Raw genomic sequence first — 66,796 nt, forward strand, 5'->3', positions numbered from 1 at the left:
CAGGATCTCCTGTCCGGCTAAATAAATAGATCCGGTATACTAAAGAGAACGAGTTTAATAAAGACTACCCAGATAATAATAAACCTCAATAATAAGGTCTCCGTAACTAGAGAAGGAGAAGAAAAACCTAGACATTTCCCGGGTTTTATCTAAACCCTAATACATTTCCTTTATTCTGCTATATTAGTACCTATTCTCTTTTCCAGAAATCTGGGCAAAATACCTTTCTTTACTATACTAGATTATGCTCTACTATCTAAGCAAATTGCAAAAAAAAAAAAGTAAATTCTTAAAGCTAAGCCAAAAGTAAATACTTGCCTATATTAGTTCGAAATATTATCAAAAATCGAGGGAAATTTTCTTAATTACTTTAATTTTTATAACCTTAATTATTTATACTATTATTACTGCCTTAATAGAACTATTAATAAAGACGAAATAGACAAGAAATCCCGGTAATATATTATCTGCGGCCGGACTAAGTAAGGTAGCTCGCCAGATCCTAAATAACTTAAGTAATAGTAATAGTATCTCAAGTTTAGTAGCTATTACTATTATTAATATAACTACCGGCTAAATCACCTTTATAAACGAAAATAGTAACTCCCTTACCTAAGAACAGGTTAATATATAGAATACGGCCCGTACTACTCTTGAGAATATACCTGAAATTACTATAGAAGATATCTTGGCAGAAGGTTCTAAGGATAATAAAACAGAGGTTTTAATTACTAGTAATAATAAGCCTAATAGTCTAATAGGCGGAATAAACGGTACTAACGAGGGCTTCCTTATTAACCTTACGGAACCAAATACTAAAAAGGTCAAAAAGAGTAAGGCTAGCTTATCCAAAAAGTATAAGGCATTAGATAATAGTAAGGATTCCAATAATAAAAAGACTGAGGACAAAGAGACTTCTAGTAATAAAGAAGACTCTAACTATAATAAAGGTGGCCAAACTAGTATTAAGACGCCTATTATAACTAGAAGATATATAGTACTAAGTACTAGTTATTATATAAAGTACTAGTCTAAAACTAAGAGCTGGAAAATAATCCTGAATACCGAATTAAAGAAGTAATACTCTACGAATATTAACGAATTAGTAAATAATGCCGTTTAAGAAGTCGGAAAACCCCTTAGAAGCTCTTATAAAACCAAAATCATATAGCTCAAGGCCCGGGAATTTAATAATAAAGTAGCTCAAGTGGCCGCCCTTAATATATAAGTCTCTATTATAAAGGAATAACTTGAGGACGTATATATTAAGCTCGAGAAGGCCCAGAAGTTAATTAAATAGCTTAAAAATAATATAATTAAGCCAAATGCCGCTACCCTAACTAAGAAGAAAGGCAAGCAAGCTATTATATTAAAGCCTGTATTAATAAATAGACTCGATCTACTACCCCTATTTAAAGACCGCCTAATAATAATAGTCCTAATATTAGCCATGGCCTATATAGTACTCCCAGACTATATTATTAATATAGGTATAGGCATAATGCGAGCGACGGATACTAAGGACTGGCCGGAATATACTAGGAACTAGGTTATTCTAGCAGAGTTAAGACTATACTTTAATTATAAGTAAGCTATAGGAATTAGATAGAATGGGGTTAATAGCTATTATTTCCTCTTTTTTCTTTTCTATACTATGGCTGAATAATCCCCTAAATAAGGGCATTTAGACTTCTCTTTAGAAGGGAAGTAATATAATAGCTAGTATAAGGGTATAATCTGCCAAGGACAGGATATCGGAAACAGGTATAAAACGAAGCTAAGCCAGAATTACTTGGACGAAATAATACTAAAGGTTAAGGCATCCTCCCTACTTCGTTCTATAGCTTAGTATTTTCTAATATATGAGATTCTTTAAACTTTGAGCCTTTGACTATTGTATTAATCCCGCCGTTACAAGTACTAACTAATTAGTATTAGTTTACTAGTAATATATAGTACTATTATATAGGTATAAAAATACTAGTTATATTAGTTAGTAAAGTTATTATTTAGAAGTAGGAATTATAGTATTATAGTATTAATATATAATTTCTAAATTTACTAAGCTTAAAGGAATCTAGTTTACTAGTTGAGTTACTAATAGGATATAAGATTATATAATTATATTCTATATCTTATATTTCATTACTTATATTCTATTATTTATATCCTATATTTCATATCTTGTAATTATATATATAATTCCTAAAGAAATAGCTATACTAATAATAACCTTTAATAAAATAATAAATAATAATACTAACTTTTATATTTTATTTAATAATTTAATTATTTTATTAAATAATAGCTATTTTAAATAATACTAGAATATTATATAATATTTTATAATATTTTTTAAATTAGAAGAAATATTAAAAGCCAAATTATAAAAATTAAATAAAAAAGCTTTAAATTATAATATAAATAATTAATTATTATAAAAAATTATATTTAAAATATATTTATTTTAACTTATTATTAATAATTAAAAATAAAAGAAAATTATTATTAAAGATTTATATAATTAAATTAGATATATTTAAAAAAAAATTTATTTAATAGCTAATTATTATTATTAAAAAAGTTATTATAATTATATATAAAAATATATTAATATTTATAAAATCTATTAATATAAAAATAAAAGTAAATAAGAATAAGTTTTATATTTAATAAAAGCTATATTTCTTTTTTATTACTTTTAAATTAATATAATTAAATTATTAGATTATAAGAAATATAATTTATTAGTTATTATTAAAAACGATTTTTTAAAATAAATTAAAGCTAGATTTTTAAAAAACCTAACTAGTAAAAAGATTACTAAATTTATTTAGAAAGAAATTATATATTAATATAATTTAGTTAAATAGCTTAAGATAAATAATAAATCGGAATTTAAAGAAATAGTAATTTAGGAATTTAATAAACTAGAAATTAATAAAATTAATATTTTAGCTTATAATTCTAAAAGAAATAATATAATTAAAAATAAAGATAACTAATTATTTAAGTATTTATTATTATATATTTTATTTATTAATTAAGTTATTATATATAAATTAACTAGATTTCCTTTTTATATATAATTTATATTAAGAAAATTGTATTATTTATAGAAATATATTTTCTAATCTAGAAAATATCTAAATAAAATAAAGTCTATTTCTAAAAAGAATTTAATTTTTATATATAATATTAAATTAAAAAATTAAAAAATTAAAAATTATTATATTATTAGCTTAACTTATATTAAATAAAATATATAAATTAATTAAAGAAATATTATATATTAGAAAAGCTTAATAATATTATATTTTAAAAAATATATAATAAAAATTAATTTAAATAGTTTATTAAAAGAAATAAATTCTAGTATTTTTTTAAAAATGAAATTAATAATAAATATATAATTAAAAAAGAAAATAATTATAGAATATTATAAATAAAATAATATTTAAAAAATTAAAAAAGCTATTAGTAGTATTATATATATTTTAGAATTATTTAAATTAAAAATATATATATATATATATATTTCTTTTATAAAGAATTAAAAAAATATATTTAATAATAAAAGTTTTTTTTAATTTAGAAAAAAGTTTATTATTTTTTGTTTTCTTTTTTCTAATTATTATTTATAGCTTTTAGAGAATATTATTATTAAATAAGTTTTATTATTATTTATTTCTTATTATTATTTAATTAATACTATTATTATATATTTTACTAAATAGTATTTTTAATATAAAAATAATTAAAAAATAAAAAAATAATTATATAAACTTTTAATTTCGAAATAAATATTTTTTTAATATATTTTAATAATATAAATAATTAGAATATATATATAATAAAAAAAAGATCTTTTATATATTTCTAAAAAAGAAAGAAATACTAAATTAAAGCCTTTAGGAATTTTATTTACTTTTTTATTAGTTATAAGCTTAATTATAATATTTATAAATCTTAATCTTAATTTAAATTATTATTATAAATATATTTATAATATTTAAATAAAAGTTATATATAAAAGAAATCTTATTAAATCTAATAATTATTTTGGAAAATATATAATATTATATAATTATAGCTATATTTAAAATTTATATTAAGGCTTAATTAATATATTATATAATTTTATTTTTATATTAAAAGAATCTTTTTTATATAAAACTTATTTTTTAATTATAATACTATTTCTTTATTAGAAATTTATAATTTTTTTAAAAAGCTAATATAATTTATTAATTCGAAATATTTAATTTTCTTATATATTATATTAATATTTATATTAATTATTTTAAACTTAATAATAATATTATAAATTTTATTTATATTATTTTATAGTTTTTTTTATAGCTTTTAAATTCTTTAATATTTTTTTTTTAATAAAAATACTATTTTAAAATTCTAATTAAGTAAATAGTTTTTTATTATATAAAATTAATTTTAATAAATCTTAAATAATTATTATTAGTTTTTAAAAAAATATAAATTAGTTTTAAAAGAAATAATATCTTATTTTAATTCATTTATTTTAATTTCTTTTTTATTAATATTTATTTTATATTTTCCTAATACTTTTAATATATCTTTATATTTTATTTTTATTATATTTTTTTAAATATATATATTAGTATTATAAAACCGGGTTTTTAGATTTAAAAAATAAAATAAAATAATTTTATTTCGAGAATTTTAAACTAAAAAGAAAAGCTTATAAATATAAGAATTTAATATTTTAAATATTAACTAGTTAAATATATTATTATAATTATATAATACTAAATTTATTAATAAAATAATATTATATAATAATTAGTATTTTTTTCTATTATAAAAGCTTAATATTATATTTTATTTTTTATAATTATTTCTAATTTATAATTATATTATTTTAAATATATTTATTTTCTCTATTATATATATTATTATTTTAGTTTTATTTCTTTATTAGAAAAAAAAACTCGAATATATATAATATTTTTATATAATCTAAATCTATTTTAATTTATTTTTTATTTTAAGAAATATTTAAAAGAAATTCTTATAATTTCGAAGATTTTTGATTTTATAACCTATAATTATTATATTAATAATATTTATATAATTTTTTAAAGAATAATAAAATAGCTAAAAAATAAATTTCTTAATTTAATAAAATATAATAATTAGTTTTTATAAGTTATAATATTATTAAAAGCCTATAAATTAATAATATTAAAGTTTAGAATATTAAAAGAGCTTAAATATTTATAAAAAGCTTATTAATACTAGAAAAAATAATTATAATTATTAAATTTAATATAAATATCTTTAATAAATTAAATAATATATATAATAAGCTTTTAAAATAAAAAACCTTTATTAGAAATAGAACTAGACTAGAATTAATTAAAAAGAAACTAAAGAATTATTAAACTAATAATAAAGAATTTAAAAATATTATTAAAAGTATTACTAAAATTAAATAAGAAAAGTTTAATAAAATTAAAACTATAATAAATAATCTAGAAATCAAGAATTAAAATAGAATTATATTATATAATAAAGCTTTTATCTAATATATTAATAATATTTTAATAACCTTAATAATATATATATAAAAAGTTATAATCTTTTTTTAAAATAAAAGTTTTAATATATAAGGCTATTTAGTTAATTAATAAAGCTATTTTAAAATATATTAAAAATAAGAAATATTAAAATATTAGTATATTTATTAAATTGGATATTATTAAAATATTTAAATATATTAAAACTATTTTGGGATCTAGAGAATTAGTTTTTAAATTATTATTAGCTAATAATCTTAAAACTAAATAATATACTTTTAATATTTTTAGAGTTTTTATTAAAAAATATTATAATAATAAATCTTTTTCTGGCTTTTATAATTAGTCTAGAAAATAAACTCTTATTATAATTTTAGTAATAATTTAATTAAATTAAACTAATAAAACTAGAAATAATCTAATAAAGCCTATTATTAGTATTATTAATAAAACTAGTAAAGCTAATATAATTAATTAAGAAGCTAAAAAAAATTAAAAAATAAACTAAGTCTAAAACTTCTAATAAATAATATAAATCTAAATACTAGTTCAAATATGAAATTAGTAATATATTAAGAAATAAAATGAAATAAAATAAAAAAAAATTAATAATATTAATAATATATTTAAATATTATACTTATAAAATATTAGCTAAATAGAAGCTAATATTTAATTATTAAAATAATTATATAATAGTATTCTGGAATTCATTTATAAATAAGAATATTATAGAATTATTATTAAATTCTTTAAAGCTTTTTATAAAATATATTTTTAGTAATTTACTAATATTTTCTTTATTTAGATAATTAATATTAAGCTTATAAATATTTTAAAAATAATTACTAAGATTTATAAAATTATTAAAAATAAGAAATATATTTCTATTATTTAAATAAATAAGAAAATATAGAATTATTTTTTAAAAAATAAAAAGATTATAAATTATAAATATAAATATTAGGTTTCTAATTAATTTCGCCCGAATTTATAATTCTAATTTAATATTATAGCTTTTATTTCTGAATTTAGTATTTCTAATCTAAATATAAATAATTATATTTATAAAAAGAATTATTTAAAATAAACTAAAAAACTTAATATTTATAAGCTTTTAATAGAAAAAATAGAAATACTATAATTTTATTTCTAAAAAAAAGTATTAAAATATAGAAATCTAAATTATAGTTACTTTATTTTAATTTTTTAATTTTTAATAATAAATCTCTTAATACGGCTTGAACTTTATAAAATATTAGCTAAATATTCTATTTATCTAATTATTTATTTTTAGTTAGTCTAATATTATATTTCTAGAAATATTAATTATTATTAATATAAAGATAATATTAATAATCTAGCTCTTATTAAAATTCTAAATAGTGAGTTTTTCTTTAGTAAAAAAAATGAAATAAATATTAGTTATATATTTTTTATAAATTATAAAAAGGCAGTTTCTCTTAATAAAAAAGTTCTTAAAAGTATTAATTACTTTTTTATTTATAATAATTTCGATTTGAAAAATATAAAGAAATTAAATAAATATTTAATAAAAGAAAGAAAAAGAAAACATTTAAATATAAAATATTTAACTAGATAAATAAATGCCTTTAGCTAAATAATTTATAAACCTAGAATAATAATTAAAAAATAGCTTAATAATAATTTATTATTCGAAAAGCTATTTATTTGAAATATATTAATATAATTTATAATATAATTCGCTATAATAAGCTATTTTAATATCTAGTTATAAAGGCTAAAATTAACTAATAATTAAAAGTAAATACTAAATAATAAAAGGAATTATATTATATTTAATATAAGAATATAATTAAATAAATTCGAATTATTTTTAAGTAAGTTCGAGAATATAAAATAAGATTATTTAAAAATAATAAATTATATTAAAAATATATTAAAAAGGAATTAGAAATATTAATAAAAGAAAATTCTAACTATTTTATTATTTTGAATTCTAAATAGGAATTTTTTATTAGTTTTTAGTATTTAGGAAATAAATATAAATAAATAAGAATTTAGATATAATATAATAAGTTATACTTTATTAAAATTACTTTATTTTAATAGTTTTAATATTTTAGTAATATAATAAAAGTTAGGGCCTTTTATATATAACTTGCGGGAATTATATAAGAAAGCTAGCTTTTTTATAATTCTAAAAAGTAATTTCTTTTCTATATTTAATTAATTAAGCTTTTATATATTATATATTATTTATATTTTATTATTTATATCTTTAATTTTATTATTTTATTATTAAATCACGTTTTATATTCTAATATACTTTATATAGGTTTTTATTTTATTTTAGTTTCCTTTTTATACTATTTAAAGCTATTTTATTTAATTCGAAAAATTTTTAATAAAAAACTAGAAACTTTAAAAGCTATTATAAGAACTAAAAACTTCGGGAATTAATTACTAATATATAATAATTTAATTAAAGAAGTTATTTCTAATATTATAAGCCAGGTTTTTATATAAAGAAAACTACTAGTTTTATTTTTATATAAGCTAAATATATATAAACTATATATCCTATAGCTATAATATAATAGGAATACAAATATAAAGTAATATATAGAAAGAATAGGCTTTTATAATATAAAATTATAATATATAAATAAAAGATAAAATTAAAAATTAAAAATTAATTTATTTATTAGTTTTCTAAGAATTAAAAAAAAAAGCAGGAAATATATATAAAACTAGATATATAAATATCCGGGAATTACCTAATTATATTATATAATTAATAGAAGTAAAATCCCTATTATAATAATAATAAAAGTTATATAATTAAGTTTAAACCACGGGTTTAATTTATTATTCTAGTATTTAAAAGCTATTATTTTTTAGAATTATTTATTATAAATAGTTTTAAAAAGACTATAATTTATATAAAAATAAATCCTAGTAATTAAATACTAGAATTTAATTACTAATATATAAAAAATGCGAAATATTTATTTTTATAATAATTAAAAACTAGTATTTAAAGTAATATAAATAAATATTCACGTAATAGCCGCATATAATAAACTAGCCTAATTAGATAAACCTCTAGTTTAATATTACTCTAATACTATATCTTTATTTAATTAAATAGTAATATTACTTAATAAGTAAAATAAAAGAAATTAAGATTTTAAAAAATATAACTAGTTTATTATTATAGAAAATTAGTATTTAAGTCGTTTTATATAAGCTTTAACTTATCTTTACTAGAGCTACTTAATAAATACTTGTATTATTTAATTATTAAATGAATTTTAATTTATTATTATTATATAATAGCTACTTATAACTACTTATATTACTTATAAATATATATTCTACTTTATTCAAATTTTTAGGATATTATGCTACTTATATTCTACTCACGCTACTCATGAATATTCATGAGTAGTATGAGTAATATGAGTAGTTCTTTGACACACTGACTTTATATCGTGCTGGCGTTGCTCGTGAGGCGCTACTATAACTACGCAGTATAGGAACGCTGTGACCACTGAGGCTGGGATTGCAAATCAATTCAGAAGGAATGTAAGAGCAGGGGTCAGTGGCGTAGACGTTGACAATATTGCGGTCCTCTTTGGACAGGAGAGGAACGGTCCTGGAACCATCAAGGCTAGTCTCTCAATTACTTATCACTCTCGTTATCTCGAGGGAAAGGCTCGTATAGAGAGCCTTCTCTAACCACCAGGGGGTGCAGGAATACGTGGGCACCCGCAATCAAGCGAGAATTATCAAAATGAGTACAATTTCAACTATTTACAGCTCTTAATCACCACAACTCACTCTTAAGAAGCTTCCCACCTTGCTTAATAAGGTCCTGGCATCGCTGTGGCATCTCTGCAATACGTGCACGTATCTCGTCCATTGTAATCCTGTCCCACTCTTGCAAAATGGCCTTAAGCTCCTCAATGATATATATAGCAAAATTTTGTTGGTAATTTCAAAAAGAGGTTCAGAACCTAGAAGAAATTAAAACTGAAGATGGCGGTGGCCACTAGACCACAAGTCGGAACATACTCCTTCTTCTCGGCGGCTGAGCTCTCACACCTCTGACTGTGAAAGCATCATCAGAGGTCATCTCTGATGGCGCCAGAGCCGGACTAGTATCATCAAGCTCAAAGAATCCCTCCTGGGCTAGCTGATCGATAGAGTTTCGACGACGTTGGGTCCACTGGGCAACATCATCAGGAGACGCTGGGAAGGCAGTTGAAGACGACGATCCTTCCCTGAGGTTTGATGAAGACTTAACTCTTCGGAGGGAAGCATTGGCGGATGCTTCTGGTGAGGTGTTGGCTGATTGGGGCTTGGCCGCGTGTCTGCGCCGACGGCGGGCTGGTGCTTTGAGCGAACCGCTGGTGCGAATGACTGCGGTACGCGTCTGGGGTTCTGGAATTTATATGAGCTAGGGCTGCTTGATAGGAGTGAAACTGGTTTTAAAATGACTTACGTTGTGGGATATCTTCAATCATCAGTGTTCTCGGAAATCCGCTAATGGGTAGATGCGAGTTCGAAGCAAAGGGGTATCCGTCATCCTGGAGACAAAGCGATATTGATATTTCGGCGAGTTGCTTTACAACAACGATTTGAACTCGGTCCATTATGAAACGTCCTTTCAAAACCATGTCTTTAACAATCTCTTCGGTAATAGGTAGTTTCTGGACGGTGTCCCAGTTTTGAGAATCTTCGATGACGAAATATGGCTCAAAGTTGCCTTTGAAGCATTTCACCAAGTACCGACCCAGGGCTTTTGTCTCCTCTGTGCCGATATGAAACCGGCAAAACAAAAATCCTACAACGAAAGTATTAGAGAATTGTATCACGAGTGTGCTCTAGATTCAAGACTACACACCGTAACACTCGTAGCCTCCTTCTCGTTCCTTGGTCGAAGCTTCTGTCTTTTCGAAGAAGAAAGTGCTGGCGATCAAACGATGAGCGATCTCTTTGACACGAGCATTCGTGTGAATTTGCTCATATGCGGCCTTCTGTACATCAGGCATTCTCTCCACGTCATCCAGTTTCGGAACTGGAAAGCCGAGATCAGGATTGAGTCGAATGTATCGCTGCCGGGAGAAGTCGACACGGAAATCGTTCCAGATCTTTGTACAGTTCAGAATATTGTCGAAAACTGAAGTGGCTGTGTTCCACAGCTGACCTAGGGCCGTAAAATTTCGAACTGTTGGCACCGGCACATTGGGTGTTGGCATGGGTTCCTCTTTCCTGGAGCGATTCAATTCCTTCCGCCGGATGAGGCCACTCCCTTTGGAAGGCGAACTTGGATCCTCTGCACGGCCATGGTGACCCGTTCCAATTGAAAGAAAGATATCAGGCTCTCTATTGCTGACGTCCTTCCAGATTAACATCCTCTCTTGATGAGCAATCTTCACAGGGTTGTTGTGGTAAAGTGCACCATCAATATAACCGTTCTTGGTCTCGTTTTTGATGAAGTTCTTGAAGTAGGGGGGAGCAGCGGAGGTAGCTCGGGCACTGATAATGTCAGTTTTGTTTTTCTGTTCCTCAAGCAACTCGAAGGATAACTTACGCTTCCCAAGTCTTCAACTCTGTCATTGGTCCATCTTGACGCTCGAATTTGTAAGGCCCTAAAGAGGAAGATGATCAACTTTAGCCACTCAAAATAATATATTCAACTTACGATAATCTCGTGGATCTCTCTGGTCTGGTCGATTATAGTTTGCAAGGAGGATTGGCTGCTGATCGAGTACTGTCGTGGACGTGACCGCCACTTTGATCATGTGCCCCTCCTGGCTGGAACCACCAAACAGTGGGCGGTCTTGGAAAGAAGCCTGCAATGCAGCCTCAAGAGGCTTCGTTTTATATCTGCTGCCATGGTTCGCTGTTGTAAGAAGACCAATTACAGGAATGTTGATGAATTCTCGTGGGACGAATGCTTGCCCACATAAGCCAGTGAATTTGTTGATGCACTCCTCAACAGACCAATTCTCGACTCCAAGGCCCAACGCAATGATACCACCGGTGCTGTGGGAGTTAGACAGTAATTCGGGGACGTTGAAATGGTTGGCATGTTACCTAGTGCCCACAATCAGATCGAAAAATGCCTGAATGGGCAACTCGCCGCCAAGTGCCTTTTCGATGGCTCGTAAGACTTCTAGCTCAACGATGCCGCGACATCCACCCCTGATATGTTGTTAGCAAGGTTTAGCCTCGATCATAAGCTTCGATTGGAGATACCCATCAAGACTGAGAATCCGTGTCCCCGCGTGCAAGGGTTTGACCTTGATCCTCCAAGGGAAATCGTTCAGAAATTCCGTTTCGACGAGGTGTAGAGGACAAGAGTCCAGTTTTATTACCGTCTTTTCGTATTGCTGGCCATATGCTTTGACGCAGGGCGTACAAAGAACGTGACCACAGGGAAGGGGATGTTCCGGGAGCTCTCTCAGGCATGAAAAGCATGTTGAGTGACTGACAAAATGGTACACATCGCCGACATTTTGATAGAACAGGTTCATGTACTGTCTGTGAACTTCTGACGCAGCTTCTTCTTCTGTGAGCCTCTTTCGTCTGAATGTCAGGTCGTAGACTTCTTGTTGAATTTTCTTGAGGTTAGCCCGAATCTCATCGATGAATCGATCAGCGTAATCATCGAACACGAAATCAGACTGATATCCACCTGCCCCAATGATTTTGCCGGCGCTGTTCTGGTGGCCTTTGGGATTGTGGCCGGACTTCATGTTACAGCATTTGCCATACTGATTCCTGTAGGAACATGGCCAGTACATGTTGCAAAAGTTAAATAAGGCATCCTCGCAAAGCTCGGCGTAGAAATCATCTAGCAACTGCTCTGTTGAACCTTGGTCATATCAACATCTCTGGCTCAAAGTACATCTCAATCCAAGCTCACCTAGAAAACTCTGACGCGCAGAAGTGAGCATCAAGCACGAGGCCACCATGTTGCTAAGCTCGGAAAATATCTTGGCTCCATCGTATGGGTCAGCAAAATGATTGTGCTCTCTAACAGCGATGGCGAGTTTCAAAATGTTGCCTCCGATGTCACGTGGTATTGGGTTGTTCTTGACTGCTTCCTTGACAAAGTCGAATGGGACGTTGAGATTCTGAGAGAAGTGGTCGAAAGCGGATTGAAGAAAAACTTGCAGCTTTTCATCGGTGGATATCATTCGAACTCGTTTTTTCGTCCAGTGTGAAAGCTCGCAGCACCTCTTGATCTCGGTGTGCAATTTTCCAATCTGATCATTGATGAGCATGTATCGCCCATGGGTCGGTATTCTGATGACGGTAACCGAAGAGTAGTAGCACTCCAAGAGATCTTTGGTTGTTTTGATTGGGCGACCCCTTTGATTCCATATCCGGGCGTATTCTGCAAAGCGTGGCACGCGTGCAATCGCACCTTCGATGTCTGACATCAAGATTCTGGTGGCCTCTTCGATGTCCCATTGCTTGTCATCTATGGTAAGTTCGGTGGCATTCAGGGCGATTACAACGTGAGGAAGTGCCGGTTGATTCAAGGAACTTTCGATTGATGCTGATGCCCAATCAAGTAGTTTCTCTAGCACTACCGATTCGAAGACCCTACAAGGTCAGACGTTGGCAAGGTAGAAGACGGGATGTAACTCACTTTGAGTTTCGCAGAACGAATACAACTACATCCGAGAACGTATACAGTAGACGAGGATAGAGCTCTGTCACAGCATACTCTCTCTTTCGAGTTTCTGGAGTGGTTGCCCATATGATATCTCGTTGTGAGCTATGAGCGACCTTACGGATTCGACGACGGAATGTTGGATCGTTTTTCGCACTGGTAGCTCGCGCAGCCTGCGGAGCAGCATCATCACGTATCTTATATCTTGCTCCTCTTGGAACATTTTCGCCTCCATCGAGACCCTCGCAATCCGCATACAGCATCGGCTTGGCGCTGTAGTAAGTGGCTGGGTCAGAGTATAAGTGTACATCCCCTGAGGTTGGGAGGTTATCTCCAGTCGCGCCTGTTACTGGCGAAGGGAATTTCGACTCGTGGGCAATGTTCATCTCGTTTTCTTGGTTATCGATTAACATCTTGACCAGGGTACTCTTTCCGGCTCCTGTTCGGGAAGAGGTCAGATGGTCAGCACTTGGTACCTTGGACAAAATCTATCAATGGAACACTAACCCGTTTGTCCTATGAAAGACACAAGTTGAGGATATCGAACATTGATCTGGCTCGTGCGACTTTGAGCCATGATTGTCGCATATCTCTCATAGTCCCGAAATATGGGGAGATTTGCGGAGTCGCGAGCAATACCGAACCAAGTGGTATCTTCATCATTCTGATGCTCCTTAATCTTGTCCTCCGCAGTTCTTTTGGGATCAAGAATCATTCGCAGACGCTCAACCACCTTTCGATCGGTTTTCTCGTGAGGTTTGCCATCAAACCCCACGGCGCCTGGTCGATGTGCTCGCTCTTTTCCCCAACAGTCATCACAGAACGAATCGTTGTTGCATTGAATGCAAGTCCATGTTCTGACATTTCTCTGACAGACATCGCAAGGACAAGTCATCGAGCTGCTTCGCGAAGGAGCTCGAACGGATGCTGCGGCGGCGGGTTGGAAAGAGCTGATCGAAAGCTGGGACGGCGGCCGGTCACGGGCGGTGTCTCCAGCAGTGGCAGAGCCGAAGTGATCGGCAGACGATTGACTTCGTAACGAGGAATAGAATGTGGAAGACCGACTCGGGGTATCGCGAGAGAAGGGGGGTGCCATATTGAAGCCTTACCACGAAGTTGTTTTGGACAAGATGGAGAAGCATCGTGAAGGGAACAGGCGAGGGAAGAGGGTGTCAGCTCATCTTCCCGCACTCGTTCACCGGCAGCAGGGCCTCCCATTGCTTGAGCCTCAAGCCCAGCACACCATCATGAGAGGGGCCCAGCAAAAAGTAGGGATCGTGGCGCCCCAGCCTTGCGGTTCGTGCCGTATGAGTGGGTAGCACTTGCATAAACCACGCGTAATCGCCACACAAACCTCCGAAACATATCCTATGGTTCGTGCCAATTCCATGGTTGCGCTATTTGCAAGGCTTAGTAAAAGGCACAAGAGCAATAAACGTGCGTTATATCCAAGAAGGCGAGTACGCGCGCAGGGCTGCAAGATAGCATATAAGAAATAAGACATTATATAGAAAAACTTACAGAATTAATGATTTTGCAGCATAGGAGGCCAGAAGGGGTTCAAACAGTTCTCTCTTTGCATTAGCACCCGTTCTAGGGTCTGCCCAGAGAGGGTGCTTATATATCTAAAAGAGAGTCGAGATCAAAAATTACCGCTTTGACCGTACACCCATGTTCTAGGAATACGAAGCGAGCAGAACACGGGGGGGTACAGGGATTGGCAGGGGCACACTCCTTTTGTATCTATAGAAAGGGTTAGCCTCATGTGGGGAGGCAGGTCATTGGCCGAAGATAGCGGTCTCGCTGCGGGTTGCTCCTTCCGCTCACCGATCGGCATTAGTAAAGCTACAACATGTTTTTCACCATTCCCACATTGCAATACAATCAATCATTTGTGCATCGCGACCACTAGCAGGCACCGCAGAGCCATTTCGCTGGATTGTGAGATGGTGACTCTACAAATACGCAAGCTGGAAGATTGTGACACTCGATTCGAGCATAGCATGCTGAGATCGCCACCAACATGTCTACCACAGATGGCGCGGAACAGTACCTGGACAAAAATTCTAAGTTCTCGGAAACAATGGGAATTAAGCAGCAGTGAGTAAAAAGTCCATATCATCTTCAGGGTGCTCACAGATATTACCACAGTACTGCCAACGCGGCATCCCTCCAGGGAACTACGCCAGATAACTTCAGTTTCTTCCAAGACAATGACAGTGACGATAGTCTTAGCCACCCTGATTCCGGATTTGACAGCGGAAGGAGTCCACCAAGCTCTAATACATCCTTTACACCGCCGCCGAGACCCGAAGAAATCACTCGAATGCAGAAGCATATCAGCATGCAAGAATTTGGAAAAGATCTTCAGAAGGCTGCTAGATGTATCTTTCCCAACGTGCATCAATCCAGATACTCCAACGCGTACGTACTGATGTTCATGTGGGAGATTGAGGACGAGAATCTCCCAGTCCGCTTGGAGATTGATAAGTTGCGCTACGTCTTCGAGGAGATCTACCACTACGACGTGGAGGTCTTTAGAATTCCAGATAAGAGGAGCCACAGCAAAGTCAGCGCAAAAATAAATGAGTTCGTCTCAATTAACGATGACAGTGTGGAGGATCTTAAGATTGTCTTCTATGCCGGACATAGCAAGTTGTCGAAGACGAAGGACATTGTATGGACTAGGTATGTTTGTACTTCGATGTTCAGGCTTCAACTTTACCTTCATCAATTTTCTAGCACGTAAACACAAGAACATACTAACTAGAATATCAAAAAGTGTACAGAAGACCGGTGATAAATTTGCGACTGTTACCTGGACTGGCATACAACAAGAACTTCAACAAGCTCAGAGCGACGTTTTAATCCTCCTCGACTGCTGCTCCTCGGGAGTTGCGGACGGGGGAGAAGGTAATGGGGTGACTGAGTTACTAGCTGCTTGTCCTTTTGGGATCGAAGCTAATGGCGTCGGTCCTTATTCGTTCACAAATTCATTGACGATTGAGTTGAGGCTCCTTAGTCAGAAGAAGTTGTTTTCTGTTGGTGACCTCTATTCCAACATGTACCGCAGAAACCAATCACATCTGCATCAAGGCGTTGCTAACGAACGGTATCCACCTCCCATTCATTTGCGATTAAGGTCCGAGGAAAAGTTCCCTAGAAGCATACAGCTTTCTGTCCAGCGGCAAGTCTCCCAATTGGACACAGAACTCGGTACCTCTGAGCATTCAGAACATATGGCCCCACCAAGGATCCCCGATAAATCAATCAATCGCCAAATACTGTTCGGGACTGGCCCGAAGACGCCAAACGAGCCTCTATATCCTAGGCCTTATTTCGAATATGGGTCTATGTCGCAACAATCTAGCGAATCGGAGCTCACAAAGAAATCTGTATCACTGGCACCTCTTGAAAGCGTCGATGTGTGTAAGAAAAAGCCGCCATCGCCAGTAGATGGCAACAGAATGCTACTTGCTATCCGGTTTACCGATACAGTAACGGCTAAAGATCTGTCATCTGAGTATTTTGCCGATTGGCTTCGGACCATACCTGGAGAAGTCGCAGAAGTAGTCGTGGAGGCTGGGTTCATATGCGATTCTACGCTCCTTTTGGTTTCCCTTCCTGTTTCGTTGTGGACTTACCTGTCGGATAATCCCGCTATAATTCCTCTCGGTCGGGTTCTGTCCTCGAATCTCCTGGCGCCGAAACAAGTTATTTTGGGCAGAACAGATAACGAGGATGATGTAAATCCACAATCTCCAACAAAAGAAAATAAAGGAAAAGGGAAGATCGTCTCGTTTGCAGAAGAGGGGAATCAAGTGATTCTCCCACGAGATTTCGGATATGAGGAAAATAGTATTGACGAAGGTCTGGAGGTGGAAGCCGATATGTGTCAGGACTTAGGTAAGGGAAAATATGAGATAACAGGGGCCATTACGACTAACCTCACTGAAGTCGTTGATTATACCGAAGAAGTATCAGAGGAATCCACAGATACCGAGGAAGAAACCGAAGATGACGAATCAATCGAAGAGGTGTCAACAGGAGTCCTCGTTGCATACCCCGGCGATTCTCCTAGTTTTAGAGTCTCAGGTCCCGCAATCATCTATTGTCTTAACATCCGTGACAAATTCCCCTTGGCCGAAATCCAGCTGGTTGAAAGGCTAGGGGAGGCGAACTGGCAACGCCATGTGGCCATTCGAAGCAGGAATGAATTAGAAGAGATCACAGCGCTTGAAATACCACAGGAAACACCAAGATATGTCTTCCAGCCAAAGTCGACCTTTGAGGATTCGGGCTTAGGTACCAGCCTTCCAACTCTACTAAGTGCGCCATCTCTGGCTCCGCACGTCTATCATACTTCAAATATCGAAAGTCTACGACCGCGATCCTCTTACGCTCCATCGCTATTGTCTTATCTATCGAGAGCCTCGGATCCTGATACCGACCATTTCCGGGTTCCTCCCATCCCAAGAGAGGCTGCCGAACGGAAACCATTCTCGTGTTTCATCTGCCGGCGTGTCATCAGTCACGTCAGAAACCGGTTAGAGTGGAAGTGAGTGATATACAAGGATGTATTTGAATTCAAAGCTAACAAGTTTATGTACTTCAGGCTACATGTTTTCACGGATATTCGGCCATATATTTGTTTATTCTCGACTTGTACTGAGGTACTTTCTACATTCCCAACTCGCAAAACTTGGGCAGAGCATCAATCTCACTATCACTTTGTTGACATCTCATGGCACTGTCAGCATTGTCCAGCAATTTTTGATAGTCTTGAGGAATTCAAGCTGCATTTAAACGAATTTCATGCTACGCCAGTCAGCGATTCCGTGGTCCAGCTTGCCGAGAAAAGATTGCCGCATACAATTGGGACAGTAAAGTGCCCATTGTGTTTGAAGGTTCCAGGGAGTACAGAGGCATCTTACTTCTTGCATGTTTCAAAACATATGGAGAGCATTGCCCTCGGAGCCCTGCCAAGGGAACCAGATGAGCCCCAGGAGACTGGCCCAGATGATTCCGACTCCGACATCAGCCGACAGGGAACAAGTGAAAGAGATTCGTATTTGGTTGAAGCAGCTTCCCAATTGACTTCAACTAGTCCAAAATTGGCCGGAGGAGAGCTAAAAAGAGACGGGCAAGATGATGTTGTACTTATGAATTGCCCCTTTTGCGATTATACAGCAGATAGCGAATATTGGATCATGGTACGTATTGCTACACGATCTAATGGCGAGACTCGGCTTGCCCAAATGTTGATAATTTTGGCAGTTTCACATAGAAACCACACACCCCGCCCCAGTGAGCGACGAGCTCTCGAAATTCTCATGGTACAAGCCTGATCACGAGTTTGAAATGTCGTACGACTTCAATATCCAACCTCCAGCCATAAAGACTGCCACGTTGGTGGCCCTTGTCGCACGGCTTACAAGACATGACATGTTGGATTCCATGTTCAATAACACATTCCTGCTTACTTACAAATCCTTCACGACTGCCCGTGAGCTATTTGTGTTCTTGGTGAGGAGGTTCCAAATTCAGCCTCCGGATGGAATGGCTCAGGACGAATTTGAAAAATGGCGAGATCGAAAGCAGAAGTTAATTCGTTTCCGTGTCGTCAATATCTTAAAGAGTTGGGTCGACAATTTCTGGATGGAAGATCAGAGTCATGAGACCATGTCGCTTCTCCGAGACATATATTACTTTGCCCGAGATACAGTAAAGGTTATAGGAGTTTCTGGAGCCAATTCGCTGATGATACTCTTGGAGCAACGAATTCGAAGAAATGACGAAACCAAAGTAAAACGTTTGATACTCAATTCAAGTCAATCGTGGCCTGCACCTATACTGCCGAGAAGTATGAAAATTATCACCTTCCTTGATGTTAACATTACGGAGTACGCTCGACAATTGACGCTCATGGAATTTAATTTACTTAGTAAGATCAATACTAAAGAGCTTTTGTCTAATAATTGGAACAAAGCGGCGGTAAAGGATGGGCTGGAGCCAGCTCGAAATATCAAGGCATTTCTGCTTCATGACAGCCAGTTGTCAGATTGGATTATTGGATTGACTCTCTATCAAACCACCGCCAAGAAAAAAGGGGCTGTGATCAAGCACTTTGTTGGCATAGCAAATGTAGGTTTCATTCCCGTAAGCATGAATCCAACGACTGATATTTCCAGAAATGCCGCCAACTAAATAACTATTCAGCGGTAGCCTCTATTGTCTTCGCTCTCGGAGCCCCGAAAATAGTAGTGTTGAACGAAACATGGAAACTAGTTTCCAATGACACAATAAGAATACTGCAAGAATTACGTGGGCTCATGAGCTTTTACAAAGGTTATTCACAGCAGTATCAAGATGCATTGCATCTTGCAAATCCACCTTGCATCCCGTGCTTGAGTATGTTACCGTCTTAACACAAACTTAGACAGTATTCCTGACTCTTTTTTCCTTTTAGGAGTTCATCTTACCGAACTTGCTCGTACCGAGGCTGCTGCTCCCGTAATAATTGATAAGTCGGCCCAAATCAATTTTGCACAACTGCAGAAAACCGCAGAAATCATCCGCGACATCCAACAATATCAGAATATCTCATATTCATTGCAGCCAGTGCCAGAACTGCAAGAGTATATACTGGTGAATCTGCAAGCTGCGAGCGATGCTGGGGAGCCGGAACCCAAGAATTTGGAGGCTGAATTACTATCCTCACCAGCCGGGAAGAGCGGAAGAGAAACCCCCAGTTACTTCGGATGAGAAGCTCGATATAAAACACTATCACGTTCTGCCGGCACCTAAAACGCCACAAGTTCTGCCTCTAGCCTTGAGAATAGAGCTTTCTCCTCCCCAACTGCGCGTTTTCGAAGTTGTCTTGTAGCTACCGAACTGAGGATTGTTGAGAGCTTTCTCGTCTCGAAATTTCATCCACGTAAACTGGGCAACTTGCGGTAGATAGTGACCACGGACTTGTTTTTCTTGTTTTTGAATCCCTCGTCTGCCTTCCCGAGCTTGTCTTGTACCTGCCGAACTTGAAAACGGTTTTCGTGACAACAGGAAAGAACAACTCTTAGTCTTGGAGGCAGCATCGGGAAGATAACGCAAAACTTCGCCCCCTGCGCCGTTGCATGACCGAACTCTTGCTAGACGGTAGATCCCTCAGGCTCTTTATTCCCGGACTTCTCGAATTGTAATACCGCTCTCGAGTTCTAGGATTCCGAGACGAACTCGGTCCCTGGACTCTCTTAAATCCTAATACTTAGTTGTATTGCGGAGGCAAATTCGGGCATTTAAAGGGACCTTAATAACGTGTCCAAGGTTCTACAAGTCCTTAATAATTTCCTAGCGTTAATAGTTAGATCGGGGAAAGGGAATTAAGAACTCGAATTCGTATATCTAGGGGTTTGTAGCTTTTTAGTAAAGTATTAATAATGAAAGTAATAAAATAAATACTTAAAAAGCAAATATATAAATAAAGCAAATTTAAAAATCATACTTTAATAAGGAATTAATTTATTAAAATTGCATTATTAGTAACTCAATATTATTAATAATTCAATATTATTAATAATTCAATATTATTAATAATTCAATATTATTAATAATTCAATATTATTAATTACCTAATATTAAATAATTATATATAATAAATCTTAAATATTAATTAAGGAAATTAATATTTATTTTTTCTTTCTCTTTTTATTTTATATTATATTAATATAATATAATAGTATTTTATTATAATATAAGCTAAATAAAACACTTAAAATAATTTTAATATTCTAGTATTTCTTACTTGTTTTTAGATTATATTAATTATAATTAAAATAATTCAATATTAATTTCTATTAATAATAAGTATTTTAGATTTAATAAATAATTTTTTTAATTAAAAGAAATATTAAGAATTCTTTAAAATTAAAATTTTCTTTATATATTAAATATATTTTAAAATAAAATATAAAATATAAAAAAATTAATTTTTTAAAGGAAATAATTAAATTATTATTATAGAATAATAATAATTAGTTAATTTCTAGCTTAATTTAGCTTTTATATTATAATATTATTAATATATTATAAAATTATTTAATAATTAATAAATATAAAAATATAAAAATATAAAAGAATAATTTTTCTTTATATAATTAATTAAATATTAATTAATTTAATCTAATTTAAGAAAATTTGAATTATATTAATTATACTTTAATTAATATAATCAATTTTTTAATATATTATATATAGCTAAATTTGAATTATATTATATAATTTAGTTATAAATAATATTAGTAATAATATTTAATTTTTAAAAACATTTATATTAATAAAGTCTTTTTCTTTTAATTTATTATAAAATAACTTATAATTAATAATATTTATTATTTTATATTAGAAATAATAATTAAATAATAATTTTTATTATAATAAAACATTATTATTATATTATAATAATAATATATTAATAGATTATTAGAAAGAGAGGTATAGTACGAGTGGCCAAAGCTTAAATACAGGAATGTAGTCACGTGAGCCTGCACGTGACTACTAGTACGCAGTTACTATATAATAATTTTTAAAGCTTATTATAATTTTAAAGTAATTAAAATAATATTTAAACTAAAAATATAAAAAAGCTTTCTTTTATTTAAAATTAAAATTATTTTTATTTTAATAAAAACTAAACTTTAAATTATATATTTAAAGATTTATTTAAAAGTTATTAGATTTAATATCTTAAATATATTATATTATAAGTATTTATTAATTTAATATTAAAATATATATTTAAAATAATTAATTAATTTATAATTTAGGGTATTTTCTATTATTAAAGTTATATATAACTAATAAATATATATTTTTATAATAAATAATATTATAATATTTTTATTTTATTTATAATAATATATTTAAAATTATTATTATTATTAAAATTATTATTTTTAAAACTAACTTTTTTAATATTAATAAATTTAATAAAATAATAACTAATATTTTAAAAAAATTAATATAAATTATATTTAATATTATTTAATAAGAAATATAAAAATATTATAGACTTAATAATAATTAAATAAAAGTAATAAATTATTTATTTTTAAATTAAGCTTTAATTTAATAATATTATTAAGCTCGAATATATTTATATATTATAAGTTTTAATAATTCTAAATTAAGTAAATAATAATAATTAGAAAATAATTTATTTTTAAGGCTTTTTTTTAATATTAATATTTATATAATAGCTAATATTTTAATTAAATTATATTTTATATTATTATATTATATATTATTAAATACTAATTATTATAAAGCTTATTTAAAAATGAAAATAATTAATTATATTAATAATACTTTAATTTAAAAATATTATTTCTTTATTTAATAAACTTGCTTTTAATATTTTTTTTTATTATATTAATATATTTATATTAATTATAGCTTTTAAATTATTAAATTATTTAATAAAATTCTAATAATATTTAAATAAAGTTTAATTAGCCTATATAAGTAATATAATATAGGCCTTATATAACCTATTTAAGCCTTTATATTTTTTTTTTATATATTAAAGTAAATATAAGAATTATTTTTCATTTTATATAATATTAGTTTCTTTAGTCTTTTATTAATATTATATACTAGCTTATATATTAGTTTTCGTATTTTGAATCTTAATAATATTAATTTTATATTTTCTTTTTTTAATTTTTTTTAATTATTTCTTATTATTTTTTCTTGCCTGTTTTTTTATATTTTTTTTTAAGATTCTTTTTACTTTTTATAAATAATCTTTTCTTTTCTTTTCTTTTTAATTTTATTATATTTAGTTTAATAATAATATTTAGTTTTTTAGTTTTTTTTAATTTATTATAAATTATTTCTAAATAAAATAACTCGATTTCTTTCTAATAGCTTTATATGTTTTTAAAAACTTTATTTATTAAAAAAAGACTTAATTTATATATATCTTTTAATTTCTTTTTAGTAAAGTTCTTATATATATTTTTTATTTTATAAAATATTTGAAAAGAAGAATTTTAATATATTATTAATTATTTAATTTATAAATTCTTTTTATTATAATTAATAAGTCTAGTTCTAAAAAAAGATTTAATTAACTTATTTAAAGTATTTCTAATTTTCTTTTCGATTTTTAAAGCTTTAAAAAATAAAAAAAACTTTATATTATTTTTTTTAAGCTTATTTAGAAATTTAGAAATATTATATAATTCGGGCTATTTCTTTTATATTATTAATTCTTTAAACTTTAATTAAAGTTATAATTTATTAAATAAAGATATATAAATTCAAGTAATAAATTAGTTTTATTATAATTATAATTTTTTTTAATAATTTTTTTTTAATTATTTACTTTTTAAAAGCTTTTAATATTATATTAAAATTAAATAAATAAATTCTAGTTTTTATAAAAATTAAATATTTTTTTAATAAAAGCTAAAGTTTTAATTTATTTTTATAAATCTTATTTTTAATTATTTTTAAATATTAATACTTCTTTTATTAAAAATTTATAATATCTAATATCTAATAATTAATATAAATAAATAAAAATAAATAAGATTTAAAGGCTTTATAAATTTAATCTAATAATAAAAATATTATAGCTATTTATAAACTAGCCTATTATTTATATACTTATTTTTAAAAATTATAATTTTAATATTTAAAACTAAATTATTATTAAAATACCTTTATATAAATATATTATTTAATATAATAATTAATAAATTAAGCTTTTAAAAATTAATAAATATATATTTTAAAGCTATAACTAGCTTTCTTTATATAAGATCTTTTATAAATATCTGAATTTAATTAATATAAATATATTTTTAATTAAATAATCTTTTATTTATATATTTTAAATTTTTATAAATAATTATAATAATACTATATATATATTTTACTCGAAATCTTTATTTATTTATAATATATTAATTACTTTTATAAATATTATATTTCTCTTATATAATTTTTAAATTATTAAAGTTTTTTATAATAATTTTTCTTTTATAATTTATAAGCTTAATATGAATTATATACTATTAGTCTAATTTTCTTTATTTCTTTATTTAATAAAATACTTATATATTTCTAATTTAATTAATAAGAAAAAATATTTAATTTATAGCTTTTAAAATTAATATAATTATTATAATTATTATAAAAGTAATTTCTTATAATATATATATTTATATATTATATTAAGCTTATTTTTTAAGTCTTATTTAAACGCGTATTATATTTTTAATTTTTAAAGAAAAGCTTAAACTTTTTATATTAATTAAAATATATTAAATATAAAAATAAAAATTTATAAATTTGTAATTTCGGTTTTTATAAGATTTTTTCAAGTATATATATTCTTTTTTATTTATTTCTCTTATAATATATATTAAACTATTTTATATTATTAAAGCTTTTTAAGCCTTTAAATTATTTCTTTATTTTTATTATATAATATATAGCTTTAGATATAATAATATATTTAATAATTTAAATAAAAGTAAAATAGTATTAAAAAGTAAATTAAATATAATTTTTATATATAAGATTATATTAAGGTTATTTAATAAGGTTTAATAATTTACTTATTTAATTATTCTTATAATTAAATATATTTTAATTAAAAAATACTTTATTAAATAATTATTAATTTAAATAAAAGCTATAATTATATAAAAAAAATATTTTAATTAAATATATAATTTCTTTTTAATATAATAAAAACAATTAAAAATTAATATTAAAATTATTATAATATTAAACTTTATATAACTAGTAAGCTTAATAAGCTAGCCTGACCTAGATATAAAAATATTTATAAATAAGAAATAATAATTATAAGAAAAATAAAAGAAAAAAATATATATAAGTATATTTAAAGAATAAAGAACTTTAAATATTAGAAAAGTAATTATTATAATAATTAATTTTCTATTTTTAAAAGAGAAAGAAAGAAAGAAAATTACTAAGTTTAAAAGAATTACTTGAAAAATTAATAATTATAAGAGAATTTCAAGAATTAATATTTTAAAGTTTTTGAAATAACTTTATTTTAATAAAAATTAAATATCTCTTTTTATAAATTAAAAAATAAACTAAATCTATTTTAAGTTATTTAATAATTTTAAAATAAATTTAAAACTTTTTTCTAATTAATATTAGTTTATTAATAATATTATAAAATAATATATTTTAAAAATAGAAATTATAATATTATAATATTAATATATTTTCTTTAAATTTATTAAGTTTAATTAAATCTAGTTTATAAAATAAGTTATATATAAAATATAAAATTATATAATAATCGAGTAATAATAATTTATATAATTATAATTATATAAATATTAAACTTTTTTTTTAATATATATATATATATAAATTAATTAATACTAGTTTATTAATAAATACATAATATTATTATATAATTATAAAATCCTATTTATATTATTTATTAATAAATTAATATATCCTAGAAATAGAAATTATAATATTAGTATTTTTTTTAAAATTTATTAAGTTTAATTATATATATAATATAAGTTATATAATATTTAAAGTAATAATAATAGACATAGTTATAATTATATAAATAACTTTTAATTAGGGATAGTAATAATAATTATTAGAGAATAATATAAAAGATATATAGAGTTTTGTATAGAGATAGAACTAGTAGGGTGGATTTTGCTTTAGCCGCCGCATAAGCGATATCATGTGATCTGACCTACTTTTCCTTCGAAACTTAAAACCGTTTCATTACAAAACAAGTCAATACAGGACAAGGGCAAGTAATCTTTACTACCAAGACCTCAATTGCGATGTCGCCTATCGAAAGACTCTCGTGGGAGGTCCTGGGCCTCATCCTGTCACGTTTACCCAAGAACGATGACGACCCGTCACTGCAATTCGGATTCGACGCGCCCCCACCGTCACCGTCACTTCTCCCTCTGTATGCCACCGTATGCAAGAGCTGGACTCAGCATATCGAGCGACGGACTTTCAAATCCATTCGATTAAAGAGCACGGAGTTGGACGAATTCTCCAGGCTCGTCAAAGGCCATCGAGCCGCCGCGCTCTCTAGTCTGAAATATGAGGTCGTCCTTCCTACTTATAGTGAGAATGCTTGCGCAAAATTCGAGACCAAGAAAGACCAGGGGCGGAACGATGCCGTGTTCATGGATGCAATTCATGATCTTTTCGAGGTTTTTAAGTCATGGGAGACGGATTCCAAAGCTGGCGGTGAGCGGGGAAATGCTCAGCCTGGGACGGAATCTAAAACTTCGACCAACTCTGGCTCTTTCGAATTTGTGTTGTCTGACATCTACTCTCCAATGGATGGCCCTCATCGAGGGAAAGACAAATACAAAGAAGATCGTATGCAATGGGAACTCGGAAAGCGCCACGACCTGTGGAACTATCGATACGAGCATTCTTTCTTGCAGCTCCGCCGAGCTGAAACTTTGCCGTCCATATCGCGAATCTCGAGCTTCACTACAAATAGCTGCTCGTCTCGAATTGTTGCACCCAGTTCCCTTGCGATTATGGCGTCCAAATTCACTAATTTGCAAAACCTTCAATGGGCGTGCGTTGACGACGAGAAGAAGTACCCCGAGGCCAGGGAGCAACTTCGTTATGGTGAGTGTTCTCAAACATTTGGGCTCTATGTATGCTAAAGATCAGCGCTAGACTTTGCTCAAAACCTTCAAGGTCTCTCTCTTCACTCGCTCGTAAGCGTCGACCTCGAATACAACCACGAGGCACCATCAAATCACAACTTCACCCCAATCACGGCCCTGCACTCCAGCTCACCCACCACCGACCACCTCAGCAAAGCTCTCCATCATCTCAGTCAAGCCCCTAATCTCACAACTTTCAAACTCGACGGGCCGATCGTCATCTCTCCCGCCCTATTCTGGCCTTCCTCTCCTGAAGGCACCACACACACCTGGCCCAAACTCCAACAATTCCACTTGAAGTTCAACCCTTGCACTCCGTCCGGCGGATGGTACTTCACGCGGCGCCCCTCCAAAACCGCAGACGACGACCAATGGGACTCCGAAGGCGAAGCCATGCGCGCACGTGATTCCGAGTCTGACACAGACAGTGACTCGGACGCCTCCGACAGCGCCATCTGGGATTCCTACCATCCGATCAAAGAAGGGCGTGCTCAGGGAACCATTCCATCGCGGATATTCAGGGACTACCCTATTGATGAGGAGATCTTGCCGTTGTTGAAAGCGATGGCGAAGGCTGTGGCGCGCATGCCGGCTTTGCAGATGCTGAGTGTGATGGGAGCTCCGGATGGGAATCCGGATGCGGTTTTTGAAGTCGCTTTCATTGAGGCGGGAGTGTCGGACTTGATGGACGAGAATCCGGAGGATTCATTGAGGCCTAGACTTTATTGGCAGACGGGCGATTGGCGACCAGCTGAGGAAGTTCTTGATTTGTGGAAGGAAGCAGCACGGGGGCTGTTGGTCAAGTTTTTTGAGTTTTAGCTTCTCTTGGGTATGTCATGGTATTCTATGAGAATATATTGACCTTCTACTCAAATCTATGACTCAATCTCTCTTTCTTGAACGTGGTGGCTCTGTCCCGTTCGCTACTGATAATGTCTAAACTCCGCAATACCTCACATCCAGCCCCATACCAAAGGTCTACAAGACAGCAAATCAGCACTAAAATGGTTCAGGAACAGCTAAGACTTGATCAACACGGTGTTTTTGACTTTGGCACTCAGAACAACTTACATCCACTATCATATGCGCGGACAATCAACGTGATAATCACATACATCCCCGCCACACAGATAAAACCCCCAGCAAGCAACGTCAATATACTGAACACAAGCATGGTCGGTCTGCGCGTCCAGGCCCCCGCTTTCTCCCCAGTCATATAATAGTTATCATGAAGCCAGAACGCCCCCGCAATACCACGTAATAGGTCGCAGCGAAGCCTTGCAGTATATAAGCGGCTTTCATGGCGTCCTTGGGATTTCGCATTTCTGAGATGAGGGTCGGGATGGTGAAGATTCCGGTAAAGATTCCGGTGTAGAGCGTGCGCTTGACTATGCTGAAGATGATGTAGCTGGCGTCTCTCATGTTGTGGACTTCGGGTTGGTTGAGCTTACTTTTTGAGGTGAGTGGTGGTTTTGCTGAGTGTTAAAACATATTTTGGCCTTTTGAAAGCTTCTTATTCAGCGGCTTGTTGTCGCCATACAGTAGGCATGACAGCAAAGGAGAGCTTCTCAAATTTCAAGCACACGCAAGGAGGCAATGAAACTGCAGCACCCACAATTGGACGAGCAAATAAGCAGTAAAGGTACCAAAGACACCGAAAAACTATCCAACATGAACATCAACATCTCATTCTCCCCATCATCTCAGCATATATACCACAATCAAAATCATATTCGGCACCAGCTACAGCTCACCACAATCAGCATCCTGCCACTCCGCCTGACATCCAAACACTAGATCAGAACACCCACCTCAATAAACCCCGCCCCCCCACTCGTCGGCAAACTCAGCATCCCATTCGACGCAATCTCCGTAATCTCCGCAATCATAAGCACAGCCACCAGCTGCCAGCTCAGCGTCTTATACTTGATCTGGTGATGCTCCTCATCGCCGAAGACGTCGCGCTCGCCGGTCACATGCCGGGTTGTTCCTGAGGTGATGATTCCCTCTTCTTCGTATGGGTGCGGCTCGACTGTGGCGCGGTAGGCGGCGGCGTGTTTCTCGTCATAGGTTTTCACCGTCGATGTGTATATATGTTATTGAGACAAGACGAGCTGGTGGTGGATACTGCAGGTCATATCCTAGAAACTACGAGGGTGGAGGTGAGGCCAGGTTAAGGGAGATGTGAATATGCTACCGGTAGTGCATGTTGGGCTGGGTATAGCCCGCAATACTGGACCGCGATAGTGACATGTAGCAATACTAACGAACTGTCTCCGGACAGTCGAATCGACAGTCGGTTTTAACCCGAGTAGGTTCGATTCTGCCGCGTTTTCGAGCGCTATCGCCACTTGGTGGGGGTTTGTATGGTCGCACGGTAAGCTTTGAAATTCCATCAGAAAAACTCCAAGTCGAAGAATGAAGATATATATAAGGGCCCAAGATAGCTATATTAATATAATAATTATATATTTGACTAAAAACTATAACTCTATTAATCTCCACGTATTAAATCAAGGAGTATACTAGACTAATTACCTCATTTTTATATATACGGAAAACTAATTTAAAGGAGAAATAAGGAGAGATTAAAGGAGAGATAAAGAGAGAGTAAGGCTATAATTTAGTTAGTAATTTTAGTAAAGCCCAAAAACTAATAATATATTTACCCCTTACTATAGGCTTCTAAAAAGTAATTCTACTATTTATATATTTACTAATTATATTATATTCTTTATCTTTAGCTTCTTCTTTTTACTAGTATTCTTCTTATACTATTTCTCCTTCTTTTAGTAATTCTAGAATACTTGCTTTTTTATAGGTTTATAAATATACTTATAGAGAAATAATTTAGTTAATAGAAGAATAAAAGTAAGAGAAGTAGTTAATATAGGACAAGTTAGTATAATTAATACAGGAGATATATACTATAAAAGCTCTTGAATTATTAGAAAGTAGAAGGAATTAGAAGAATTAGAGAAATTGGAATTATTATTAGAATTATTATTAGATAATATTTTAATTAAAGTTCGAATCTATAAAAGAATAGGTTCTAAATAAAAGAAAGATATATATTTAAGATACTATAGAGCCTCAGAAGCCCTAAATACTACTTATATCTTTATAGCTTGAGATTTAGGAAGTTTAGGATAATTAATTTAGGTTATAGTTAAAGTTAGTAGGCTAGCAAGAAGAGATAATAAAGGTAAAAAATTATTAATATTAGAGAAATTATTAAATAGAAATAGATATATTATCTAGTAAAATAGTTCTTTATAATATTATTATAATATTAAGCTTTTTTATTATATAATTACTTTTATATCTTTTTTATAATATTTCTTTATTTTATCTTCTTTTTAGCCTTTTAATAAGCCCTAGATCTATTTATTTCCTCTTATTTAATTATCTCAAGTCTAATAAATATATACTTCTGGCCTAATATAAATTTTAGTAGTTATTATAGAAGCTAAAAACTAAGAAATCGAGTAAAGAAAGCACTTTATATAATAGCTTAATCTATAGCTTTTAATTAAAGATATTATATAAGAAGTTAAATAGCTTTAGTAAATTATAATATATATTTAAATAGAAGTTACTTATAATATTTAGCTAATTCTATAGTAATATTAAGAATTACCTGCTTTTTATAATTCATAAATTTATTTCTAATATATTATAATTCCGATTATTAGTTTATATTTACTATTTTTCGTAAAAAATAAAAGAGCTATTAATAAGCTATTAAGAATAAAAGATTATTCTAATAAAAATAAGCTATCTAATATTATAATTAGAATTCATTTTTAAAATTAAATTTATAAAAATAATACTTTTTTTTAAATTAATCTAATATTAATTTTATAAGATAATATTTTTCTATAATAAGTCTAAAATAATAATATATGAGTTTCTAAAAATATTAGTAAAAGAATAACTTATTAATTAATTAAAGATCTATTAAATAGCTCTTATTAAGTAAATTATTATATCTTTTAGATAAAGTATTTAGCTTTTTAGTAATAATTTTAATTACTTTACTAATAGAAATGTTTTTATTTAACTAGCTAGAACTAATATAATATTATTTCTTATTTCTTTAAGTTAAATTAGTACTCAAATTCGGATATTTTAATATATAAATATAGGAAAATATAGACTTTTTTAATTCGTAATAACTAGTTAAATAAATATATTCTATAAAATATATATAATTAAAAAGAATTTATTATATTATTTTTAAAGCTTTAAAATTAAAAGCTTTTATTTAGTTCTAGATTAGATTTAGTATAGATTTATATAATACTTTTTAAATAGCCTTTTCTAATTAGTCTAGCCTTAATTATATTAATTATATATTTTTAATAATATTAAAGTATTATAATATTACTATTTTATAATAGAATTAATTTCTTAATATTAGTAATATAATCTATAATAATTATTTAAGAATTAGGCTTATATAATTGGAATTAAGGGCTTCTAATAATAACTTTATAATTCCTACTAATTTCTCTAATATTATTAAAATTATTACTATTAGAATTACTAAAATTATCTGTTTTCTTTTTATCTTTTATAATATAATTCTTTCTAGACTTAAGTACTTTCTTTCTCTTTTTAATAGCTAATTGAGTAATAGATACTACTAATCCGGTAACAAAGTCTTTAGCTAAAACTACTAGTTCTAGATAGTTATAAAAAATAAATTATTTTTATATTTTCTTAACTTTTTTAAAAACACAGGCCTTTTTACTAGTAATAAATAATTATATAATATAATAGCTCTTTCTATAATTATTAATTCTTATAAGATTATAAAATAAAAGGCAATAGTATTTCTTATTAAAAGTAGTATTAGTTTTAAATAGAAATCTCGAAATAAATTAATAATTAAAGCGAATTTACTCGGAAATATATTATATAATATATTAAATAATATAATTTATCTTATTTCCAAGATTATTAAATATATATATCTTATTAATAAAGATATAATAGCTATAATTATTAAAGTAAATAATAATTAATTAACCTTTTTTTTTAATTTAATAGCTTTATTTTACTTTATTTATATTATAGGTTATAAAATTCTTTTATTTAATCTTAAGGCTCATTTTTTAAAGAATTCCTAATAATGTCCTAAAACTAACTATTTCCCGATATATTTTAGTAATATATCTAGCCTTTAAATATTTAGATTAATATAAATAGTAAGGTACTAAGGAAAAAGAATTAATTATATAAGAGTAATTATACTTAAAATATTTACTATAATAAAAAATCTATTAATCTTCTTATTTCTTTTTTTTACTAATATAAAAGTAAATAGAATAATTAGTTCCCTAAATAAATATACTTATATATTATTAACTAGCTTCTTTTATTTAATAACTATTCCGAATTTTCTTTTTATAAAAGATATAGTTCTAGTAAACTTTTATTAATTCACGATATTTAATTATAAAAGCAAATTCCTAAATAAAGACTATTACAGTTCTGGTTTCCACGTTCTGGTTACCTGACAGCTAGTATGGGAATGCGCATGGAGATATTTAGGACGCTAGGCCCCTTAGGGGCTAGCTTATTATAGGGTGCACTTAAGCCCACAGCCTCCTATATTCTAGCTTTCCCTCCTTAGCTTTGAATCGTCTTCGTAAGGGACCTTCTACCTTGCTTTCCAAGCCCTAAATACCGTACCCGTAACAAAGACCTAGTTCTATAGGTATTAGAATATTATATTAGAGCTAGAAATAATTATATTATTTCTAGATTATTAATATTTTGAACTAGAAATGGCCTTAATTATAATAATGATTTATTTAGCTAATTAGGAATATATTATTATTATTTTTAATAGTTAGAATTAGAGAAATATAAGAATTAAATTAAGGAGATTTTAGACTTTTATAATATAATAATAAGTAGTTTTTAGTAATAGTTATTATATAATCGAGTACTAATAATTATATATAATAGCCAGCTATTTCTTTCCTTTATTATTAGTTATACTTATTACTAAACCTCTAAATAGTAATATATTTCCATTTTTAATAACTCCTATAAATAGCATATCGGGCCGACGCAAATTCGGCCTCGAATACTACCAAAGTCACTATAGCTTGAGTCAAGATATCATATGAATAATGAGAACTGCGGGGAAGCTGTCAAAGCGTTCTAAAGCACGCTTTACTGCCTTACTTATCGATTCTTATCGGGGACAGTCCGACTGTCGATTCGACTGTCCCGAAACAGTTCGGTGGAACCTTACACCTTATACGGCTATGCTACGCACTATACTCTGCTACTACGAAAGAACTCTTCACACAACACACTGCTATATAGAAACTCAGTACGGAGACGGAGAGGCTAGGACTCCAGGAGGGGCCGGAAGGGTCGGATTGATATACTTGGACAGACCCATCTCGTCCGCCCAGCGGAACGCATTACGTCCGAGATGCCTTGACTAGCTGGGCCACAATACTTGTCCAGGATTTAGCCGAAAGCAAGGCGACGCGGCATCTTGACAGCCCCACCGACGAAGGGCTTGAGTACTTAATGTCAGGCAACCCCCAGTGGCCATGCCTCAATCATTCTCTTTAGTTCAAGCACACCCTTCACCTCCTTGTACGGAACATTTGTAATGGACGCAAGCGACTTATCTACTAAATTGTGGTTAGATATCGCTCAGATAATAGATGTCCAGCAAGATTTATTAAGTCGCTCGCAGGACAAGATCCTCAAATCTAATAAGGTAATCGAAGATCCTATATACCTGTTTAGATAATTTGTCTCTGCTACAACTTTAGATATGTTAAAGGATATCTAATTTCGGTTAGAGGTAAGTTAAAGGATATTATTCTATTCCTTTAAGAAAGCTAATTGCCAATTATAGTTCTTAATATTTATATAAGATTTTTATATAAAGGTATTATTTATTATTAAATATCTCGTTTAAGAAATCCTCAAATACTTTATAAATAACTTTAAACCTAAAGTTCAAGAACCTAAAGAATATTAGTTAGATATTAATTCAATAAGATTATTAAGAAGAAGAAAGCAATTAAATCTTACTGTAGCGGGTCAAGACCCGGTTTTTATGCTTGGTATACAGTGCTTGTACTAAGCCCACCCTTATATAATATCACTCCTTATTTCCCAGAAATCAGGGCTCGCTTTTAGCTTCTCTCCTCAATGAATTCTCCTTGTATCAAAACCACCAGTCTTCTTTGTATAAAGGCCTGGCCCGCGATATTAGAATTCATTCTCCTTTAAAAACCCCGGAAATTTTTTGCGAAGGGGTGAGATAGAGGCTTTTAGCCCCTCTCTAGCCGTCGTTCCTTGGGGACGAGCGAAGCAGAGAAGGAAGACAAACGGAAGCCCTTGCGGACTGCGAGGCCAGCGGACGAGCAGCCTGCAGAGGCTTAATAATACCTGCAAAAACCCTCACGCCCGACTAATTTTTCCTGCCTTCCTGCTTTCCTTCCTGCTTTCCTGCCTTCCTGCCTTCCTGCCTTCCCGCCTTCCCGCCTTCCCTAACCTTACGCCGCAGCGGGCTTCTTGGTTCCTACGAGGGGACCCGTGCTTGAATCCAAGTTCAGCTATAGAAAGGACGTCAAGGATGTTGAGAATTCGCTACACAGATCTTGAGACTGCCAAAGCTGGTCTCGACGATTCTCCTTTCCGCCGCTCCTGGGAGGTTGTGGAGCTTCGAACTTCTAACACAAATCCGCACTTGAATTACTGCTGGTATGACTGCTTCACTGAAATGCAACTGGAAGTTGTTGCGCTTCTCCTCTTTGGCCGTCAAGGATTGGAAAGTGTCTTTGTTAACATCCTGAGAATTGACCATGACGGAGTGATATATGCCGGTTATTTATTAAACATCTTTTGTTTCACCGGGGTTGATGTACCGGAATTTCTGGAATCATACGTGAATGGACAATGGATGAGCATAAAGTGGTGTGTCGGGTAGAATAAAAGAATTTACTCGCGCGAATGAATGAAGATTCCTTATTTATGTGCGGATCACCTCTCGAAGCTTGCTGATAAAAGAGATATGCATCTTCTGAACGACCAACTAGTGACACACCAAGTGCGAGGCCAATATTTGCTTGTCTATGCCTATTTCTAAATAAATACCAAATTGGCCGCTGTTCAGCCAGCACCAATTGGAAAATCATGAGACCATCGGGGTGTTCAATTGAATACAGGACCGAACCCTTCGGACCAAGATCCTTGGCTTCCTATTCTCATCATCTTCTATTCCACTGTAGTTTGAAAAATATCTGCTCTGTAGAACATTGAAATGGTTGTTGGATGACTGGGTAGCCGACTCCTGGCGGCGCTCCTCTAAGACAACGGAATGGGTGACAAACGGGTGCCATCTGTGCTGGTGATGAATTCGGCTTTGTTAGCCCAATTGCAGCACAGAATCTTCCAGATGCTTCAACAAACTCCGGACGTGAATGCGCCTTCCTGACTTCTTCCAAGATGGTCCGCGAGCTTGCGGATATCAAAATATCATCCCCTATGTCTCGATCCTCGCCTAATCCCCCTTGTTCCATCTCGGCTTCCCAGCGCTTTCGCCTTTCATCAGCCGGGACGAAACTGCTCATCCAACCCCATTGTCCCGATTTCTGTGACACTAGGAGCGTTGCGATAAAAGCTAGAGCGGCTCAGTAACTAGAAAACACGATGTGACCCAGTCTATCGTCAAAAGCCTAGCGTAAAGGGTAGAGGCACGTAAGTAGTAATATAATAAACTTTATATAATCGTAAGCACTACTCATTCAAGTTGCAATAGCTACGAAGATGGCTGTTTGAACTGAGGCACGACGCTATGTTAGAATAGACTTCAGGGCAGCTAGAGGCGTCTTCCGCAGTGTGTCAAATAATTAGGTTTGATTTGATTAGACCCCCCTACTCAAATCAAATCAAGTCAAAATCAAGCTAATCAAATCATACTTAATTATAATCAAAGATAATCAAAGATAATTAATTAGATTTATCACGTGATTACGCACATAACTCTGGAGCTTCGGAAGCCGAGATAAGGCTAAAATAAGGTCTGGGCTAGCCGTATTCGGTATTACTAAAGGCGCTCTTTACTAAACCAGGCCTAGTACTAATTAGTAAGCGAAGCCAAAGGCGCTAGAACCTCCTTGATTTCCAGTGATTCCTTGCCACTAATAAAGGAGCTATAAATAAACCCTTATAATAATTAAAAAAGAAGAAATAAGAATATAAGAAAATAAGAAAATAAGAAGGGAAAAGAGAAAGAGATTTCCAAAGAAGAAAACTATTAAGATAAAGTAATATTATGGTAGTAGTAAAGAGTTTGAATTGAGCTATTTGCCAGGCTAAGGAAGCACTGGCCACATGCTAATTCACGTGTAATAGTATCACGTGACTGGTACCACGTAACAAAAACTAGTTTGTTATTTTAGATTTAGACTAATTTTATATTCTTATATATGCTTTATACATTTTATTTATATCTTATTAATATATATACTAGTTATTTAATAATCTTTAAAAATGTCTAAGAAAGTATACTTCTGTATTATTACATAATAATTATAGTTACTTATAATTAATTATAATAAAAATCAAGCTAATCAAATCATACTTAATTATAATCAATTCTAATTAATTCTAATTAATTAGCCTTGATTATTTTTTGATATACTGGTCTTCCGTTTACGTGCCATTTCTAAGGAAGAAGACGGGGTAAACAGTACACAAGTATCCGCTCCCTTCTCCTCTTCCTACTATATGGCCAGCTCCTTCTAAGCCAGCTCCTCAATAAGCGCATACTTTTCGTTTCTTTTTCTATACAGTCCCGCACTCCCTGTCCCTGTCTTGCTCACTCCTCATAATCTCGACCTTGCGTCTGCATCATCACCTCTAATCATTCGCTTTCACTGCCTTGAAGCTAACCATGACAGAAAGTGTATAGAAAATCAACGAGAGTGTCCTAGTTCCGCACGACCGTACACTTGCGCTCTGCTATCCGCCACTTCAGCTAACCTAGTAGGCGCGTTTGGAGCAGAAGAATGGTACCCCGCTGGTGCCCGAGTCACCTCTGGCCCCTTGCGGTCGACATCATATTTCGAGGGATATGCTGGTTGAATGCTCGTAGTTGGTCGCGCCATCCTCGTCTCCTCCACCATCGCTGGCGCCCCGTAGTGGTTGCTTGTATTATTTCGTCTTGCGCGGTCCTTCCTTCCAAACAAGAATGCGAGGTAGACCAACAGAGCAACAATTGTAATGCCGACAACAACGCCCCCAGCTATTCCACCAATAACGCCGCCAGAGATGCCATTTTTGTCTCCGGATGATGAATTGCCACCAGAAACACCTGTAACAGCTGGTGGTGAGCCGCTTCTCGTCGTCGTCGGGCTAGGAATGTTACCTGCTAGTCCACTAGTGGGAACTACAGAACCTGCGCCGCCCTGAGAGGTCGTAGTCGCGGAGTTCCTGTCGCTTGGAGAGGTGCCAACACTCGAAGGGATAGATACTGTCCCAGTAACTTGGGTTACCTAATATGCCCCATATCTACTTAGTTCTCTCTTTTCTGCTTGATCATTGTAGGCGATGATATCTGGCTGGACTAAGAGACAGACAGGAGAATATAAATAAAGGGATATCATACCGAAAGAGCCAGTGCTGTGCTCGCCACTGCAACTGCTTCATCCACGCAAATGCCGGATAGTAGACCGACTTGGCCAGGCTGGCAACAAAGTCGGCGCGTATCGGTATTGCTATATGTATATGCAATCCAACTAGTATTGGCACAAATCGGGACGGCTTCTGCATACGAGCTGCAGTCGTTCTCTACACCCTTTAAAATTAGCCAATTCTTGCTCGATATATGCATATCAAATAATAGATATTTCTGAGCTGTGCGTGTTGCTGCTCGGATGCCTTCTCATAGGGTTGGGGCAAAGATGAAGAGGAATACCTACTATCAGGGCAGCACACCTGAGCGCCGATTAAGTACTCAGAGCATACGGTGCTACTTGGACAGCAATATCGACTGGGATTGCATGCCATTGTCTGATCTGGGCAGGCACCAGGTGTGTAGACGGCCCAGCCGGCCACGAACGCACTCCGTTCTGATAGAGAATTTGCGACAGCTTGGGGGGCCACTTGTAGGACGTTGCTGCGAGTGCCGTGAACAAAGGGAGATAGGACAAGAAGGAGAAGTCGTAAAGCAGGGGCGTTGCTGATACCCATCATTGTAAGAGATTCTTGCCAAATTTACTGGCCTGTGTGTGTTATGTGTGAACCGTGAACGTGTATGAGGCAGATTGTCAAAATATGGCGAGGGTCTCAAGAATGCTCGAACTGGCGGAGACGCGAGATGATATGCACAGCAGAAGAGTTGTTAGTTATGCGCAGTCAATTTTAGGGGACCAATCGGCCACCACTAGAAACTCGATAAGGGAAGGAGGAGCATGAGAGAACACAAAAATTAGAATCTCTGTGGGCAGTTTCAGTTTCAGTTTCAGCGGCAGTTGCAATGCAACGGCAATGTGAATGGTGCAAAGGGAAAACTTAACGCCGCAAGCCTTTGATGGCGGCTGCCGAAGGGAATCAGCAGACAGGAATAGCTGCACATTCTCCAAAAATTGAGAAATCATCCTGAAGTAGTGACCTCTAAACGCCTGGTTGCCGAGTGCATTCAGCTTTCTAGAGCAAAAGATATGATTCGTGGAGGGTTTCTCAGCCCTCCCTGCCAAGCTTCCCATCCTTAGTCGCCAAAACATTCTGAGTAGTCACTTCTGGCCAGTTACCACTCGCTATTTCCAGAAAATCTGCAAGGCTTCGGGAACGGTGGAGAGACTAGACACCTGCCAAGACAGTATGGGCGCCAGACACCTACCAATTCATGGCTATTAGTTAAGGGAGCTCGTTGATTGGGACCTGGTCGATGAAGGGACCCGGCAAAGCTGTCTAGCGAATCCGAAGACCGAGGACGAATGTGGGCAACCTCTAATGAGCAGGGCAACGAGGAGTAACCCTAGTATTGTCTCACCGGATTGATATGCACCGGTGGGAGCTCGATAGGTCGGGCGAAATAGAGCATTGAATAGTAGAAGACACATGAGGTCGATACAAGAAAGAAAATCATCCTCTTGCGTATTCTCCCTATTTGAGATAAAAATAGGTTTCTATCTTTAACTTGATTCCATCTGGCTCATAAGCGTGGTGGCAGTTCAAAAATAATCATGCGTCCTATGAAAACACGAAATTTCAGCCTTGTGTTACCGCACCTCGGTTCACTGGACAGCGAATGGTCACTGAGCCGCGCAAATGCACCATTCACAACCTAGGATCCATGCACATTGTCGGGGAACACAACAACTTCATGCACGCTCAAGCCTCAGCTTTGCGCTTAAGCACAACTGAAAGGATTCTGCCTCACTTGGGCCTAATCGCGGCCAGTCACAGTCCTGGGAGTTGGGAAATTCTCCCTCTAAGATTTAAAGTACTACGATTTAAAGTACTATGTGTGAGGGTTTGAAGTCAAGGTATATATTAGTTCTAGACGCAAGACGTAGCACGAGGAATTAAGAAGAAGATTAAGGTTCCCGCGTTCTTTAGTGAAGTTAAACGGGATTATATAGTATTCAAGCACGTGCCGAACGCGCCCTTCCGTGGCACTGGGGTTTGAAAATACTATGATTTAAAGTCTTAGAATCTAAAGTAACTTATTAAGATTTAAAGTATTATAATTAACTATTTTACTATTGGAGTGTTTTGATAGTTTACCGCCTAAGATCCTGCCCTGCCCTGCAATCGGCATTAAATCTAGTCTCCGATGTCATCTAATTCAAAGAATCTTTTTTGCTTAAACAAAGATCTGCCGTACAGAATATTCGCACGACCCGGCTCTGGATTGCATCCTGCGGTGCTTTCCCTCTCGTCTCCCTGACATTGCTCCCATTGTGTAGACTTAGGCTATCCCTCCTCCTTTAGCCACAGAGCTGTGACTTTCTTTACATGTTATCTCGATATACTGCCTCGTATGATCTGGGGGTGATTGCCAACACCGCGCTCGTAATGATATCCATAGGGAAGGTCGCCTTCGATAAAGCTGAACCCTCCAGAAAACAGGTTGTACACTCGGTTGTTAAAGCCTGCAAGGTCAATCCTGAAAGTATTAGCTGGTGTTTGAAAGCTGATACGCCTGGCTCCCTAAATCATTCTTTAAGTTCTTGAAATATCGTAATATACCACCATTAACCTTCTTAGCAATCTTCTTTAGGAGCCGTTTGTACGCGTTACCTCTGCCCTCACCGTAAATGGGTGTCATATTGACGTCGAATATCCCGAGTAGTGAGTATGCCTTGTCTTCTTTGCGCTTGGTTTGGGGGTTTTCTGCCTATGACATTATGACAATAAAGAATATCAGTCGCAGGCATAGGGTATGTTGATCTGAGTATTGTCTCTATATGCAATATGCTAGTAACTGAAGCCCGAGCACACACGCAAAGACTCAAATAATCGCGAAGTGTGTCTCATTCCTGACCCTCTCGCAGACTTCCAGCAGATGTCTCCTGCTCACTCTCAAATTCATCAGGTAATACGCAATCCAAGTCAACTGCCTGGCTCGAGCGGATCAGGAATGATGCCTCCTCTCTTCCGGTGACAGAAGGAGACCAAAATGTGCGGGACCAAATCTGGGCATCGCTCCTTCAGCTCGGCACACACGTTTTCCGAGTCGAATTTGCCTCCCTTCGGAGTCGGAATGAACAAAATCTGGCTCCAGTATTGGTGACGCTGCGCAAACGGTTGGGCGAGAATCTTGGCTCGCTCCCGATCACCAACAGCCAAGAGGAGACTGAGGCCAATGTAATCGACACCGTACGTGATGGCAGTTGCCTGGAAGGACTGAACTCCCGGTGGCCGAGGGTTGATCTCAATCAACCATGCACTTGGCTGAGGCACCCCACTCGAGGCTGACGAAGAGGCTGGACGGCGCTCTAAGTCGAGAATGCCATTAACCTTGGCGTAATGCATTTTTGAATGTTGTACTCGGGCTTCCAGGTGAAAGATGCCATCCCTGAATCCCAACTGCAGGAGGCGCTGATGTAGGGACTTCTCAATTATTTGCAACTCCGGCTAGGGAAGATTGGACGGAAGGACATTGGCCTGCTCTATGAAGGTGCCATTAGGTCCTTCTTCAGCCGAGGTGGGGAAGTCATCAGAGGCTTCGAAGAAAAGGATCTCCCCGTCAGCAAGGACGAAATTGGCATCCACTTCTGGACCGTCGCAGTAAGGCTCCATCAAAGCATCCTTGCCGTGGAGTTTCACGATGGCTGATATCGCATGGTCCAGGTCTTCGAAATTCTGCACGAGAAACACGCCTTCGGACAGGAATCCTGCGACTGGCTTCAGGATGAGCGGGAAATAACCCCCCCCCCCCCCCCCCCCCCCCCCAAAAATCAATGAGAGACTTTGCGTCCTCCAAAGTGGACACGCGATGGGCCGAATGGCCATCCAATAGGCTTGTTCGAAGCTTGTCCGTGGCAACCTCGAAGGCCTCTGCTGGAGCACGTGCAACCCGAGTCTCTCTGCGGCTTTGGCTGTAGCTGCAGCTCGTGGGTCGAACAAGGTGATGATTCCATCAATCTTGTGACCTGAGCCCTGAATCGCCTCAATAATATGATCTGACAGGCTCTCATCGACTGCCATGTCAATGATGAGGAAGTCTTTGTACCACGACCGGTACTTCTGGAAAGCCTACGCTAGTATTTTCTCATAATAGTAAAACGTTTACTTATGTAATAAATACTGGCTGAGTGAAATGACCTAAAGGAGCCGTTTTGGCTCTCAGAACCTCTAGTTATTTGGAAGCTATACTATATAGTTGGGGTTCACTGAATTCTTTATTCCAATAGCTTTTAAAACAAATAGTAATCAAAAGGAGATCAAGTCTCACTTCTGCTCAATTTCGGAGATAATATAGGAAATTAGTCTTTTAATACTATTAAAAAATACCGACTCATTTACTTTAATAAGCTTTCGAAATATTAATCTAATATTATTAGTAGAAATTTTATAGTTATAAGCTTAAAAACGACCTGATTAGATTAAAAGAGATTTTTATTTGAATTTATAAATACTTCTTATATCTGAACTTTAAGGCATCTAAAGTTAATAAAGCAAATAAGCCCTAGAGTGCTTGCAATCGAGAGGCCTTCGATCTTTTTGAAACGATCCACCTGGAGAGGTTGGCCCAGTCCACGATTAGGCTGGGATTTTCCACGGGCGTGCATAGGAAACTCAATCAGGACTCTCACAGTCGCGCAGCTGTTCGATTCTCCATCTCACATGCTATCAGATACTCGAGAGGCGGTCCCGAGGTTTTCAGTCAACCGTTTTCGAACATCATGGAGTTGTATTTGACACTATGTGGCCAAGGGAAATGCGGAGTAATACTAATACGAGATCCCATATTAACAAGTCCTGGCCGTCAATTCTTATCTCACGACAATCCCGCTCCACTGCCACCTCATGAACACCAGAAACGAGAGCGAGGGTAATGAAGAGCGTCAATACATAGCCCAAACATAAGATAACTAGAAATAAGATCGCATATTTGTAGGAGAGCCTCCTTGGGCGTCAGTTTCAAATTCCTTGCCCGTGTCAATGACGATTTCCAAGTGAAATTAGGACGTCACAGCTCCTTCCTGGGACGCCAAGGCATGCGCTGCCCGGACGACATTCCTGATCTGAAGGAGGAACCTGTCAGCGTGTGAACTCATAACTTCTACGAAACAGGTACCTACCTGGCGGCCATTGAGATCGTGCCTTTCCTAATCATCTCGCAATTGTCCCATGACCGATTCGCTGCCAGTTGGATCGCTGAATCGCTCACACTTTTCCTCCTCGTTAGATGCGGCGCACTGAGGTATTCCCAACTTCACCTAAGGTCCGGTTTTCTCGGGACTCATTCTCAAATTTCCCCGCCGATCCATCCTCGATATGAATGTGTTTTACCAAGGTTCTGACTTGATCCTCGAGGTCCTTCTCATTTATAGCTCCACAATCTCTCAGATGAGTTAGTAACTTCCTAAAGAAGTTGCGGGCGAATGTAGCACAATCATCGACTATATCGCGATGATTTCGCGGACATGATTGAACCGCTATGTGCTTTAATAATCGTTCCGTGGTGCGGACTTGGAGCAACTCAATGTGGCGATAGAACTTTAGCGGAAACATCCTTGGCTCAAGAGCTAACACCATCTCGTCTGGTTTTCCACCGACTTTATTGAAACAGAGATGAAGAAGTCTGAGATTGTCTTCCGTGGGAAGTTCGCCATTGACCTGCTCGGTAATCTTCGACACAAAACGTAGTGTTAACTGTTCGTTCAAGTCGTGATCCCGCAAGACAACAGCTGCATGACCGAGGTGTATTTTACCATCACTGATGTTCTGATCGCTGACGAATGCAACCCCGATCTGATAATCTCTCTCTTGATTCTCTTGACTTAGCTTTAGGAAATTCCATACGGCTTCTTTGTCTCTTTCTGGCTCAGCCATCATTATGTCTTCGTCGTCGAAGCCATAGGGAGAGTCTGCGATAGGGCGGGCACCGGAATTTGTGGAGCTTGTGAAAAATCTGGAGTAATGGACAGCTTGGTCGGTGGAATTGAGCTCATCCGAGACGAGCTTGGATATCTCGGAGGTTGTCGGTACCCGAAACACTTTGGTCTCGCTTTCCCTATTTGGAGGGCTTTCCTTGGACGAGTTTTTCCCCATTTTCTTTTTAGATAGATTAGCAACATGAATGCGTGGTGAGGACTGTCTTGTTACCTTGAACAGGCCGAGTTTACGTTTGCTTGAACACCTTGCGTCGCTCCTTATGTTTTTGGCTGCTCTCAATTCTCGTATTTAGCTGGGGAATGAGGGGTAAATTATCTTGATATGCCATACGATCAGTTCGATCCACGTGGCGCTCTGAGGTGCGCTTATTTGTTTGCCAGTTTTCAGTCGGCCTTGAGGGGGAAAGCTGTGGTCACGTTATATCGTGGGCTACTCGGTCACAACATTTGGGTGCTGAGTCCAAATAACTCCCACACAGTTAGTGAGAGAACGCTGCTTGTGCAACCCACAGGAGCCCAGGTGGTGTGATGACAGGGAGTCAACCCTTGTTAGTGGCGCCCAGTAGTACTATGACTATTCTATTGTGAGCCAAGCTGAAATTCCAAGGCAAACTCGGCACAAGATTGCGCCCGATTGAGCAATAAGATTATCAAGGCATTTGTCAGAGCCTTCTTTGGCATGGCTCGCAGCCTTGCAGCCTTGCTGTCGAGTCGGCACTAATGCAAGCAGTCACAAGAAACGTCTTAGCCGGGCGCTGCCTCCAACCCTTACGACCACACCATGACAGAATCCAGGTTTGGCGCAAAGCTTTCCGGTGAAGATAGTGTGCTGCTGCCTGCAAAAGAGGCTATGACCCGTACAGATTTCAGTAACCCTCCATGAGACGCCACTACTTCTTATCACCGCTTGGACACAAATTTCCTAATACTCAAAAGGACACCAACCTGGTCTGCAAAACTCTCTTTTGAACGAGGCCATTGTGGATCGTCTTTAAAGATGTACGAAGAGCTTAACACCGTTCTATCCGCTGAGCTCGTCAGCCTCTCCCCGAAACAAAAGTTCTTCCTTAGCTTGCTTTTACTCTTTGTCATTCCCAGTATCCGCGTTACAATTTTTAAGTTCTTGCCATCGAGTTCTATTAAACACCTCTTTTTATTCCCTGCAGCACAAGTCTTCGTCGTCGAGTTTCTGTTTCGATCGCCTAGTATCTCCGTCAGTCACGTTCTGGTTACTTTTCTAGTTTTGGCCGTAAGCATAGCAATTTACACCTCTTTGATGATCTAGCTAAATTAACCTATAGGCTGTCATTCTCAACATTACTTATTTCAATTATATTTTATTTCATCAACGGGTGCTACGAGAGTATGGAAACCAATCGAACGAGATTGAATCGTTTGAGCTCGCATGGGAATGTAGTTTTGTAAGCTTTAATTGACTGTTGGAAGCTCATAATTTAACCAACTGCTTTGATAGCCTGTAAATGTAGTCCAGCAAGTTGGCACCAACCTAGTCATGGTTCTTATCTGTCGGCATCTGGGATACTCGGGTTTATCTATCAGTCGAACAATTTTGCTCGGATTTGTATCAATTTGGACAGAACGAGTTTGCATTCAACTTGTTTGGTATTTCGGAAGTCCGCCTGAGAAGAACCCTTATCGTGTATTCTTCACTCATTGGGGTTCTTGCGCCGACAAGGGACATTGGCTACTGCAACTGGAAGACTGTCGCTACCACATCATGAAACGACACGGCAGCTCTACAGCAGACCTAAGTCCGGCACCAAGGAGTGAGCAGGCACATGCTCCACCTCCACAAGAGTCTTTATACATTCCCTTTTGCCAGTGAGCCTTCCGTTCCCGCCCCTTTTATTTAACTAACGTACGTTAAGATATGGCATCGTGGGACTCTCAGATAGGCATACATTAGGGCAATGGGAAGATTTTATTCAAAAATGCATCCAACCTGGTGGTTATAATGTGTCGAATCAAAGCTGCCAGGAGTATGTAATCTTCAACATGTATTACTTGTGTTATCCGCCATTGTTTAACATGTCGGACACGAAGAGCTTAGGCCCTATCATATTGGTTGTCTTTCTTTCCTATGCTCCCTTGTTATATAGATTATTATTTCAGATCTAGCTATAGGTTAGTTAAATAGAGATGATACAATTTTGCGCTCTAATCAGAACTTCATATGACCCGAAAGAATTTCCGATCACTTGTTGCGTGTAGGGGTATCGAATAGAAAGAAAGTCAATTGAATTTCTCTCTAGCTAATGGGGTGGAGTTTACTAAATACTTAACATACAGCAGCAAGGACTAACATAACTAAATTGACGATAAAATATGTGAAGCGTACTCAAGGAGAGAACAAATAAAGAGAGGGCTATACAGTGAGTAGACCGTGATGAGGTAATTGCAAGCGAACTGCACCCACCTCCTGTTTCCAAGACGATAAACGAGATCCGTCTGACAAGTCATTCCATTCCTTCAGAATTCAACAAAGAAACACGCCGTGATAAGGATGGAGACCATAGTGATAACGAGAGGCCAATGAATATCACATTTTCCCTCCCGAATTCTAGCCAGTGGAGTACACTTCTCACCTACATCGTTCAGAGAAGAATTTCCAAAGACGACCGCCCCTTTTTGCGGAGGTGTTAGAGGTGTTGCAGGTGAGTCATGGTCCCAGATTATTGGATCCGCTCTGAGTTCTTGTACATGGAAGCCTTCACATTTTCCGAATGCCGAATCTTTTGGTGGATGCCAATACAACCCAGAATTTAGCTTCCACGATCCAGCTGTGGTATCAATATGGTCAAAAAGACAAGCCATACTGGCAGTAAGAAACCCCTTCTTTCCAGAAAATTTGTCCCAAGAACTGCAGACACGAGCATTGGACATGTCCGGCGTTATAACTTGACCGAATTTTTTCCCAAATAAAACCAGTATCGAGTAATTTTTAGTAAGATCCCACCAACGTTGGTCTGATTCGTGGCTTTCCGGCAATTCTTTCTCCGTGAAACGACTATTCAAGCTTTGCAGGTCTGTAAAATCCCAACCTCGAGCTCGGTGAGAATCAGTTCTGAACTTGATGCTCTCGATGCAGTCCAAGAATCCCCTGACTGCCTTTTCGAGGTTTATGCCTTGCGGCAATCCTACATTCCTACACCGGCGTATCGCATCTAGTGCAGCGTCTCCGCCATCATCAGCTTGTTTTGCAAATTCCAGTTGCTGCCTGATCTTTGGCCAGATAAGTTCTTTGTGTAAGCGATTATGTGCCATCTGAAGAGCTACACTTAGCTCTGAGACCAACCAAGCACTTTGCTCTTCAGAATCGTATAATAATAGAGGCTGTCTGGCTGCCCGTTTAAGAGCTTGATGCGGCTCAAGTTGAGCGTTGGAGATGGTCACGCTTTGGCTTTTCCGCAAAACGTGATCCTTGGGTGCGCAATCGAGATTCTTTGCCCCAGCACGAAACCGCTCAGGGTCGAAGCTGTTGGCTTCGTCTGCCTCTGGAAGGTTCGATGGTTGTATCTGCTGGCGAAAATTTCTGGTGCCGATCTGCACTTCCACGGCCTCGCAGTACCCCAGATATGCGCGACAGTTAGCCAACGTTTCCATGTCCGTGGTTTGAAACCAAGAATCTGGTTTTTCCATAGCTTCCAAGAAACTAACACTCTCAGGGAGCACGGGCGAGCGATCTGATTTAATCTTCAGGAAGTGCCATTGTATTGCTTTCTCCATTTTCTTCAACTTCATGGTCGGAACCAACATTGAAGTCTCAAAATCTCGTTGCTGGCGGCCTTGGAGAAAGATTCCTCTTCCACGTTCGACGGGATAATGCACGCCAGCCAGATGGGTCATGAGTCGGAAAGGGATCTCAAGACCTAGCCCCTCTTCTCTTGGAGCGATTCGGAATCCGTATGCTAGAACACTTTTTTGAAGTAGGGGGACCCAGCAGCTTCCTGGTGTTCCAGCCTCAGAGGGGACGAGTTGAGCAGCAAGCAAGATGAGGTCAAAGACGGGAGCTGAAATTTTCGCTGGTGGTTGTGGCCTTGAGGCCAATTTTGCTGAGGAAAGTAACAGTGCATTTCCTTGTGGGTTCCGGAAGGTAGCCGCGAGCCAAGTAAGTTGCTCCAATGTTTCGATCAGCTCGGAGTGCGACCCTGTGATTTCAATATCGGCCGATTCTTGTTGTCCGGGCTCTTGGACTGCAGGAAGAAGCTTCATCTCCAATTTATGCTGTGCCGAGAAGCTTTCTTCTAAAAATTCTTATCGTAAGATTGATGTTGCACAGAAGGGGAAGAGAGGGCTGGAACTCACCACACGCCTCGGTACTGATAGCTCGATGAAACGCCTTCATCATGGCTTCCCCCGTGCGTGGCCAAGTCTGTTGCATATAACCAATGCAAGAAGCAGCCTGAGCATTACTTGGGCTTCCAGTGAATGTGACGACTTCATCCAGATTGTACCGAGCATCAAGTTCTTCTTTGCAGCACGCAAGGACTTCCCATCTAGCGTGACACGTAATTGTCACAGGCTCGGAGCCATCTGGAAATAGTCCGGATTCATTCAGCGCAGTGCAGATAGATAGCATAGGATCCCCCAGTTCTTTGACGTCTCTGATTCCAACCTCCATCGTCTCAATATTCCTTTCAAAGCTGAGAGATCTGTCTATTCTCAAGAAGGGCCTTGGAGTCCCCAGAATTGTTTCGAGTTTACTCTCGCTCTCCCCAGTACTGAACGCTTTAATATGCATACCAACTAAGAGGCTCAAGAGAACTTACTATATCTAGCAGAATAGTTCAGATTATTGGAATCAGTCCACTCAGGTTGATTGCCAACAACCGGCGAGATAGCTTGACAAATGGCTGGGAGTCTCTCCTGACGGCGAGGCTATCCCATGAACTTAAGTGGGGTTTTTCAACCGCACATCAGGCAGAAGGATAGTTCGAGAGCTGAGGCAAGTAGCCTGCAAACATCTCTGCCTAATAATGCAGCTCGGGCATAATACGCCTCACAAACATAACCTCCATCAACACAATCTGGGCGAGCCAGGCTTCTTCATCTCTGCCTAATGATGCAGCTCGGGCACAATACGCCTCACAGACATATCCTCCATCAACACAACCTGGGCGAGCCAGGCTTCTTATCTCTGCATTAAAATCAGAGTGCGGCCTTGTTTCCTAGCTTAGGCTGACTCGTAGAGCAAGGGGGAAAAATGCCCAGCCAGATAATAATAATGAGTAAAGGCCGGCAGCCCCTTCTTGGCCCCAAGTTTAGTGAGGCACTCTCGGCGGATCCGAGTTCTCGACGAGTTACTTTATCTCGACTCTGGCTGGTAAGGCTCTGGTGAAGCGAGGGTGAGTAGCGCCTGAGCAAGAGCGGCGGGTGCTTACTAACTGCTGATATCAAATTATGCGGTTTAGGAAGCAGTAAATCAATCAAGGAAACCCTCGTACCGAGGAGCACCCATACGGTATGCGATCCCAGGCCTCGACATCGAACTCTAGACCAGGACCCAGGCTGATACGAATGTGTTGAGTAGGACCTAGCCACGGCCCCTTTCTTTCGGTCTTGCCGGTAAGTTTTGTATCGAATATACTCTGATCTTCACCTCTAATCCCCGGAAAGAATCAACCATCGTCACCTAGTCGATAAGAAAAAATATAAACCCAACTATCTTAGGATATTCTAGCGAATACATCAGTAAGCATTCCACCTAGCAATAGAGGGCTTTCGTATTCTAAGCAGCCAGGATTATCCATGGCCAGCAGAATACAGTAGTCCACTCCCCACCACTTTCAGCTATATTAATCAGTCTCTGAATTGGTACGAAGCCGTACTATAATTCCTTAACCTGCCGTCGAGTCGTGCCTGGCTTTATAGGGATCTCCGCTTTGATTCATGCTAAATCCATAGAAAGTTACTAAAATTGAAAACTTCAACGGATCTCCGAACGAACCGAACATCGATAGTATCGAAACCGGGAATTAACTACAATCCAACAAAGACTTCTAATCCAGACGATGCCACTATCCAGGGTGTTCGCACGCTCGAGTCTTCAAGCAAAAATCCGCATTTACGTAAATTTGGAATACTAAACTCAAGAAAAGGACACCATCTAATCTTCAATTAGAAAACACATAGACAAGCACACTTGACCGTACAAATGTCATATTCCTAGCTGCAAAGCCAAAGACTTCAGTAATACAGGAGACCTGCGGCATCACCGCCGCAAAGTCTACTAGTTATGTGAGGCCCCTTTTTCAACGAAATTGTGAAACCCGCGCGGCGTGATTGGTCCGTGGGTCGCTGAGTCAGCACGATTCTGGCGAAATTGTTTTGGTAAAATTGTGGTTTCTATGACGCCCTACTATTTCATGGCCTCCCTTAGACAGACGCCTTCTGCTTAGGATCTCGTCATGTTTTCGTATAACCCTATTTATAGGGTAGTAGTCTACTACCTCTGTAGCTCTTGTGTCATTCCCGGCCGCCGCAGTCAACAACGATACCTCCGAGCAGAGCCACACCGATTAACCGGTGATATACTTAAAATAATAGTCTAGCTACTTGATAGCTATGACTTACGGACTATAGGGGAGCTCCGAGAGCACAAGCCTAGAGCTAGGAACGAGTATAGGCCAATTAAATACCTAGCGAGCTATAACGGCTTCTATTGCTTATAGCCAGAGTATGATTTCTCTATGTGCCACTGGCTTAGGATAAGGGAGCATATGCCTGCCGTTTATGAGATTAAGACAAAAGAGCACGAGAAGAGCCCGTTATAAAAGAAGTATAAGCTTTAGACATACTTTACTAGGAAGGGTTTAATTAACTACTTTATTATAGTCGAGAATACGAGCCAGAGTAGTAGGTTCAAGCTAGATTCTGCTAGACTAATAAAGACTAAAGAGGAGTTATTTGTCTAGCTCGAAAAGAACTACGATAATATTAAGGTTAATATTAAAGAGCAGGCTAGCGTCGTCTATAATATTAGGGACTTAAGGTCGGAAAGAGTACTATGGCTATATGACCTAACGAGATTTCTATCTTATTTGGCTATACTAAAGGACGAGGAGATCTAGAGCTCATATAAGCTATTACTAAAAAAAGAGCTTAATACAAGTAGTAAGAATATTAAGGATCCTAATCTAGTTCGAATTCTAGTTATAGCTAAGGCTATCTTGAGAGATATATACTAGTTATATAATAATATCTTACTAGACCGGAAAATGACCTAATAGTAGGCTAATATCCTAAATAAATTCTATACTAGAGCTTTAGGTAAAGTAAATAGGTTCTGGTATTTCAAGAATATATTAATTCTCGTTATATACTTTACTACTATAAAGTAGCTATTAGTATACTACTACCGGGTAATATATAGTAAGAATAGCTACTTTACCGGAATTAAAGCTTAATTAGACTAGTAGCTTCCCGGGGATATTATTTAGTTAACCTAGTAATAAATCTAGGCTATAGACGAGATTATAGAAGCCTTAGTTATTAAGAATAAGAAAGAGGCTAAGCTAGCTCTCAAGTATACTATTTGGTAACTTTATCTAATACTAATCTACTAGACTATTAGTAATATACTATTCAAATCCCTTATCTTAAGTTTCTATACTATATTAAGCAGGAAAGTTTATAGGAAAGGCCAAGGATTATAAAAGAAGCCAGGGAATTTTAATAGCTATTTATTAGCTTTAATATAAATTATCTAGCTTGTATTTTTTAATTATATCTGTTTTTAAGAATAAAATAATAAAGACTAGATTCTTGTCTTTTTTATTAAGATTAGTAAGAAGTTCTTCTAGTAGTTAGCCAAGATATTATTTGAGTATATTTTATAATAGAGACTATATTTATTTAAGATTAGGAAAGCTATAATTATAAAATACTAAGCTTAGTAGCTTTTAAATAAGTAAATAATAGAATATTATAAGATGAAATTATAGATATTATAGATTTCGGATTTAGTAGTTTCTAAATATTAATAAGCCTATATCTTATTCTATAATAAACTTCTATTCTAGGCCAAGGATATAATTCTAATAAAATTATAAAGGCTAAAGAATAATCTAGATCTAGAAGATTTTAGATATTTATAGCTCTTTTATTCTAGTAATTCCGAATTCCTAGAAAGTACTAAGCTAGCTCTCTTTTAGTAAATCTAAAGAAATACTAAACTTCGAGCTATATTCTTAACTAAAATAAAGAATAAAAATATAGTTTTATATTCTAAAATTATAGAAATCTATAAAATATATATCTAAAAGTTCCTTAAATAGGTATTAGTACTATATTATATCTTATCTAGCTTATTATTATAAGAACCGGAATTACTATTAATAATATAGTAAAATAATACTTAATAATACTATTTATTAATATAGGAAAAGCTAGTAATAATTTATATCTAATATTATAAAAATTAGTAATAATCGGATATATATAAGAATAATATTTAATTCTTACTAAAAGTAATTAGGGATTTATTACTTATATATATTATATATATTTTACTTTTATAGTAATTATTTCTCTAATAATAAAAGTTAGGTACTTTTATTTTTTTATATTTCTAGGCTAAGCTAGATAGAATAATATAGGCTAATAAGATACTTTTAGCCTATTTAATAAAAATATATACTCGAGCTAAGATATTATATTTATATATATCTAATTAGTAATAGTTTATAATATTAATTATTAAAGAATAAATAAACTTTAATCTTAAGGAAAATATAAGAAAATATATTAAGAATAAGCTAGATCTAGTTACTTTAGTAAAACTAAATAATTATATATATTATATTTTTAATTATATATATACTAGAATAATAATACTTATTATAAATATTTTATTATACTAGAATTACTAAATATCTAAAAGCTAGTATATATTCTTTTAGTTTAATTATATTTTCTAGAAAAAAAGATTATGAAATATTTTAGAAATATTATTCTTATAAATACTTAATATTTCTAAATATAATTAAATATATAAAAGAAATACTTATTTTAAGACTAATTTACTAGCTATAATATAAAAGCTATATAATAAACTAAACTTATAATTCCGGGTTCCTAGTTAATAAAATAATATTCTTATTATTATAGGACCTTAGCTAGCTAAATAAATAATTCTAATAATAAGAACTAGCTCTAGTAAAACTTTAGTTATTATAATTAGTATTATTATTATAAATACTAGAACTATAATTCTAGTTTTACTAATAATAGCTTTATAAAATAATATACTAAAATACTTTTATAAAATAAGTATTTAGTTACTAATCTAGTTTATTAATTATAAATAATTAGCTTTATTAGTTATTATATTAGCTAAAGCTATATATATTTAAGGCTTTTTTAAATACTATTATATTCTAGTTAGTAAATAAAAACTAGACTATATTATAATTAATAAGAATTATCTTATTATTACTACTAGTAATTACTAGCTATATATAGCCTAGTTAGGTAAATATATTTAGTAGAAAATATAGACTATTTAATTAATAGTAATTCTTTTTCCTATAATATAAAAGATATTTATTAAATATAATAAGTTAGTAAGGCTAAAAATTATCCGAAAATTAATAAACTAGCTAAATATTAAATATATAATTAGCTTTAAGACCGGACTTAGTACCTTAATTAAAAGAATTACTAATTTAGTATAAATATATTAGCCTAAATAAGAAATCTTTAACTATTTCCGGAATAAGATTATTATTTATTACTAAACTTAAAAAAAAATAGCCCTATTTACTAAATTTCTTTAGTATTTATTATATATATCTAAATTAGAATTTAAAAAGAAAAAGGCTATTATTTTCTTTAAATAAATTACTAAATAAGACTAGCCCGTAATTATAGTTATATTTATTCTTAGAATTAGATTTAATTATCTTTATATATAATAAATAATTTATATAAATATATCTAGTAAAATAATTACTTTTTCTTAAGAATCTAGTAAAATAAGTTAAAATAATAAAAAGGCTTCTTTTATTATTCTTTTATATTCCGGATAAAAGCTATAAATAAATAAATCTCTTTATTTTAATAAAAAGGCCATATAGCTATATTTAATATAATATTATTATTCCCGAGATATTCTTAGCTAGTTTTTAGATAATTAGCTAAATTAATAATAATATATAATAAATAAAAAAATATACTAGATTTATTAAAAGCCTTATACTAAAGCCTGGCTTCTTAATTTAAAATTTAAGTTAATAATAATAAGAGAAATAAAATTTACTAGTTTAAATAAAATATTATAGTAAGACTATATCTGAAATTAGATATTTAATAGCTATAAAAAATATATATTAGTAAAAAGCTTTCTTACTAAAATTATATAATTAATAACTTAATATTAAATAATAGGTAAATAGTTATAAATTAGGTACTAAAATAATTATATATTATTAGATTTATAAAACCTTATAGCTATATAATAGATTAATTATAATTTTATAATAAGAATATATATATTAAAAGCCAAAAAAATATAATATATATAATACTAGTAATAATTTAATAAATAATAAATAAATAGCTATAAATTAGATACTAAAATAATTATATATTATTAGGTTTATAAAACCTTATAGATATATATGATATATTAGTTATTTAGTAAATTAATTATAATTTTATAATAAGAATATATATATTAAAAACTAAAAAAGTATAATATATATAATATATATATCTTTTAATAAAACTAATATTATATTAGTTTAAGGCTAAAAGGCTATAAATTAAATACTAAATTAATTATATATATTATAATAAAAAGTATATATTTTAGGATCTAATATATTATAATATATATAATAAATTTATTATTAAGAGCCTAGAACTTATTTAGAATTTGAGGCTAAAGGCATTTTCTAAATCTAAGCTTCTTTTATTCTTAGTATAATTAATAATAATTTTTTTAGATATTATTTCTAAATAAGCTAATTTTTTAATAGCCTTTTAATCTCGAATTTTTAGTAAATTATTATTAGATTTTAATTTTTTATTTCTAAATCTAATTTTTTAAGAATGCCTTATCTAAAGAAAAATAAAGAAAAAAATAAAGAAATAAGATATAAAAGTAATATAACTTAATAAATATACTAGTAGGAAAAGTATTAATAAGTTTTAGATCCTAATTTAATAAATTATTATTTATTTACTTATATTTTCTTAAGCTTCTTTTATTTATTTTAGATTTAGTAATTAATATATATCTTTTTCTAGCTTCTTTAAATATTATTTAGTAATTTTCTTTTTAATAATCTTTTCCTTAATAACCTTTTTTTTAATAATCTTTATCTTAATAATATCCTTTTTCTTTATAATCTTTTTTTTTAGATATATTAATTTCTTTAATTCTAATTATATAATAATCTAACTCTTTATATATATTATTTTCTTATTATATTTAAGAATATTTAAATACTATAAATACTTTAAGTATAAAGCTATTTGGCTTCTAAATATTATTAATTTAATCTCGAAATATATAAGAATTATTAACTAGATATTAAAGATTTATATCTAATTTTATAAGACTTTTAATATAAAATATAGGCCTATTTTATATAATATAAAAGCCTACTATTTATAAATCTATTAGAATTTAAAAGTAAAATATTGAGTTATTACTAACTAAATAAAAAATTATTATTTATTTATTTATAAAAATCCGAGAATAAAATATTAAATAGTAATTACCTAATAATAAATATTATAAAAAGACCTAAGAAATCCCTAATAAAACTTAAAAAACTTCTTACTTAAGCTCAAGTATTATAAATATTATCTTATCTTATAATTTTTCCGAAAATATAATAGCTTTTTAGCTAATTATTATTAAATTAATAATTATATTCTTATAAATCTATTATAAATACGAATTTCCTAGATATTTATAACCAAGAAATAAAAAGTAAATATATATATATTTTATAAAACCTATTATATAAATAAGCTATAAATTTAATAAGGCTTATAGAATTAGGTATTTATAATATATAAATAATAAGAAATTAGAACTTATTAATTAATTTTAAAAGAATTAATAATTTATTTTCTAAATACTAATTATTTATTAGAGTACTAATTTAGAACTTCTAAATTTATAAGACTAAAATATAAATCTTTTATAAAATTATAATTTCTTATTATATAATATAATTCTAGATAATAGTAATTATAGTATTAATAATTTTAATAATAGTTTCCTAGAATATAATAGTAAAATAAAGCCTAATAACTAGGAGCTATATAATAAATTATAAGTAAATATTTTATTTTTCTCGAATAATAATTAGTCTAATCTCGAGTATTTCCTAAACTAATTATTTCTAGGTAATAATAATAATAATAATAATAATTCCGACTTTATTTCTAAAAAGATTTCTAATATATCTTATTTAGATAATAATAATAGTATTAATAAAAATAATAATAATATTAAGAATAACTAAATTACTAATAATAAGAATACTAAAACTAAAAATAAAAATAAGAATAATAATAAGAATAAAGCAGAATTAGAAGCTTAATTATAAGCTAAGATTACTAGACCTAATAGGCTACTAATTAATTATATTTTAAAGCTAACTTATTATTTATTTAATTTCTAAGAATATATAAATAAGTAATATACTAAGTTTAATAATAAATAAAATTCCTTTTATTTTACTAAATAATATATAATATTTTTATAATATTATAATCTTAGTAAATATAATAATAATATATTATATTTAGAATATATAATAATTAAAAATATTAATTAATAAGCTATATTTACTAGTTTTATTATAAATAATAATAATAACTATTTACCTAATAGCTAGGTTATAAATAATAATAATAATAATTTAGATAATAGTACTTTTTATAAGCTTAATTTTAATAAATTATAAGTAAATTATAATAAAAATAATACTAAACTAGTAATTAATATTCTAGATTATTACTTATATTTATATATATTTTATTTTTAAATAAACTATTATAAAGATTTAAGATAATATAATATTAATAGCTTTTATAAATATACTAATTATTTTTCTTTTACTTAATAAGAAATTTAAATTAATTTATATTTTTATTTTTATATATTTATATATAAATATTATAAATTTTATAATAAATCCTAATTAGTCTAAGATCTAGAAAATAGCTTTTTATAAGATATCTTATTATTACTTTAGCTATATAATTAGTTATAAGAATATTTATATTTATATTTTCTTTTCTTTTATATAGGATCTTATAAAAAAAACTATATTTCCTAAATATAGTAATAATACCCTATTTTCTATTCTTTAATATTAATTTAATAAAATTTTTTTACTAATTATATTTTATAATATTTTACTAATAAGTTACTAGTATATTTTTTTTAATTAGAAATATACTAAATTTAAAACTAAAATATACTAATAAGAGAATATTAGTTCTATATATAATAATAATATTTAAGCTAAGATAATATTTCTTTATTATATAATTTAAGATTATATATTATAAGCTATTTAGTATAATATTATTTAGTAATTTCCTTTTTATAATAATAAGCTATATTATAATACTTATATTTACTTTAATTTTAAAACTAATATCTTATTAAAAATATGAAATATTTTTATTTCTATATTATTTCTAATTCTTAACTTTTTAAAACTAGATTAATCCCGAATTTATACTAATTTAGTAAAAGAAACTATCTTAACCTAATTTATATTATTTAAATAGCTATTTAATATTAATAAATATATCTTAATTATATATCTCTTTTATATTTATTATTTTAAGGCTTACTAGTTATATAAGGCTACTTTTTTAGTAAGAATATAGAATCTATATAAGCTAATTAGTCCAAATAACTCTAGGCTAGTATTATTTTACTAAGAGTATATATAATAAGAATATACTTTTCCTAAAACCTCTCTAATAATATTTATAATACTCTTTTCTATATAATATTTATTTATAATCCTATTTATAAGATTATTATATATTAGGCCTATAAATCGGGTATTATTTCAGGGCTAGGAAGCCAGAAGAAGTACTTGCAAGTAAAGCTATACTGACTTTCTAGTAATATACTTAATATAATAGTTTAGCTTTTAAGTAATTATAATCTAAAAATTATTAAAGAATTAAAAGAGTATAAGTTATAGCCAGAAGATAATTATAAGCTAATTGAGTTCCTTATTTCCTATAATAGCTTCTATTACCTATAGCTAAAATATTAGTATTATATCTATAATCTTTGGAAAATAAAGAAGTATATTATTTCTATTTATAAAATAAAAGTAATAGAATATAAGAAGAGCCTATTATAGGAGGCCTATAAGCTCTAAACCTATTTTATAGGCTATAAGAAAATTAATTACTTTATAGTAATTAAGATACCGAATTAGAATAATAAATCTAAGCTAGATTTTACTAGATTAATAAAGACTAAAAAGAAGTTATTTATTAAGCTCGAAAAGAACTATAATAATATTAAATCAAATACCTGAAAAGCGGGTATATAAGCGAGGTAGTTTTAAAAAACACATATTAGTAAGAAGCTTTCTTACTAAAATTATATAATTAATAACTCAATATTAAATAATAGGCAAATAGCTATAAGTTAGGTACCAAAATAATTATATATTACTAGGTTTTTAAAAGCTTATAGCTATATATTATATATTAGTTATATAGTAGATTAATTATGATTTTATAATAAGAATATATATATTAAGAGCCAAAAAAGTATAATATATATAATATTAGTAATAATTTAATAAATAATAGATAAATAGTTATAAGTTAGGTATTGAAATAATTACATATTACTAGGTTTTTAAAAGGTTATAGCTATATATTATATATTAGTTATATAGTAGATTAATTATAATTTTATAATAAGAATATATATATTAAAAGCTGAAAAAGTCAAATACCTAAAAAGCGGATATATAAGCGAGGCGGTTTTGAAAAACACATATTAGCAAGAAGCTCTCTTACTAAAATCATATAGTTAATAACTCGATATTAAATAACGGGCAAATAGCTATAAGTTAGGTACCAAAATAATTATATATTACCAGGTTTTTAAAAGGTTATAGCTATATATTATATATTAGTTATATAGTAGATTAATTACGATTTTATAGTAAGAGTATATATATTAAGAGCCAAAAAAGTATAATATATATAATATATATATCTTAATAAAACTAATATTATATTATTAATAACTTTCTTTATATTAGTTTAAGGCCCTAAAAGGCTACGAATTAAATACTAAATTAATTATATATATTATAATAGAAAGTATATATTTTAGGATTTAATATATTATAATATATATAATAAATTTATTACCGAGAGTTTGGAACTTACTTAGAGATTAAGGCTAGAGGCGCTTCCTAAATCTAAACCCCTTTTACTCTTAGTATAATTAATAATAATTTTTTTAGATATTACTCCTAAATAAGCTAATTCTTTAATAGCCTTTTATTCCCGAATCCTTAGCAAATTATTACCGGATTTTAATCTTTTATTTCTGAATCTAATTCTCTAAGAATACCTTACCTAAAGAAAAGCAAAAAAGAAAAGAAAGAAATAAGATATAAAAATAATATAACTAGATAAGTATACTAGTAAGAAAAGTATTAATAAGTTCTAGATCCTAATTTAATAGATTATTATTTACTTATTTATATTTTCTTAAGCTTTTTTTATTTATTATAGATTTAATAACTAATATATACTTTTTCCTAGCTTCTTTAAATACTATTTAGTAATCTTCTCTTTAATAACCTCCTCCTTAATAATCTCCTCCTTAATAACTTTCTTCTCTTTTATAATTTCTTTCCTTAGATATACTAATCTCTTTAACTCTAATTATATAATAGCCTAATTCTTTATATATATTACCTTCTTACTATATCTAAGAATATTTAAATACTATAAGTACTTTAAGTATAAAGCTATTCGGCTTCTAAATACTATTAATTTAACCTCGAAATATATAAGAATTATTAACTAGATATTAAAGATTTATACCTAATTTTATAAGACTTTTATTATAGAGTATAAGCCTGCCTTATATAATATAAGAGTCTACTATTTATAAATCTACTAGAATTCAAAAGCAAAGTACTAAGTTATTACTAACTAAATAAGAAATTACTACCCGCTTATCTATAAGAATCCGAGAATAAAATATTAAATAATAATTACCTAATAGTAAATATTATAGAGAGACCTAAGAGATCCCTAATAAGACCTAAAAGACTCCCTACTTGAGCCCAAGTATTATAAGTATTACTCTATCTTATAATTCTTCCAAAAATATAATAGCTTTCTAGCTAATTACTACTAAATTAATAATTATATTCTCGTAAATCTATTATAAATACGAATCTCCTAGATACTTATAACCGAGAAATAAAAGGCAGACACATATATATTCTATAAAGCCTGCTATATAAATAAGCTATAAATTCGGTAAGGCCTATAGGATTAGGTATTTATAATATATAAGTAATAAGAAATTAGAACCTATTAGTTAACCTTAAAAGAGTTAATAATCTATTCTCTAAATACTAACTATTTACTAGGATACTAATCTAGAACCTTTAAATTTATGAGATTAGAATAGGAATTCCTTACTAAGTTATAATCTTTTACTATATAGTATAACCCTAGATAATAGTAATTATAATATTAATAATTTTAATAATAGTTCCCTAGAATATAATAGTAAAACGGAGCCTAATAGCCAGGAGCTATATAGTAAATTATAAGCAAATATTTCCTTTTTCGCAAATAGTAACTAGCCTAGTCTCGGGTATTTCCTGAACTAACTACTTCCGGATAATAATAATAATAATAGTAATAATCCCGACTTTATTTCCGAAAAGACCCCTAATATACTTTATTCAAATAATAATAATAGTATTAATAAGAATAATAATAATACCGAGAATAACCAAATTATTAATAATAAGAATACTAAGACTAAAAACAAGGATAAGAGTAATAATAAGAATAAGGCAGAATTAAAAGCTTAATTATAAGCCGAGATTACTAGACCTAATAGGCTACTAATTAACTATATTTCAGAGCTAGCTTATTATTTATTTAATTTCCAAGAATATATAAATAAGTAATATACTAAGTCTAATAATAAATAAGATCTCTTTTATTTTACTAAATAATATATTATACTTCTATAATACTATAATTTCCTTTTGAATTATAGTCTTAGTAAATAAAATAGTAAACTATTATATCTAGAACAAATAATAAACTAGTAAGAATATATAGTAGTTAGGGATATTAACTAGCGAGCCATATTTACTAGTCTTATTATAAATAATAATAATAACTATTTATCTAATAGCCAGGTTATAAATAATAATAATAATAATTTAAATAATAGTATTCTTTATAAGCTTAACTTTAATATATTACAAGTAAATCATAATAAAAATAATATCGAACTAGTAGCTAATATTCTAGACTATTACCCGTATTTATATATATTTTATTCTCAGATAAACTATTATAAAAGTTTAAGATAATATAATATTAATAGCTTTTATAGGTATACTAATTACTTTTCTTTTACCTAATAAGGAATTCAAGTTAACTTATACTCTTATTTTTAATAAAATATCTCTACTTTTATATATTTATATATAAATATTACTAACTCTATAATAAATCCTAACCGGCCCAAGGTCTAGAAAATAGCCTTTTATAAAATACCTTACTATTACTTTAGTTATATAATTAGTTATGAGAATATTTATATTTATATTTTCTTTTCTTTTATATAAAACCCTATAAAGAAAACTATATTTCCTAGATATAATAATAGTATTTTATTTTCTATTCTCTAATATTAGTTTAATAAGATCTTTTTACTAGCTATATTCTATAATATTTTACTAATAAGTTACTAGTATATTTCTTTTAATTAGAAGTATACTAAACTCAAAGTCAAATGCCTGAAAAGCGGATACGTAAGCGAGGCGGTTTTAAAAAACACATATTAGTAAGAAGCTCCCTTACCAAAATTATATAGTTAATAACTCGATATTAAATAACGGGCAAATAGCTATAAGTTAGGTACCGAAATAATTGCATATTACCAGGTTTTTAAAAGGTTATAGCTATATATTATATATTAGTTATATAATAGATTAATCGCAATTTCATAGTAAGAGTATATATATTAAGAGCCAAAAAAGTATAATATACGTAATATTAGTAATAACTTAATAAATAACGGGCAAATAGCTATAAGTTAGGTACCGAAATAATTACATATTACTAGGTTTTTAAAAGGTTATAGCTATATATTATATATTAGTTATATAATAGATTAATCGCGATTTTATAGCAAGAATATATATATTAAGAATTAAAAAAGCATAATACATGTAATATTAGTAATAACTCAATAAATAATAGGCAAATAGCTATAAGTTAAATACTAAAATAATTACATATTACTAGGTTTTTAAAAGATTATAGCTATATATTACGTATTAGTTATATAGCAAATTAATTGCAATTTTATAATAAGAATATATATATTAAGAGCTAAAAAAGCATAATACACGTAATATATATATCTTAATAAAACTAATATTATATTATTAATAACTTTCTTTATATTAGTTTAAGGCCCTAAAAGGCTATAAATTAAGTACTAAATTAATTATATATATTATAATAGAAAGTATATATTTTAGGATTTAATATATTATAATATATATAATAAATTTATTACCGAGAATTTGAAACTCGCTTAGAAATTAAGGCTAGAGATACTTCCTAAATCTAAATTCCTTTTACTTTTAGTATAATTAATAATAATTTTTTTAGATATTACTCCTAAATAAGCTAATTCTTTAATAGCCTTTTATTTCCGAACCCTTAGTAAATTATTACCGGATTTTAATCTTTTATTTCTAAATCTAATTCTCTAAGAATACCTTACCTAAAGAAAAGCAAAGAAAAAAAGAAAGAAATAAGGCATAAAAGTAATATAGCTAGATAAGTATACTAGTAAGAAAAGTATTAACAAGTTCCAGATCCTAATTTAATAGGTTATTATTTATTTACTTATATTCCCTTAAGCTTCTTCTATTTACTATAGATTTAATAACTAATATATGCCTTTTCCTAGCTTCTTTAAATACTATTTAGTAATCTTCTCCTTAATAACCTTTTCCTTAATAACCTCCTCCTTAATAATTTCCTTTTTCTTTATAACCTTTTTTCTTAGATATACTAACCTCTTTAACTCTAATTATATAGTAGCCTAACTCTTTATATATATTACCTTCTCGCCATATCTAAGAATATTTAAATACTATAAGTACTTCAAGTATAGAGCTACTCGGCTTCTAAATACTATTAATTCGACCTCGAAATATATAAGAATTATTAACTAGATATTAAAGATCTATACCCGATTCTATAGGACTTTTATTATAGAATATAGGCCTACCTCACATAATATAAGAGCCTACTATTCGCAAATCTGCTAGAATTTGAGGGCAAAGTACTAAGTTATTACTAACTAAATAAGAAATTACTACTTGCTTATTTACGAGAATCCGAGAATAAAATATTAAATAATAATTACCTAATAATAGATATTATAAAGAGACCTAAGAGATCCCTAGCAAGACCCAAAAAACTCCTTACTTAAGCCCAAGTATTATAAGTACTATCTTATCTTATAATTCTTCCAAAAATATAGTAGCTTTCTAGCTAATTACTACCGAATTAATAACTATATTCTCGCAAATCTACTATAAATACGAATCTCCTAGATACTTATAACTAAGAAATAAGGAACAGACACATATATATTTCATAGAGCCTATTATATAAATAAGCTATAAATTTGGTAAGGCCTATGGAATTAGGCATTTATAATATATAAGTAATAAGGAATTAGAACCTATTAGTTAATCTTAAGGGAATTAATAATTCATTCTCTAAATACTAACTATTTACTAGGGTACTAATCTGAAACCTCTAAATTTATGAGACCAGAATAGGGATCCCTTACTAAGTTATAATTTTTTACTATATAATATAATTCCAGATAATAGTAATTATAGTATTAATAATTTCAATAATAGTTCCCCAAAATATAATAGTAAAATAAAGCCTAATAGCCAGGAGCTATATAGTAAATTATAGGCAAATATTTCCTTTTTTGTAAATAGTAACTAGCCTAGTCTCGGGCATTTCCTAGACTAACTATTTCTGGGTAGTAATAATAATAATAGTAATAATCCTGACTTTATCTCTAAAAAGATCCCTAATATATCTTATCTAGATAATAATAATAGTATTAATAAGAATAATAATAATACTAAGAATAACTAAATTATTAATAATAAGAATACTAAGACTAAGAATAAGAGTAAGGGTAATAGTAAGGACGAGGCGAAATTAGAAGCTCAATTATAAGCCGAGATTACTAGACCTAATAGGCCACTAATTAACTATGTTTTAGAGCTAGCTCGTTATCTATTCAATTTCCAAGGATATATAAATAAGTAGTATACCGAGTCTAATAATAGACAAGATCCCTTTTATTTTACTAAATAATATATTATATTTCTATAATACCGCGATTTCTTTTTAAATTATAGTCTTAGTAAATAAAATAGCGAACTATTATATCTAGAGCAAATAATAAACTAGTAAGAACATATAGTAATTAGGGATATTAACTAGCGAGCCATATTTACTAGTCTTATTATAAATAATAATAATAACTATTTACCTAATAGCCAGGTTACGGATAATAATAATAATAATTCAGATAATAGTATTTTTTATAAGCTTAACTTTAATATATTATAAGTAAATTATAATAAAAATAATACTAAACTAGTAGCTAATATTTCAGACTATTACTCGCATTTATATATATTTTGCTCTTAGATAAATTGCTATAAAGATTCAAGATAATATAATATTAATAGCTTTTATAGGCATACTAATTACCTTTCTTTTACCTAATAAAGAATTTAAGTTAACTTATATTCTCGTTTTTAATAAAATATCTCTATTTTCATATATTTATATATAAATATTACTGACTCTATAATAAATCCTAACCGGCCCAAGGTCTAGAAAATAGCCTTTTATAAAGTATCTTACTATTACTTTAGTTATATAATTAGTTATAAGAATATTTATATTTATATTTTCTTTTCTTCTATATAAGACCCTATAAAGAAGACTATATTTCCTGGATATAATAGTAGTGCCCTATTTTCTATTCTCTAATATTAGTTTAATAAGATTCTTTTACCGGCCATATTCCGTAATATTTCGCTAATAAGTTACTAGTATATCTCTTTTAATTAGAAGTATACTAAACTCAAAGCCGAGGCATACTAATAAGAGAATATTAGTTCTATATATAATAATAATATTTAAGCTAAGGTAATACTTCTTTATTATATAGTTTAAGATTATATACTATAAGTAATTTAGTATAATATTATTTAGTAACTTTCCTTTTATAGTAATAAGCTATATTATAATACTTGTATTTACTTTTTAAATAAGAATACTAAACTTAACTTTAAGGCTAATACCTTATTAGAGATATAAGACGCTTTTATTTCTATACTATCCCTAGTCCTTAACTTTTCGAAACTAGATTAGTCCCGAATCTATACTAATTTAGTAAAAGAAACTATCTTAACCTAATTTATACTACTTGAGTAGCTACTTAATACTAATAGATATATCCCGACTATATATTTTCTTTATACCTACTATCTCAAGGCCTTTACTAAATAGGCTAACTTAGGCAAGTATAAAAAGTCTATAAAGCCTACCTTTTATATAACTACTATATTCCGAAATATTACTAATATAATACTAGTAATCTCCTAATATTACTATAAGTATTACTAAGGCTAGATATACTTATAGGTATATAATAGCTTTAAGGAAATATATAATATAGCGAATTACAAGTCTTTAACTAGTAAGTTCTTAGAGGAACTAGCCCGGGATCTAAATATTAATAAGATAATTCGAGTATATAGTAAGAGTACTATAAAGACTCTTAAAAGAATATGAAATATCTACTTTATAAAGCGTTTTTACTTATTTTATATACTTATATTTACTATATATTATTTCTTTAGTATCCGTAAAAAGTATTATCTTTCTTTTACTTTTATTAATAAGTTAAAAGCTTATTTAGAAGAAGCTAGTAATTAGGGCTCGAATCGCTAGCTAACTACTACTAATTACTGACCTTTTTGGAAGTTACTAATTAAATATTAGATTAACTTTATTTCTCTAAATATTCTCAAATATTTAATGGCCTTTAAATAAATATCTATTATAAATCTAGTACTTAGTATATCTTATAAGTAATATAAAGTTTTAATTATACTTCTTATAGTACTATCTTTTACTTTTAATATAGGACTAGTCTTTATAAGTCCAAAATTATTTTAATATCTCTGGAAAATAATATTTTAATATTTAGGAAAGGCTCTTCTCGAAATAAGTATCTAAAAGAGCATTTCTACTTATAAATATGATTAGTACCTTAATTAAATTAATTAGGATTACTTAGCTTTTTATAACTAATTCTCTAACGAAATTATATATACTAGTAATATAATCCGGGATAAATATTGCAAGAATTAGAAAGAGGTTATTATATCTAAAAAAGGCCTAGTATGTATTAAGGCGGCAAATTACTAGCTAGAGCTTTATAAGGATAATTCTTAATACTTATAATATATCTAGTTATATCTTCTTATTATAATTATATGAACTTATTAGATAAATATATTCTTTATTATTAAGGATATAGTTAAACCAGAGTTTAAGGAAAAGGCAAATAAAGGGAAAATCACGTTTTATTAGGTATCTTTTTGGGAGTATTTTATTAATAATTAGAAATAGTCTATCTTAATAATAAATATATAATGGACTAAGACCAAATATATTTAAGATCTTCTAGAGTATATATGGGGCTTTAGGGAAAAAAACTATAAAGGCTAGGAAAATCGGGCATTTCATACTTAGGGTTAGGGTTAGGGTTAGGGTTAGGGTTAGGGTTAGGGTTAGGGTTAGGGTTAGGGTTAGGGTTAGGGTTAGGGTTAGGGTTAGGGTTAGG

The 66,796-nt window shown here is 31.4% G+C and overlaps 10 protein-coding genes across 10 annotated transcripts; 5 read left to right on the forward strand and 5 right to left on the reverse strand.

Moving 5' to 3' along the window:
* Nucleotides 1-9,596: 9,596 nt before the first annotated feature.
* K444DRAFT_520868 (uncharacterized protein) lies at nucleotides 9,597-14,130 on the reverse strand (the record flags this gene model as incomplete). Its single annotated transcript, XM_024874078.1, has 9 exons — nucleotides 9,597-9,954; nucleotides 10,046-10,429; nucleotides 10,460-11,086; nucleotides 11,249-11,596; nucleotides 11,648-11,755; nucleotides 11,810-12,428; nucleotides 12,480-13,165; nucleotides 13,212-13,674; nucleotides 13,743-14,130. 9 exons carry the CDS (start codon nucleotides 14,128-14,130, stop codon nucleotides 9,597-9,599), a joined length of 3,981 nt encoding a protein of 1,326 aa, XP_024741413.1.
* A 1,314-nt stretch (nucleotides 14,131-15,444) lies between these two features.
* Nucleotides 15,445-16,414, forward strand: K444DRAFT_471627 (uncharacterized protein; the record flags this gene model as incomplete). Its single annotated transcript, XM_024872885.1, has 2 exons — nucleotides 15,445-15,923; nucleotides 16,006-16,414. Coding segments are annotated over 2 exons (888 nt in total), but the record flags the coding sequence as incomplete, so codon positions are not given.
* K444DRAFT_302943 (uncharacterized protein) lies at nucleotides 16,262-17,850 on the forward strand. The gene is made up of 3 exons (XM_024871736.1): nucleotides 16,262-16,276; nucleotides 16,332-17,141; nucleotides 17,193-17,850. The coding sequence occupies exons 2-3, from the start codon at nucleotides 16,475-16,477 to the stop codon at nucleotides 17,795-17,797; spliced, it is 1,272 nt and encodes a 423-aa protein (XP_024741415.1). The 5' UTR covers nucleotides 16,262-16,276; nucleotides 16,332-16,474; the 3' UTR covers nucleotides 17,798-17,850.
* A 746-nt stretch (nucleotides 17,851-18,596) lies between these two features.
* K444DRAFT_640890 (cell division control protein) lies at nucleotides 18,597-20,000 on the forward strand (the record flags this gene model as incomplete). Its single annotated transcript, XM_024884540.1, has 3 exons — nucleotides 18,597-19,379; nucleotides 19,427-19,646; nucleotides 19,705-20,000. The coding sequence occupies 3 exons, from the start codon at nucleotides 18,597-18,599 to the stop codon at nucleotides 19,998-20,000; spliced, it is 1,299 nt and encodes a 432-aa protein (XP_024741416.1).
* A 6,058-nt stretch (nucleotides 20,001-26,058) lies between these two features.
* Nucleotides 26,059-27,815, forward strand: K444DRAFT_554976 (uncharacterized protein). The gene is made up of 2 exons (XM_024876679.1): nucleotides 26,059-26,912; nucleotides 26,964-27,815. The coding sequence occupies exons 1-2, from the start codon at nucleotides 26,096-26,098 to the stop codon at nucleotides 27,770-27,772; spliced, it is 1,626 nt and encodes a 541-aa protein (XP_024741417.1). The 5' UTR covers nucleotides 26,059-26,095; the 3' UTR covers nucleotides 27,773-27,815.
* A 9,103-nt stretch (nucleotides 27,816-36,918) lies between these two features.
* K444DRAFT_625883 (uncharacterized protein) lies at nucleotides 36,919-37,835 on the reverse strand (the record flags this gene model as incomplete). Its single annotated transcript, XM_024882580.1, has 2 exons — nucleotides 36,919-37,497; nucleotides 37,611-37,835. 2 exons carry the CDS (start codon nucleotides 37,833-37,835, stop codon nucleotides 36,919-36,921), a joined length of 804 nt encoding a protein of 267 aa, XP_024741418.1.
* A 2,700-nt stretch (nucleotides 37,836-40,535) lies between these two features.
* K444DRAFT_713612 (uncharacterized protein) lies at nucleotides 40,536-41,659 on the reverse strand (the record flags this gene model as incomplete). Its single annotated transcript, XM_024888299.1, has 2 exons — nucleotides 40,536-41,027; nucleotides 41,103-41,659. The coding sequence occupies 2 exons, from the start codon at nucleotides 41,657-41,659 to the stop codon at nucleotides 40,562-40,564; spliced, it is 1,023 nt and encodes a 340-aa protein (XP_024741419.1). The 3' UTR covers nucleotides 40,536-40,561.
* A 984-nt stretch (nucleotides 41,660-42,643) lies between these two features.
* On the reverse strand, nucleotides 42,644-44,034 carry K444DRAFT_302973 (uncharacterized protein). Its single transcript, XM_024871737.1, has 3 exons — nucleotides 43,784-44,034; nucleotides 42,757-43,732; nucleotides 42,644-42,699 (listed from the first exon to the last, which is right to left on the reverse strand). The coding sequence occupies exon 2, from the start codon at nucleotides 43,727-43,729 to the stop codon at nucleotides 42,860-42,862; it is 870 nt and encodes a 289-aa protein (XP_024741420.1). The 5' UTR covers nucleotides 43,730-43,732; nucleotides 43,784-44,034; the 3' UTR covers nucleotides 42,644-42,699; nucleotides 42,757-42,859.
* A 460-nt stretch (nucleotides 44,035-44,494) lies between these two features.
* On the forward strand, nucleotides 44,495-45,711 carry K444DRAFT_608998 (uncharacterized protein; the record flags this gene model as incomplete). The annotated part of the gene is made up of 4 exons (XM_024879491.1): nucleotides 44,495-44,821; nucleotides 44,874-44,993; nucleotides 45,047-45,414; nucleotides 45,462-45,711. Exons 1-4 carry the CDS (start codon nucleotides 44,570-44,572, stop codon nucleotides 45,709-45,711), a joined length of 990 nt encoding a protein of 329 aa, XP_024741421.1. The 5' UTR covers nucleotides 44,495-44,569.
* A 137-nt stretch (nucleotides 45,712-45,848) lies between these two features.
* Nucleotides 45,849-48,370, reverse strand: K444DRAFT_302989 (uncharacterized protein). Its single transcript, XM_024871738.1, has 3 exons — nucleotides 48,363-48,370; nucleotides 47,899-48,314; nucleotides 45,849-47,837 (listed from the first exon to the last, which is right to left on the reverse strand). The coding sequence occupies exons 2-3, from the start codon at nucleotides 48,212-48,214 to the stop codon at nucleotides 46,063-46,065; spliced, it is 2,091 nt and encodes a 696-aa protein (XP_024741422.1). The 5' UTR covers nucleotides 48,215-48,314; nucleotides 48,363-48,370; the 3' UTR covers nucleotides 45,849-46,062.
* Between the last annotated feature and the right edge of the window lie 18,426 nt (nucleotides 48,371-66,796).

The sequence above is a fragment of the Hyaloscypha bicolor genome (genome assembly GCF_002865645.1).
Source record: "Hyaloscypha bicolor E unplaced genomic scaffold K444scaffold_23, whole genome shotgun sequence".
Taxonomy (NCBI): Eukaryota; Fungi; Ascomycota; class Leotiomycetes; order Helotiales; family Hyaloscyphaceae; genus Hyaloscypha; species Hyaloscypha bicolor.

What these genes read in the sequence shown, in the direction of transcription:
- K444DRAFT_302943 (XM_024871736.1), top strand. Translation starts at nt 16,475, where the DNA reads ATGGCCCCACCAAGGATCCCCGATAAATCAATCAATCGCCAAATACTG. An exon ending in CGATATGTGTCAGGACTTAG is followed by an intron (nt 17,142 to 17,192) that starts GTAAGGGAAAAT and finishes ACCTCACTGAAG; the next exon opens with TCGTTGATTATACCGAAGAA.
- K444DRAFT_554976 (XM_024876679.1), top strand. Translation starts at nt 26,096, where the DNA reads ATGTCGCCTATCGAAAGACTCTCGTGGGAGGTCCTGGGCCTCATCCTG. An exon ending in CAGGGAGCAACTTCGTTATG is followed by an intron (nt 26,913 to 26,963) that starts GTGAGTGTTCTC and finishes GATCAGCGCTAG; the next exon opens with ACTTTGCTCAAAACCTTCAA.
- K444DRAFT_302973 (XM_024871737.1), bottom strand. Translation starts at nt 43,729, where the DNA reads ATGGGGAAAAACTCGTCCAAGGAAAGCCCTCCAAATAGGGAAAGCGAG.
- K444DRAFT_302989 (XM_024871738.1), bottom strand. Translation starts at nt 48,214, where the DNA reads ATGGAGGTTGGAATCAGAGACGTCAAAGAACTGGGGGATCCTATGCTA. An exon ending in TATCAGTACCGAGGCGTGTG is followed by an intron (nt 47,838 to 47,898) that starts GTGAGTTCCAGC and finishes AAGAATTTTTAG; the next exon opens with AAGAAAGCTTCTCGGCACAG.